This window comes from Taudactylus pleione, unplaced genomic scaffold, assembly GCF_031769625.1.
Source record: "Taudactylus pleione unplaced genomic scaffold, aTauple2 ptg000136l, whole genome shotgun sequence".
NCBI classification, from domain to species: domain Eukaryota; kingdom Metazoa; phylum Chordata; class Amphibia; order Anura; family Myobatrachidae; genus Taudactylus; species Taudactylus pleione.
The window spans coordinates 7923343-7993969 of NW_028284538.1; the positions used below are offsets into that span (position 1 = coordinate 7923343).

Sequence of the window (70627 nt, forward strand, 5' to 3'; positions counted from 1 at the left end):
TCTGAGTACACACTGGAGGGTGGGCAGCTTAAGTAATACAACGCCAGTTTATACAAGGGTCTCCAGATTGCCTTTTTTTTCTTCCAATATTTGAAGGGACTCTGTGACATTTCTACTTGTGTCCTGAAAATAATCCTCCACCATTCTTTGGATGGTAATCGTATTAGATGGAGTTACGGTAGAGGTGTCACTGGTGTTGGGCAATTCTTTTAGACCCGACCAGATGTCAAAATGTTGACTTGACTTATCTGCATTACCACTGGGTCTTTTGGAAAGGTGAATTTTTCTCTTGCTGCTGCTGGAGAAACCGAAGGAGGAGACGTCATCATAGTGCCATGTGTCACTTCAGCAGCCAACTTGCTTACCAGAAGCGCTTTGGTTCTTTTAAGATCTGGGTCAGTTGTAAAGAAAGAAATGCATACAACTTGAACCTAGGATCAAGCATGGTTGCTAAAATATAATGATCAGATTTCAAGATCTTGGCCACCCGTGGATCCTGGCGAAGCGAACAAAGCACTTGATCTATCAGTCCAGCATACTTTGTGAAATCACTTTGTTTAATCTCATCCTTCAATTTCTCCAGCTGCTTTTCCAAAAGCCTAATCAGGGGAATCTCCTTACTCAAGCTTGAAGTGTCAGCACTCACTTCACATGTGGCAACTTCAAATGGTTCGAGCACTTTGCACAAGACAGTAAGTACTCTCCACTGTGCTGGGCTAAGGTACATTCTCCCTCCTCTCCCAATATCATGGCTTGTCGTATAGCTATGGATGGCTTTTTGCTGCTCCTCCATCCACTAAAGCATATAAAGTGTTGAGTTCCACCTCGTTACCACTTTCTGCTTCAGTTGATGGCAGAGCAAATTAAACTGCTCTTGCAGGTGCTGCAATCTCCTGCATGCTGTTGCTGAATGCCGAAAATGTCCCAAAATTTTTTGGGCCACAGACAGCATCTCCTGAATGCCCCTGTAGTTTTTCAAAAAACCCTGCACCACTAAGTTTACATGTGAGCAAAACAGGGGATGTGCTGGAATTCACTCAGCTGTAATGCTCTCACTATATTTGTAGCGTTGTCAGAAATCATAAGTCCTGAGGAGAGTGCAAGTGGGGTAATCCATGTTTCTATGACATCTCTTAGTTTTTTAAAGAGGTTGTCAGTGGTATGCCTCTTATTGGAGCCAGTGATGCACAGAGTTGCCTGCCTATGAATGAGCTGGTGTTTGTTAGATACTGCTGCTGCTGAAGGCAATTCACCCACCCAGTGGGCGGTCACAGTCATGTAATCTTTAGTTTGTCCACCACTGCTTGTCCACATATCAGTGGTTAAGTGGACAGTATGTACAATAGCATTTTGCAGGCCAATAATCAGGTTCTGTTTAACGTCCTGGTACAGCTGAGGAATGGCTTTTTGGGAAAAATGAAACCGAGATGGAATTTGGTACCGGGGACACAAGACCTCAATTAACTGTGTAAATCCCACTGCATTAATTGCGGATATTGGACGCAGATCTAATATTAGCATAGCTGTCATGGCGTCAGTGATCCGCTGTGCGACATGGTGAGAACTGTCATACTTGCTTCCCCTTGCAAGAGATTCTTTAACAGTCAATTGTTTTTTTGGCAAACTACTACTAGTAGTCTTCTTCTTCTTGCAGCACCAGACCTAGCGTTCAATAATTCAGTTTCTCCTGAGGTGTTCTGGAAAGTGGAGGAGTCACCGTGACTTAGCATTAACAAATTGGATGCTGGACTACCACTGATCATTCCTGAGGATATTGATGAGGAAGGTGTTGTCGGCGGAGATTGCAGGTGCTGTGATTTAGTAGAGAGAAGGCATCTAGCTAATGCTGGACAACTTGTTATTTTTTTTGCAGTAGTTTCTGTTATTAAACACCTGTCATGAGCTCGCTGCAGATGACGTAATAGCGTGGAGGTTCCTAGATGCTTAACGTCCCTACCTCTACTAACTGTGGTCCCACAGAGGCTACAAATGGCTTGACAAACGTTGTCAGAGTTTGGGTAAAAGTATTTCCACACAAAAAGATGTGGATTTGTTGATTCTATGCCCAGGCATGGCAGTGGCCTTCTTATCTTGGCCAAGAGCTGCTTCCACTGGTGCCTAACTTATACAAACAATATCCTCATCCTCAACATCCTCATTAGTGCCAGCGTCAGTTGCACATATATTCCCCTCATCCTCTTGCAATTCCACGGTGGCATCCTCAATTTCTATGTCCTCGGCAATACTGCTCATCCCCACAACTACAGATGGAAAAGAAACTGTGGAGGGTGGCTTCTCTGAAAGGTCAGGCTTACACATAGCAATACCACTCGTGGACCCACTTAGACTCTCCTCAGGGATTTCTGAAATTTGTGTTTCAAAAAACACAGTTTGATCTGCTGCCTTATTGGTTTTAAATGTTTTTACACTTCTATAGTCAGATTGAAAAGTTCTTTTATTGTCATGAGAGACACAAGATGCCTCACTGACAGTTGCAGAACCACCACTCAGAAATAAAGGGCAAAGCCTGAGTCATTCCTTGCCACTACGTGTGGTGAATGGTATGTTGCCAATTTTCAGTTTTTCTGCAATAGTAGTAGTTTTTAGAGGGTTTTTTTGTCATTACCCTTGTGAAATCTAGGTTTTTTTGATTTCAGGTTCCCTAATTTTTTAAAGTCTCTACGCCCTTGAGCATGAGCTTTAGATGAAAGTGATGGACTTCCAGCAGCTGCAGTGCTAGCATTTGCTTGTTGTTTCTGCTCTCCTCTCAGTTCTTTCTCATGATCCATATTCATTTATCACTTTGAACTGGAGTCACGGAGCTTGTATACACCCAATAAGGTCATGGAGCCTGTATACACACAGTGGGCTATGCCCAGTAAGGTCACAGAGCTTGTATACACACAGTGGGCTTATGCCCTGTCACGGAGCTTGTATACACACAGTGGGCTATGCCCAGTTAACGTCACAGAGCTTGTATACACACAGTGGGCTTATGCCCTGTCACGGAGCATGTATACACACAGTGGGCTTAGGCCCTGTCACGGAGCTTGTATACACACTGGGCTTATGCCCCATCACAGAGCTTGTATACACACTGTGGGCTATGCCCAGTAAGGTCACTGAGCTTGTATACACAAAGTGGGCTTAGGCCCTGTCACGGAGCTTGTATACACACAGTGGGCTTATGCCCTGTCATGGAGCTTGTATACACACAGTGGGCTATGCCCAGTAAGGTCACAGAGCTTGTATACACACAGTGGGCTTATGCCCTGTCACAGAGCTTGTATACACACAGTGGGCTATGCCCAGTAAGGTCCCGGAGCTTGTATACACACAGTAGGCTTATGCCCTGTCACAGAGCTTGTATACACACAGTGGGCTATGCCCAGTTAGGTCTCGGAGCTTGTATACACACAGTGGGCTTATGCCCTGTCACGGAGCTTGTATACACACAGTGGGCTATGCCCAGTAAGGTCACGGAGCTTGTATACACACAGTGGGCTTATGCCCTGTCACAGAGCTTGTATACACACAGTGGACTTATGCCCTGTCACAGAGCTTGTATTCACACAGGGCCTGATTCAGAGCCACTCGTAAGCGGCCGCTCGTTCATTCGGAGCGATGTTTGCGCATCTGCGCATGCATATGGGTTTTAGTACGCATGCGCGACCCAGTCAGTGCGGTCAGAAATCGTGTGCTTGCAAAATAGTGAATGCCTGCTAATTTGAGTGACAGGATGAGGCATTTGTGGGTGGTAACAGCGGAAGGTGCTTGAAAACGGGGAGTGGAGATATGAACGCAGGCGTGCCAAACCGTCAAAACGGGCGTTTTAAGGGTGTGCATAATTAACAAAGCAGCGTCATTGACCACGTCACTTGGTTGTCTTTTAGCCTGAACTGCTTGCATGATTGCGGTAGGAAAATGCTGCCACAAGAATAGCAAACAGTTCAGACACCGTTCAAAGTACTCGATTAATCTAATAAATAGCAGAGATGACGTATGATGCGAGAGGCCAGGAGGCAATTTTTTCAAAATAGCAACCGCATGTTTTGTTCGCTCGTTCAGACATAGAGGCGTCAACAAACCGCAAAGAGCGAGCACTTAATTTAAATATCCGGCCCCTTTTTCAGAACGACCGTCCGCAAATAGCGTTCGGCTCTGAATCAGGCCCACAGTGGGCTATGCCCAGTAAGGTCACGGAGCTTGTATACACTCAGTGGGGTCATGCCCAGTCACGGAGCACACACAGTGGGCTTATGCCCAGTAAAGTCACAGAGGTTATTTTTTTTTTCTTTATATGATTGTGTTATTATTAATCACTGTCAGAGGGCTAATGCCAGTGGAAAGAACAAAACTTGGTGCCAGTGCCTACTACTCTAACTCATCTCACTCTCTAACTAACTAACTATGTCCATCCGACTCCTCACGTGAAATGGTGCCGCGCCTTTTATAGATGCCGAACATCACATGGGTCTCGCGAGAATCCAACGCCGACCGTGTGACGTTCGGCCTCGAGGTGGAATCTGTTTGGAGCGGTTCGGATTCTGAGGAATCTGAACCGCTAATCTCTATTAAAAATAGATCTCTCCCTAAATCCTTAACAATTAAATTACATTAAGAAAACTACTAAACTGCTCTATTGTATATGAACAAGAGAAAGTAATCTAAGCAGCTGAGAAAAAAATAGTCCCTCCTGCTCAGGCTGCTCACTACTCCCATATCCTTCCACCGTATGCACTTCCTCTGTAATGTTTAAAATACATACAAAGCACAGCTACTTGGAACAGGTACACAGTTACTGGGCTGACAGGCAGGGAGAGAGCTCCAGGAACGGTGACTGTGTGTCTGCTGGACTAAAAGTGAGTAGTATACCCACTGCATTTTACACTGAGGCTGTGGTCTAGATCTAGAAGCAGGGGTGGGCACTATGCAGCCCTCCAGCTGTTGTTGAACTACAAATATAATAAATAGTCTCTTTTAAATGCACCTGCTTTTTTTTTTATGTTGTTTTTTTTAATAATGTCCCCCTCCCCCTCCTAACATTCCTCCAAGTTAATATAAAGTGGGACATTTTGCATTACGCGTAATGATCGGTAGGGTTAGTATTTGAGTATATTCTGTACCTTTTCCTGTCACTTTAATAATGTTACAATTGTCCAGTTATCCCTCCATGCATCGTTGGTCTGCTTACATATCTGGTTAAGGGGTGGGGAGGTGGCAAGGAGAGAGGACTGCTTAAAATGCCAGTGTAGAATGTGGAGGGACCCTGATCTGTATACAGATTTCAGGATATGAACTTTTTTGTTTTTTTTAGTCCAGCAACAGCAGAAAAGCCAACAATGTGGGTTTTTCAGTCTATATAATGAATTCTATGTAGTTTGTAAAGGATTTCTGTTATGATGCACTGTTCTGCTGAAAAATCTCCCGGATGACTGTGCATCTTTGGTTTATTACTGCGTTGTCCTTCTTTTTTTTTTCTTTCTTGGCTTGCCTCTCTTTGTCAATGAATGATCGCAATCATTTTACAGTATGGGTTATAGAATGCCTAGCTGAATGCTTGTTTGCATACCAGAGATCCTGGCTGTATTCTGTTTGTGCAATGTTACCAAACGTAGCTTCTCAGGCCCAGTTGTGCTCTCTCTCCTGGAGAGGGGGTCTGGTTATCATGGGATACAGGATGCAGACCCTATGGAGCTGTCAGTTGTTGACTGCCCAGCTAGAAGTGTTTATCACATTCCTCTTCTATGCCATATTTGTCATACATTTCAAGCCCATTTATATGGGTTAATATCTAACCTGATGGAACTTCCAAGAGTGAATCTTGCTCTTTTTATAAGCCTTCCCTTCAGAACAGCAAAAACTGAATCCGCCAAGAAAATTCTCCTCCATACGAAGTCCACATAAAAGTTGGGTCAGTGCTAAGTACATGGAAAGGAACGCACCCACGCTAAAGTCACTCAAAACCACCCAAAACTCCCCAAATCCACACTAAATCACACAACCACATACTGATCCACCCCCACATTTACACATTATGGGGCATATGTATCAAAGCTTGATGTGAGATAAATATCTCCAACCAATCAGTTTCATTTTGCAGGCTGTGTTTAAGAAATGATAGTTTGAAGCTGATTGGCTGGTGATATATATTTCACAATTTTATCTCCCATCAAGCTGTGATACATATGCCCCTATTTGCACTATTTAGTGTGGATTCAGTTTTTCTGTGCGTGTTCGCTGTAGTCAGGCCTTTTCTATATATTTAGCATGGAACTAGCCTGTTCTGTATATTTAGTATCTTTTACGATTTTTGTGGAATTAATAATGTCTGGCTTCTCAAAGAGGGTTTACTAAGTTATCAGTGGAAAGGAAAAATAATCAGGGTTTTGAAGCTAAGCAGTAAAAATATAAGGTGTGTAGGTGTCACTGTTTGCTATTTGTAGCTGGAATATTATGCATATTTTACTCATAATTTTACTGATTAGGAAAAAAATATTGACTAGATTTTGCAGTGTTGGACCGCTAGATGACAGCCATAGAGCATGGACAGCCGTCCTTGTCAGTGGCTGTAACTTGGCGACCGTGCCTTCTGAAACCAGGCATGTATTTCTCCGTTTGACTACAAAACACTCTATGGAAATAAACCTGATGCTTTTATTCTGTCTATACAAAACCATTGTGTGTGAAAAGAGCCATATGAACCCTGGGCTGAATTAACTAGGGGGATCACTGTATGGTGTATGGTGGGACTCCTTTTTCTAAGGTGTGTTTTTTTTTTTTTAGATTTTAGATATCTATCTATTTATCTATCTAAATTAACAAATGCAAAGTGAATGAACAGAAGAGAAATTAAATCAAATGACCACCCTTTGCCTTCAAAACTGCATGAATTAGTCTTGGTACACTTGTACATAGTCAGGGATTTTGTAGGATTATAGTCAGGTGTATGATTAACCAAACAGGTGATAATGACCATCATTTTCATATGTAGTTTGAAACACAGTCATTAACTGAAACAGAAACAGCTGTGTAGGAACAGCCAAACTATGCTACAAAGGTGAGATTGTGGAAGACAGTTTCATAGGGATCAGTAACAAATCCCGACGCCGGAAGACTGAAAGGAGAAGATCCCAACAGGTAAGTATTTTTACTTTTACTATTACTAACCCTACCCCCCTAATTCTAACCCTTCCTTAGGGGTGACTAACCCTAACCTCCCCCCCAAGTGCCTAACCCCCCTTCCCTGCAGCCTACACCTAACCCTCCCGGGGGGTGCCTTACCTTAAGCCTCCCCCCCGTGCGCGGCTGTCCGTGGCTGCCGCCCGACTTGCCTTCGTTCGGTATGCAGGGTGTCAGGCTCCCGGTGCAGGGATAATAATATGCATCGGGATTTCGATGCCTATCATTAGACCCATGCTGGGATTAGACAGTCCGGAGCCAGGCAGTCGGCATTTCAACCATTGGCTTCATGACTGCATCCCGTTTCATACACCATGGCAAGATTGAGCACAGACACAATTTAGTTATACTGCATCAACAAGTACTCTCCGATTTTCAAAGCAGACAGGGGTTTCAAGATGTGCCAGAACTGGCAGAAACCAGTGGGACCCAGGAACCCCTATCTACTGTTCAGAGAAGTTTGGCCAGAAGTGGTCTTCATAGAAGAATTGCAGCCAAAAAGCCATACCTTCGACATGGAAACAAGGCCAAGCGAGTCAAAATTTTAAATATTTGGCTGAAGGCAGTTTGTTCACCGAAGGGCTAGAGAGCAGTACAATAATGAGTGTCTGCAGGCAACAGTGAAGCATGGTAGAGATTCCTAGAGGTGGAGATTATTTATCCAAGATGTATGAAACAACCTCCCTCCCGAGTTCCTTCAAATACTGTGTGCAAGTGTACCTAAAAGGGCCACACAATCCCTAAAAATGGGGACACTCTTAAATTACACAGGTTTCAGAGTTGGCTCCAGTGGAAATTGGCAGTCTGCCAAAAACCTGAGAATGCTACAAAAGAATTCAGTCTGAGCTAACTTGATGACTCATGCAAGTTCATATTAAACCCAGAGCCTCTGTGTCTGCGTGCAAGAGGGCGTAACTAAATCTGTGAGCCATTTAGCAAGATCTTAAGAGGATCCCCAGAGGTAAAAAAAAAACACATTTGTCCCCACATAGAGCCCATTCATGTAATGCCACACAGAGCCCTTTCAGTTTCTGCAACACAGTAGTACCCCTTGTACACATTATGTCATGCAGTAGTAGTGCCCGTTCTACATTATGCCACACAGTAATGCCTCTTAAACATTATACCACATTATACCCTTTACAGATTATTCCAAATAGTAGTAGTGCCCCATATAACACATTATTCCACACAATAGTTGTGCCCCTTACACATTATGCCCCCCCCCCCAGCAGCTCACCACCTTGTGTCCCTCCAGCAGCCTCTTGCCTCCCCCTGTGTGCTATCAGCAGCCAGCAGGTGTGGATTTGGGGCAGGGCCACCCGCTAATTACAGCTGGCACCGTGGCAGACAGCGCCTGCGCTATTTGAATCTGGCGCAAGTCACGAGCCAATAAGGAGCCACCACTGCTGATTGGCTGCCGGTCCATGAGCACTGATTCCCTTACGACCAGCTGCGCTGTCTCTATGTGACTGCCTGCCAGTTGTAATCAGGCAGCGTCCACAACCAAATCATTATCATTGACACCTGTGCCCCCCTTGACAGCTCTGACTGGACCGGCCCACCTTGTGTGCGTGACTGAGTGTAGGGGAAGCGGCGGGCCATAGAGGCAGCTCAGGCATCATAGCAGCCGCACCTCTTGCACCCACGGTAGTTACACCACTGTTTGCATGCATGTTAGCAAACAGTGGGGTCCTTTTCAGGATCAATGGAATGGGGTTATGGGCGCAGACAATGTAAACAAAGGCGGCAGGTGTACTTCAGGGTCCAGTGTTCAACCCTTCACAGCAGATAGCGTGATCACCTCCTTTCCCTTTATACTTTTTCAGAGTGGCAAGCTGCGTGCCCAACTTAACTAGTTATGGCTGACACAATGACCCAGAACACAAAATTATGGTTTTTATTTTTCAGGAATGGGTTTCTTGAGCACGTTTCAAGGACAGCTATTACACAAACAATGCATTAAGTAGTTTTACACTAAGCAATTGGTATTGAATCAATAATTCATAGTTTAAACTAACCATCTGCAAAGCTCACACATTTGTGCAATAGGCACTAATATGAAATTACATTAAGATCATACACCTCATCCAATTCTGACACTGTTCATTACTATAACAAATATAACTAGTATGGACTTCACTATCTAAAGTTTATACTGCACTATAAAACCGTTTTTCTATTATAAGTCTCTAAGGGTTTAACACTAGGTCAACCTCGGTGGTGCACAGTTCTCCCTCTATCACTTTTTGCAATGAATTCTAATTGCTTAGCTAGCGGTCAGTCGCAACTGAAATAAAGGTGGGTACACACCTAGCAGACATTTCTGCAGATTGAGTGATCTGCAGATATATCTGTAGATGATGGTCGTTCATAAACACTGAACGACCATCATCTTCCAGGCAGCCGTGGGTCCCGCTGGCAGGGGGTCGGGGCCGCCCCCTTCCCAACGGCTGCTGCTGCATGTGTACGGGCGGTCTGCAGAGGGGCAGATATGTCTGCAGATATGTGTCCATCCGCTGTGCAGCACAGCCAATGTGATGTCTGTGAACAACGAAGTTCACAGGCATATCGCTGGTACACACTGGCCAATGGGCACCAGATATATTGGCTTATCAATTGATCGGCCAATATATCTGTCAGCTTAGGACCTAGCTTTAGTTGAGCTGGGAGGTATTACTGAGTTTCTTAACATGGGAGATGAAGTTCAGGACAATGAGAAGACATTGCTCAGTTGAGTATCTGTAGCAGCTATATAATAGTTATAAATATGGGAACTGAGCCAGCAAGCAGTCACCTGGTATTGTAAATATCCCCCTTAGCTTAGCTCCAATGCTGTCTATCACTCTGCCACACACTTGCACAGACCAGGAAGCTCTGCCAGTCCCTCTGTCTCCCAATTGCAAACTCCTTCTCTAGAGTCCAAACTGTGAACCCGACTCAGTTTCTGAGGTGTGCTGAGGCAAAGGGAGCACCGTGGGACAAAGATATCTCTCACTTAGGTACAAGTTTAAACAAGGTGGTTTAAACCAGCCAAAGAGGATGTAGTCGGCATCCTGGCAGTCGGAATCCCGGCTCCAGAATCCTGATTGCTGACATTCCAATGGGAAGTGTTAGTGTTAGGCTGCTTGGGAGGGAAAATTTAGGGTTAGGCTGTGGGAGGGGAGGGTTAGGGGAATGGGGTTAATATACTTATTTAATTTTGTCAGGATTCTGACTGTTGGGATGATGCTGTCTGTATTCTGACTGACGGGAACCTGTACCCAACCCTTCCTTAGATGTCCAATCCACTTTCCAAACTGATTTATACTAAGTAAAAATAAATTCCCACTTCTGAACTGCCACACTTTACAGCAGCTGCAACACACTTTGACGTTTTTTGTCACTTAGACTAACGCTGTGTAAATTGTCCAAAAAGTACTTCATCCCCACTGGTAATAATATTAAATTCTATCACATTGTTATCAGACTTGAGGGTAAATGCAGCCCGATAGCTGCAGATGGCCACTTTCAGGGTTAACATAGGCCAGTCATGTCAGAAGCGATTGAGGACTGGCTCTTGTGTGTTTTAAAGTACATTTAATGTGTTGGTGTAGGTTACATTCTTGCAATATATTGTTTAGATGACTTATTAACATAACTTTACTCTCAACTCTGTTTGCTTTTTCTTTACATTTAGTTGATTCAAAATGGTGCCAATCAGCACAATAAATACTGAAAATGGGAAAGTGTCCTGTGAGACTCCAGATGGGACCGTGATTAACATCAACATTAATCAGCGATCTTTCTTGGACTCTCTGCTGGACACCATCAAGATACTCCAGACCAAGACAAAATCTCCAAAATCTCCTACAGAGACAAAGCCGATCAGAGGGACTGCTAATGGACTTACTCTCGGGCTCGGGGTAAGGTGTCCTAAATTAGAGGTCTTGTGCTTTTCCGATTTTGATACGTGTAATTAAAATGTCATATGGGGTGATATTAGAAGCTGAACCTCTGTGGACACGCTGTTAATGTGAATGTTCTGATATTTTTTAAGTCCTATACCGCAGGAGAGGAGTTCTCCAAGGTTCGTTTGTCAGTAGATTCCTACACTGTTTTATATTGACAGAGTGGAAAGTCTTGAATGCTCCTATTTCTTACATCATGGGAGTAGACTGCAAAAGCTGTGACATGGATTATGCTTATTGGATGAGACATCCTCAACATCAAAATTCTTTATATTTGGACCGGAAACCCCAGCAAGAGTCCTAAATGATTGGTAATTAGGTTTTCCTATTAGTACAGAGGCAAAAAATTGTTGTTACTAAAGGTAACGCTTAGCCCAGTGCTGGTTGTGCTAAATATAGGGGACCCCTACATCTTTTGTCGCCTGCATTTTCACAACCAGGACTGGCTCTGAAAAGTCCGGGGCTGGCTGTGCTTTTAGCGGGAGGGGGTCCCACGTCAAATTTTTTTGGGGAGGATTTAACTCTTTACAATTTAGTTTAACACAGATACATGCACAAATTTCACTGATCTGTGCATGCTTCTGTGTCAATTGAACCTGCTAATGCTGAAAACTAAAGCATGAAGCATATTTATTATTTTGGGGATATGAGGTTTGGTTTTGAGTGAGATTTGGGGGTCTATTTACTAAGCAGTGTTAGGAGACAGAGTGAAAAGTGATAAGGTGCCAGCCAATCAGTTCCTAACTGCCATCTCACAGGCTGTGTTTGAAAAATGACAGTTGGGAGCTGATTGGCTGGCACCTTATCACTTTTCACTCTGTCTCCTAACACTGCTTAGTAAATAGACCCCTTGGTGTTCGATTTGCACATGGGCATACAATATCGAACCAAATCGAATTTGGGGCCTGATTCAGAGCCGTTCGCTATTTGCGGTCGTTCGTTCAAAAACAAGGGGTGGCTTTTCAAATGATCCGTTCGCAAATTGCAGTCTGTTCACACCTCTAAGTCTGAACGAGCGAGCAAAACATACGCTCGGTTATTTGTTAAAAACGCCCCCTGGCCGCTCGCACCATACGTCATGTCCGCTATTTATTAGATTAATCGAGTACATCGACCAGCGTATGAACTGCTCGCTATTCTTGTGGTTGGTTTTTGCTACCACAATCTTGCGAGCAGTTCTGGCTATAAAATAACCCAGTGACGTGGTCAATGACGCTGCTGTATTAATTATGCACGCCCATAAAACGCCCGTTTTGACCTTTAAGCACGCCTGCGTTTGGATCTCCACTCCCCATTTTCAAGCACCTTCCCCTGTTACCACCCACATACGCCTCATTCTGTCACTCAAAATAGCAGGCATTCGCTATATTGCGAGCACATGAATTTCGGCCGCACTGACTGGTTCGCGCATGCGTATAACGATCCGTACGCATGCGCAGATGTGCGAACATCGCTCGGAACGAGCGTACTGCCGCTAGCGAGTGGCTCTGAATGAGGGCCTTGATTTGAAAATTGAATGCAAAATCAAATATTAGTATAGTAAATGAGTGATTTAAGGGATTTTGCAGTTCAATTTAAATTCGATTTCTGTTGATTTTATAGATTCACATAATCGAATCCCATATTGAATCTTAGTAAATTTAGCCCCTGGAGTAGCAGTCATGAAGATGCTATTGCAAAATGAATGAATCTGCAAAGTACCAACAACACAAAGAGGAACAAGTTTTTATTTCAAAGGATTTTTTATGTTAAAAAATAATTTAAAAAAATAGGTCTGTGTTGAAGGAAGCTCAACGTACATATCAAACACCCCGAAATTTTAATATGTTGGTAAGGACCATTGTGAACGTAATGGGGGTAGGAGTTCCCAAACTGCTTGGATCTTATAAATTAAACCACTCAGCCAGGTGTAAAATATTTAATTAAGATTACGGATATTCACTCCACATTTTCAATACATACAATATGTCTCTTTTGGACTTTTGAACTCACGAGGACCTTTGCAAATGTACTAATTGTGATCATGGCTAAGTTAAGAAAGGGTGGAATATTCCTCTGCTCTGGTAATGACAAGTTTAGAGGTGTCGTCCGCTCAGGTTACAGGATGGGTTCTGTCACCTATGTCCAACTGAAAAGTAACATTTACTAGAGATTTGATAAAATACCGTTCATGGAACGATATTTCTAATTCTAGAAAGAGAGCTGACATTTAGGCAGGAAGTATTTACACTCAGGAGCCCTTGGGCAACAGCAGGACTGTGCCTCAGAGACATGGACCTTACGGTGACCACTGTAGAAGTCGTTCCATTGGCCAAACTGCATAAAATAAATCTGTAATGCTTTCTAACAAATTGAAACAAGGATACTGAATATCAAACTTTATTTTTGCTTTCATCAAAAAGAAAGGCATACAGTGGTGGTCTGTAAACAAATGATTGATAAGTCGCAATTATTGCAGATCACAAATGCATTATAATGACCCTAGATAGGAGAATGGAAGGATAGGAAACATATATATCACAAGGTCAGGGGTAAGAATATAAGCTGTGTATAATGCCTTTTTAAACTTTCACGAATACCTTCTTGATAATGCCTCATTTCATTCATACAACTGATATTGTGTCCTATATTAGCCATCAAGGTGACACAAGGGCTCTGTATGATAGAAATACATCTTTACTGTTATGGGCACAAGGCAATCTGGCAGGGCTGTTGGCAGTCCATATAAAAGGGACAAGCAATGTCAAGGCCAAATTGAGTTGCAATAGGTGCCAGGCGAGTCCGTACAGACCAGAGACAAAAGATTGGAAATTCAATCTGGGTTATGTGTTTCCACCAATACCCATTCAAAGCAATGAAAAGATCTGAAATGTATTCAGGAGAGGTGGTGCACTGAAGGAAACGTAGGACCAAGCAATTCATCAATAACTACAATACTGGACTACTATCAAGATGGTCTTTGATAAAGGATGGACAGCAAGTACATTTAGGCACTGATTCAATGCAACATGTCGCCAAGGCATTGCCCAGCCACACACATCTCAGTCAATCTATATCAAATGGTCCAGAATTAAATTAATTGGTTGCTTGACCATTTTTAATTTTTGTTATTTTTTGTGTGTGATGACATCTGTAAGTTAGTAGTTAGAAACCACCATTACTTTTATTTTTATTTACCTTCCTATGAAGATGGCGGCCATTTTTGTATCATGGCGTATGCCAGTTTTCACTGTTAATCACTATTTCCCTACCTCAATTCCTTTCTGACTGTAATTTAAGCCCAAAGTTAATTGTGATTGTAAGAAAAGTGTATTTTTTGGATTGTATTTCAGTAGGAAGGAATAAAATTTCAGAGCTGTGATTTTTTTTTTTTTTCTGGGGGGGGGGGAATAGCTATATACTCAGAGATTTGCCAAAAAATTTTGTTATCTATCGTGTCAATTGCTAGTTTTTCCGTTTTTCATCTAAATTGACCTCTAATATCTCTGATGGGGGTCCTGATAAAAATGTCAAATTCACAGCATACACAGTACTCTGAGGGATAGCTGCTTTAAGGAAGAACTAGCTTGTCTGCCCATAGTGCCTGCAAATCTGAGAGCCTCCTTGCTGATGTAACAGCCATCAGGAATAAAACCTTCATAGGGAGATACCTTAAAGTGGCTTCAAAAGCACCTACTGTTAGATGGATAAAATCCTGCATTCAGGAAATGTATACAGTCACGGACGCCTCATGGCACATTCTTGGCAAGAATTTTCTTAATGTACTTATGTGGGCCATACAGCTACGGCCCTGATTCCTGGTTCTGCCAATCTGCGATCAAACAGCTGATCTGCGGACATTGGTGATCAGCAATCCGTCGGTGGATCAGGGGAAATAAACTCTCCGATCTCTACCATTTTATGGTCTGGATCGGTGAATCCAGGATTTCCAACTCGTTGAATTTATATGATCCCCCAATCCCGACGTCAGCAGATTGGGGAATTGCTGCCATAGCGGGGTAATGTATAGGCCCCATTACATAAATATATATCTTATTGTAATTCTATTATGAGTATTCATTAATCTTCAAATGGAATGGCTATGTGGCAGAGCACAGTTCACCTTTGGTATAATACCATTGATTTTTCTACCATCCAAGAAAAACAGAGCCTTCTAACCTGCTTGTCTGATTTCTGGAGTCCTTTCTGGAACATTGCAGTGGTAAATTTACTATATGCTCTTTAACTTGATTTCATTATTAAACAATTGTTTTCCTCTTACTGTAGGTCTCCTTGATCAGCTTGGGCTGTATATGTGTCATGCTGGCCATTATTTTCTCTGTTATACGCCCAAGTCAGGAACTATTCTACACTGGAACCCACTACTGGGTAGGATTTCTGGTGAGTATTGTCTGTGAAGTAATTTTCCTCCTTCTCCTTTTGTTAAACTTTCATACGACCAACACTTTTATGTTGTCTATGTATGCGAGTGTGACTTAAGCTTTCAGATGTATCTCTCATAATTTTGAGATCTCTTTGCTTTATAAACGGTGTATACAGAGAGACAGCTAAACCAGTTTTCCACAATGATTTATTTACACAGAAAGTAGTGTTACTTGACAAGTTCAAACAGTCAGTTGTATAGAATAGCTCACTATAGCATGGGGCAAAAATAAATGGAAAACTGCATTCAGCCTGTTGTAACTAAAGCTCACAACTTAAAACAAAATGAAACCTTCAAGTGGGGAGACATACTGTAGATTGCAGTATTCCTATACAGAGCCTCAGCAATATAGCCAGCCTAAACTAGCAGAATGCCGAAAAAAACAACACTGTTCCTTGCAGGGCAGGATAACAAGTTGATTCCCATGCACTCAACAGATAGCGGGCACTTTATTTGATTTGGGAGATACTTTTGGTTGATAAGTGGAGTTTTGGGCCTGGACAGGAGCATTAAATTTGTGTGACCGAAAACTCCACTTCCGTTTGAATTGGCCCTATAGGTTCCGATGAAAGCAAAATGTACACTGAACATTCTGTAGATAATATTATATCAATGATCTATATTAATGGGGCTTTCTGAATTCTTGGCAAAGTTTTTTTTTTTTTCCCCCTGACAATTGAAGTTTAGTGCATGTCCTGGGAATGAAGACTGATGTACTGGCAAATCACATTATTTGTTTTCAATTGTCTATTTTCTTACAGTTCATATTATTTGGCTCGCTGAGTGTGGTGTCTTACAGATATCCAAAACCATGCTGGGTAAGTGTTTTGTCTGCACTGTCCTTTTCTATGCCTTAGATTGTCATTTGCAGATGACTGAAAAATATATAGAATGTGTCACTTTTGTTTGTAAACTAGTGTAGATGTTAAATGACTTTTGTTGTTCCAGCCAAACTCTGTGCAAGATAAGTGGGGGTTGTCTAACTAAAAATGTCTAAGCTGATCGCAAGATTTACATTTTTCTATTATGCTTGCTACGATTCGCCCGATCCTTATGCTAATTCACCCTGCTTCTGTCCAGTCAGATACCTAATAATCTCTCAAAATGCAACAAAAGAAAAAAAAGCGTTCCTACAGTGTAACAAAAAGTCTTTAAAAGTTAGTCCTTTTATTTCATTTAATTTTTTTTTGCCTATGTTGAAATCCTACAGATGTGTCCTCATATATCTCGCCTCTTTGCGTGTTAAACAGCCCTTCTAATTGCGCCATGCAGTGGCGTGACTCGGTAGCATTGAGCGTCTTTTTGTGCAAACTTTTATTTTCAAATGCGTATCATTCTCACAGTGATGCGAATAGCAAGCACAAGCAGGTTCTGCTGACTAAAATTAGTATGCGGCATGCCTATGTTCTGTGTGCGTCTGCGGGTGTATCTGCATTTGAAACGCAATGTTACAGTGTCAACAGCTATAACACTGTAACATATTGTTTCGTATGCTGCATATCATTTTAATCAGCAGAAGCTGCTTGTGCTAGCTATTCGCATCACTGTGTGAATAAGATGCATTTGAAGGTATAAAGTTGCACGAAAGAAGATCAGCGCTACCGAGTCCCACGGAGGATAGATGTATGTGGACACATCTGTACATTTTAAGCAAAATATTTAAAAAGATACAGATAAAGATGCATAGAAGGTATAAACGTGCTCTTAATAGATTATGTTGAACTGACACTGCTCTACTTATAATATGTTACTTATAATGTAATTTTAGCCTCCTGTCAATATTTATATACTGTGACTTGCAATAGTATTCAACCCCTATATATTCAAACAGATTTGTCTGTATTACAAATCACACCTACACAGATTGTTCCATACAGTATGGTTATTGCAAACCAGAAGGTTCTTTAAGTAATTTATCAAACATATCATTCATTATTTGTCTGCAATTTTGTTTTTCTTTCTATCACTGGAAAATGTTGTTTGTATGAGAATTCATCCCTGGCAGACTAGTGATTCATAGAACCTAGGGATGGCAATTGTGTTAATCCTGGATAGTGCCCAATGGTGATTAACAATGACGGCGTGAAACTGGTGATGATAAATCATCAATGGGCATCCCTGCTGGGGAGCCCGGCTGGCGAATCAGACTGGGGGTTGAGGCTTAGCAGCTCTAAGCTCTGAGCCCCCTGCATCGGGTAAGAAAAAACAATACTATCGCTGACAGGCAGCCATCGATGGCAGAGACATCCACCACTGATGGCAAAATCGTTGACCACAAATGGCACTCTGTAGATGGTGCTTGCGAAGGAATAGGCAGAGTTGGACTTTCACCACACATAGAGCCTGATACTGAGTTGGACCCATATGCCCATGTTCATGTAAACAACTGCCATTTTTTTTTGCCGCTGCATATGTATCTAAATCTCTAAAATGTAGTACGCTACCCATTGTCTTCATACAGAGTCACAGGACCAATTGAGCCACACTGACTCTGGAATGTATTGGGTGTTCAGGGAGGTGGCTAAACAGACATAAAAGATATTCCTTCTGAGGGAAGTGATGCCCATGAAGTTACGGTGCTGGTGCAAATCCTGAGGACGTTTCAGATTGTTGCAATTGCAGACACACAAAGTGGATATCCCAGTTCTTGTGCATTCAGGTGCCTGCTTTTACACCAGAGGAAGAGCTTTTACTATCATTACCATAATGCCACTACGGCAAAACATGCAAACACGGTCGCAGCAGTGTGCACATCAGAATCAGCCCCATAGTTTTTTATCCATAAATGATGACCTTTTTAAGGTCTTAGAGGCTAATTAAAAGGCAATTGGTAAAGCAATATCCTTCATCTGAGTAAACTTGGAGCTTCCACAGCACAGAGGTTAAATACTTTTGAACTGAATAATGTTTCTTACATATGAGTTTGAACAGTTTAACAGACTACTGGTTTGCAGTAAAAATACAGTTTGGAACAGTCTGTGTGTTATTTGAAATACAGATAATTCTGTTTGAATTTTAGAGGGTTTAATACATTTATGAACCACTGTACATTTGTATAGGGATCACAAGATTTTCCTCTTGAGCTATATAGTTCTCCCCCCAAAGTCTTCATAAATGGTTATATAAGTTGGTAAAACTTTAAAGGGACCCTTATGTTGGTATCCTACGCAAAACCATCTATCTATTTTTACAATGGATTTAATTATTGCAATAATTTTTTTGTTGGCAACCTAGTTTATTTACTACAATAAAGAGTTTAAAATATTTCAAAGGACCTCTTATTACCTCTCTAAATACACATCACTTATCATTTTGGGAATATGCTTCCCCTAATTTCTGACCTTTTGATACTATTTTCAAATCTACAGCTTCACGTGCTGAAACAGGTTAAGACATAAGGCCCCCATACACTGCACGATATACGTGCTGATCCAACGGTGCTATATCGTACCTGATATCGTGCTGTATACTCCCACGGGGTCATACATCGCATCCCCAGGTCTTCCTGCAAAACCATCAGACCTGGGATGCGATGTACGAACCCATTCAGATGAATGGGGGGGGGAAGCCAGCAGACCGCACGATTGTCGGTGGTGACAGCACAATCCGTCTGCTGACAGATCGGCAGTCACCCTACACGGTGCATTGCACAGTGTATGGCCACCTATACTCTCATTGTTCATGTGCTGATCTCATTAGTTTTGCCTGTCGGCTCTCAAACTTCTAATCAGACTAATAACATTTGTAAACATGTTGCAGCCTTTCCATTGTTATGTATCTATTTCCAACTGCTGCTCTAGTGACTTTACTGATGCCTAAATACTCTTTCTCCCTGTTCAGCCGTTACTAATTAGCCTCTCCAGTTTCAACCTTCAGCCTATATTTTCTATCTTCCATGAAGCCTATCCTATTAGCTTAATACATGGTACATAGGTGTTTGGTGTGTTTGGCCGGAAGTCTGCCGCTGTTTTCAATCATCTCATGGAGTTGAGCCTCCATCTGGAGGTCTTTAACTGGTTTATAGGAAGATGGGGTAAACCGGAGGATGAAATGATTGCCTCTTGTCTGAACCACAAAGCAGCATAGTACTGTACAAGAACCTGGTGTCTGAAGTGGATAAAATGATTGTCCCATGGAGGCATCAATGTAGGTATCTTATCCCCCCCCCCTTCCACAAGATGCATCAAGCACTCAAGAAGGCCAAGAAAGAGGGTGTCTAAGTATTTCTGGTGGCTCCAGACTGGCTGAGAAGATGATTGTATGGCAACATTCTAAGCATATTAGTGCAGCCACTTTGGAGACTGCCTCTAAGAGAAGACCTTCTAAGTCTGGGTTTATTTAATACAAAGATCTCTCTCTTAGCTGGCTTTAGCAGATTGGCTGTTGTGAACATAATTATCATAGCTAATGGACTTTAAACAGGGGTGGTACTATTTATCTATACTGTACTGTATATAATAGTGAAGCAAATATATTGTTGACCATTCAATAGCTCATTAGGTATATACACTCCAGTAATCATATACCTAGATCCTAATTAACATGCTAAATGACGACCAACAAAGAACATAAAGCATAGTACAATACTTGGTGATATCTTTGTTACCCAGGGTATGAGACATTTTCTGAGACTAGAAGCTGCGAGTTGCCAACTGCCCTGCAATTCGCCCTCCTTGCGACCCGATTGAGTCCCTAACTCGTTGATTTTTGTACGCAGCCCTATATAGCCGACAGTAACTTGCAGAAGCGACTTATACCCCTTTTCCAGCAAACAAATAAACCAGGTTATTGCCAGGACAACCTGAGTCAACCCTTTGTGTAAAAGGGTCTAAGAAAAATAACCAGGGTCAAGTTACCTGGGAATCTGACTAACGGTGCGGTGTAAACTGCGCGACCCGATTTGTCCGACCCAGGTCAAGCATTAGTAAGCAGTCAACAACCACTTTTTATGACTTCCTCTTTTGTGAGCCTGAAAAAAGGGAATTTCTAATGACAAACAGAAGTTTTGCAGGGCAGACACGTGTTCATTGTGAATGGGGCCAACCCAGGAATAACCTAGGTTCAAATTGCGGTGTAAAAGGGGTCTGGCCTGGCTATGACAACCATGTTCGAAAACCCGGGTCGGACAAGACATTTTGGTGGAAAACGGGTAAAGGTCATGAATTGAACACATAGGCCCTGATTCAGAGCTGAACGCTCTGAGCAGAACGCTCGCTCTGAATCAGGGCCCATCTCCATGAAAATGGAGTGGCCTCCTGGCCGCTCGCATAGCTGTGGGTGACGACCCACAGCATATGCGAGCGGCCAAAAAGATGGTCGCGATGGACTTGACCATCGCGACCATCGGACTTGCGACGGAGACCCTGCGGTAGGGTTTCCCTGCCTCAAGCCCTGGAGTGATTTTGGCTCTATCAGAGCCAAAATTACTCCCACTGACATCACTAGTGATGTCAGTGGGGCCGGCTTCAGATGGTAGGCGTTCCCATGGGAACACCTCCGTCTGGCAGGCACGCCCCCGGCACGCCCACCAAAGGGGGCGTGCTGTCAATCAACATCGACAGCACGCCCCCTTTGGTGCGAGATCCGGAGTGATGGAAAGCCCGTCGCTCGTCGGGTCTCGCGCATGTGCACGACGGAGCTCCCTCCGTCGTGCACATGCGCAGTGGGGAACATCGACCCGCTTGCGAGCGTACTGCCACTTGCTAGTGGGTCTGAATGACCCCCATAGTGTACTAGATACTTAGAACTAGTGTTTCGGTATGGCTAATTTCAAAAGTCCACGGCAAGATATGTGCAGAGCTGGATTAAGGCTTTGGGGGGCCCGGGGCACTTAAGACAGGGGGGCCCTAAAGTCTAAAATTAAATCATGCATCATCAATCTCTAGAGAGAGAATTACGGTACAATTCGGTGGTAAATATTAATATTATATATAGCATATAGGTGACCTGTAGAAAGGAAAAAGCTGCACTCCACAGACTTTTAAAATAGTTTAAATCTGTTTTAATAGTTACCGATATTTCAAGGCTTCTATGGGTCTTTTCCTCAGGGTACATATTTACACTAATTTAAAAGTATGTGGAGTGATGCTTCTTACTTTCTACAGGATTCTGTACCTATTTGCTTCTACTAAAGTAGGAGTGCACCCGGGCATACTGATTCTTTTCCAAAGTGCCAAACTTCGCTTGTTAAAAAAACGTGACTTAAGGTGCCCATACATCTGATCCTGTGACGTGGTGGAAACGCCGGCCAACAACGATGTTCAGCGATCCGTCGCAGGATCACTGAAATATTACATGTTGAATATCCACGATTTGACGATCGTGATCATTTTTTGATCGCGATTGTCAATTCCGGAAAATCCAACATGTTGGATTTCTGCGATCCCGCGATGCTGGGTTGCAGCATCGCGGGATCGCAGCAATCCATCACAGATGGATGGGGCCCATTACCGATAACCTACATCTCCAACTCATATAGCCAACTGAATCCACGTCACTTTTGTCGCATCATAGAGGCATTGTATAACACAGCGCAGTTGTTGCGTGCTGAACAGCGATGCGTTCCACCTGCAGCACGCAAACCCCTGTGCTCGTGACCAGTGTGTGTTAACCAATGGGCGCTTCAAAAGAGAGTTGCTATGCAACATGATAGTAAAGAAGCAGGTGTAAGCGCTCAAAAAACCTGTATAATCCAGGCAGATATTGATAAAGATGTAAACTGTGCAGAGGCATACAGTAGGTAAAACCTCTCTCATCCAGGGGGTAAAATAAAATAGGGACTTGGCCATAGGGACACACAACCCCATCTCCAATTATTGTGTTAAAGTGTTAAAGTAAAAGCATATCACTTCTAGCTATACCAGAGATATATATAATATATACACACGTAAATATACTGTGTGTGTGTTTGTGTATGTATGTGTGTGTGTGTGTGTGTGTGTATATATATATATATATATATATATATATATATATATAATTATATATATATATATATATATTAGGGGTGAGCGGGTTCGGATTTCTGAAATCCGAACCCCCCCGACCGGGGCCGATCCGAGTCAGGCTCGACTTTTCCCACCTGACTCGGATCTGAACTCGAGGCAAAACGTCATCATCCCGCCTTCCAGGTCTCGCGGGTTTTGGATCCTATATAAGGTACCCGCGTCGGCGCCATTTTCTCACTCGGCTGTGGACAGTGAAGAGGGAGGGTGGGAGTTAGGGCTGGCTGGGCTGTGTAGTGTAGTGTAGTGTAGTGCAGTGTAGTGTTGTGCTGCGCTGTGCTGCTGTTGTCCATAGGGGCTATGTCCACTCCTTCAAAGTCCATAGGGGCTGGCTGGACTGTGTTGTGCAGTCAGTTGTCCATAGGGGCTGTGTCTACTCTAAAGTCCTGTGCAGTGTCCCAGTCCTAAAGGGGTGCTGTAGTGTTGTCCAGGGGGTGCTCTGTCCATCAGGGGTGCTCCCCCCCAAGTGCAAACAAAATAATAATTTTTTGTGTTTGTGAATTGTGTGCGCAGTAGCCGCACATGCATCAACAAAGTAGTGCCAAGCGTGCACCTGTGTCCCATAAATAAAGGGCCAGCTGGATTGACCGCTAAAGGGTGCTGTAACCCCCAAAGGGCACTCCAAACAAAATAAAAAAAATTTTTCTGTGTTTGTGAATTGTGTGCATTGTGGCTGAACGTGCATCAACAAAGGAGCAGCACCAAGCGTGCACCTGTGTCCCATAAGTAAAGGGCCGGCTGGCTCATTTCTTAAAGGGTGGTGTAACCCACAAAGTGCATTACTCTCCAGCAAAAATAAAAAAATATTTTCTGTGTTTGTGTGCGCCTTAGCCGCACGTATATATCAATATAACATAAATGGAGGACCAAACTTTCTCCGAAAAAAATAAAATAGGGAAAGATCAAGAACTATTTCCTCCTAGTGCTGTTGCTGCTTCTGGGAGTTGTTCATCATCCCAGAGAGGAAGTAGGAACACCACTACTTTTACTAAACAATTGACCCTCCAACAGTCCTTAGCGAGGAGGATGAAGTATGACAGCAGTCATCCAGAAGCAAAATATATAACTGAGGCCTTGACTGCTATGTTGGTGTTAGACGTGCATCCGGTATCTGCCATTAGTGCAGTGGGATTTAGACAATTGATGGAGGTAGTGTGTCCCCGGTTCCAAATCCCGTCTAGATTCCACCTGCATCCTCAAAGCAGCAGCGACAAGCGTGCATCTGTCTGTTAAAGGGTGGTGTAACCCCCAAAGTGCGCTCCAACCAAAATAAAATAATCTTTTTTTCTGTGTTTGTGTGTGAAATGTATGCGCTGTAGCCGCACCTGCATTCTCAAAACAGCAGCGACAAGCGTGCGTCTGTCTGTTAAAGGGTGGTGTAACCCTCAAAGTGCGCTCCACAAAAAATTTTAAATTCTTTTTTTTTCTCTTTGTGAATTGTGTGCACTGTAGCTGCACGTGCATGAACAAAGGAGCAGCGCCAAGCATGCGCCTGTATCCCATAAGTCTGTTAAAGGGTGGTGTAACCCCCAAAGTGCTCCAAAAAATAAAAAACTGTTTTTTTTCTGTGTTTGTGACTTGTGTGCGATGTAGCCACATCAACACAGTAGCAGCGCCAAGCGTGCGCCTGTGTCATAAGTCAAGGGCCGGTTTGGACATCTGGTCCGGACTGAAGGACGTGCCAACAATTTCTGACAAGTCTACTGTCACTGCATATGATACTGTCCTCAAAGCAGCAGCGACAAGCGTGCGTCTGTCTGTTAAAGGGTGGTGTAACCCTCAAAGTGCGCTCCAACAAAATAAAATAATCTTCCTTTTTTCTGTGTTTGTGTGTTAAATGTATGCGCAGTAGATGCACCTGCATCCACAAAGCAGCAGCGCCAAGCATGCATCTGTCTATTAAAGGATTACATCGGTGACAGCATCCAAGTAGGCATGTCAGACAGTCCGTACCTGTACTGGCAGGAAAAAGAGGCAATTTGGAGGCCCCTGTACAAACTGGCTCTATTTTACCTGAGTTGCCCCCCCCCTCCAGTGTGTACTCCGAAAGAGAGTTTAGTGCAGCCGGGACCCTTGTCAGCGAAAGGCATAGGAGGTTGCTTCCACAAAATGTGGAGAAGATGATGTTCATAAAAATGAATTATCAACTCTTCCAGGGAGACCAGCCTCCAGAACATACAGAGGGACCTGTGGTTGTGGATTCCAGCGGGGACTAATTAATACTCTGTGAGGATGTACACAACACTGAAGAGGGTGAGGAATTGGTGGATGAGGAGGATGAGGACGACATCTTGCCTCCGTAGAGCCAGTTTGTGCAGGGACAGATTAATTGCCAGCTTGTTTTGTGGGGGCCCAAACGAACCAATCATTTCAGCCACAGTCGTGTGGCAGACCCTGGCGCTGAAATGTTTGGTTTGTTAAAGTGTGCATGTCCTGTTTATACAACATAAGGGTGGGTGGGAGCGCCCAAGGACAATTCTACTTTTTTCTTTTATGATGCTGATACACTTTTATGTGACACAATGCCTCAGCCACAGCCGATCCTCCAACATATTCCACCCTCTCTTTCTCCATATGCGGCTATGTGTGTGGGGTGAAAAGTCCAAATCAGGATGGATCGCTGGAAAGAGGCAGAGTGCGTTTCTATGTTTACAAAAAGAAGTGTGCTGCGTCCTGCCCTAAAACATCCTAGCAGGAACACCAGTACATAGGTCGGCGGCAGCTGGGCGGAATGTGGCAAGATGGATTATAGCTACAATCCATCAATGAAACTTGAAACCGTTTTCTGTCCATCCCTTTTTACGAAATTCTCCAAATGTGATGTATTTGTATGGAAAAACTCAGCTGCGGCTGTGTAATACCGTCCATCTCTGTATCAGACCTTAACGGGTTTGATTCACTATTTCCGCCGCTGCTGCGTCTTTGTACACAGCTGCAATGCAAATATTGCAGCCACCAGGAGATGTAGTGAGACTCCCAATGGTGGCTCTGCAAAGCCAAGCATCTACAATACAAAAACTTCACAACCTTTGGCGCTGCCCCTACAGGCAGCAGATAAGATCAAATCCTAAGTCACCGGCTTATAAATACATAAATGAAAACAAAATGGATCTCACCAATCCGCGCTATGAGTAGTTACAATAGTTATTTCTAACTCCAGATGTTTTCAATATGCCACTCCGTATGTAAGAAAAAACATCATGAGAAAATATATTGTAATAATGTTCAACATTTGATTTTCACACCCCAAATGTGGGTAATGGATGAGATATAGTGAAAGTCCCAATCCAAGAAGATCTTTAAGGATATCCAAAGTGCCGTTACGAGCACCCCAAAAGTGATTGGTGTTTCATAGGAAGGTGCTTACATGTATGCTTACTTTGTAAGGTATGATAAAAGCACATAGTAAAGAAACTGCTATCTCCCATGCGTTTTCATAAAGGATCCACAGAGCAACGTATTCATTTGGCCCAAAGAATCCCATAAAAAAGAACATATGCGTAACCTATGTGCACACCAACATAGGCTACTGCAGAAGATGGATCCCGGGAATACCGCTGCGTAGGCAATATGGATCACAATAGGTAGGTGATGTTCATAGGGTAAAAAGACACTTGGGAAGCGTTTCGACGTTCTGTGGCGTCTTTTTCAAAATAAGGCCCTCATTCAGAGCCGCTCGTTCGTTCTGACCGACGTTCGCACATCTGCGCATGCGTACTGATTGTAATACGCATGCGCGAACCAGTCAGTGCGGCCGAAAATCGTTTGTTCGCTATATAGTGAATGCCTGCTATTTTGAGTGACAGGAGGAGGCGTATGTGGGTGGTAACAGGGGAAGGTGCTTGAAAACGGGGAGTGGAATTCAGAACGCAGGCGTGCTTAAAGGTCAAAACGGGCATTTTAAGGGAGTGCATAATTAATCCAGCAGCGTCATTGACCACGTCACTTGGTTTTTTTAACTCAGAACTGCTCGCAAAATAGCGGTTGAAAAAACCAACCACAAGAATAGCGAGCAGTTCATACGCTGTACGATGTACTTGATTAATCTAATAAATAGCGGACATGACGTATGGTGCGAGCGGCCAGGGGGCGTATTTTTCAAAATTACAACGGCAAGTTTTGCTCGCTCGTTCAGACTTAGAGGCGTGAACAGACCGCAAAGTGCGAACGGTTCATTTGAATAGCCACCCCTTTTTAGAAAATGAACGACCGCAAATTGCGAGCGGCTCTGAATGAGGTCCTAAGTGTCTAGTAAAACTGCATTGGAATATCTTATACGAAGTAAAGCAACCGATCCATTGGCATACTGCCCTCATCAACCTCCAGCTGAGATGTCTTTATCACTAGGAGGCTGGAACTAGTGTAGCTCAGTCAATGAAGTTGTGACAAGGTGACTGCAGGACATTAGAGTTCATTAGTTCAGGTGCCTACTGCTAGACCCCTCCTGGTCCATTACTGCAGCAACGTTTTGCTATGAGCATTCTTCTGTTTTGCTCTTGGTGCTCCGGTTTCCTCTTCACAGGTTGTACTGAGTGATCTTTATAGTCTTAGGCTGATGGTGAACAGGTTCATATGATCCAGTTTCATAACCTGATCAGCGCCGGCTCCCGAAAAAGATAAACCCGCAGCACAGGTCGCAGCAGTACAGAAAAAGACGCCGCAGAGCATCAAAACGCATCCTAAGTGTCTCGGGCATCTCCATAAAATGTTGCAGCATCATGACTTTGGTCTCAAATCAATAGATTATCGCACACCTGAGTGAGTCTATGGTCCCTTAGACTGGACGTGGTAACTGACAAGCTGGAGACATGTTTCTTGTGTACAGGATCACAGTCACAGCATGTGATACACTCCCAAAACACACGCACCTGCGTTCTTTGCCGACATTCCCCATTACCTACCCCATACGCTCCAAGACAGTCAATCACACTTCAAGTAAATTGTCCCTGCGAGCGACAACGGTAGTGTACCCTGACAAATGCGCTGTGCAGCTTAGACACATGCGTGGTTTACTGACAATTGCTCCATAAACATTGGAATGCGTACAACTCTGACGCATGCCCAATGTCCCTTAATTGCTCATGAGGACAGTGAGCCGTTTCCTGTCAGTACATGGGATATTCACACTCCTGAATCATTATATCAGCCTATAAAATGACTAATTGAATGCACTCTGTGTCCACCCATCCTCTAGATCAGGGGTGTCAAACTCGTGGCCATGGTTGGTGTCGTACCACTTTAGCTGGGCAAATATCTGCATCCGATCTGGTCTGTGAGTTCTCTAAGAAAATGGGGTGTAAACAATGGCTTGATGAGTGACCTCCTCCAGTTTCAGAACAAACACTTTCTCGTGAGTCGGCATGAGAAACCTCCACCCTCCTCTTCTGCACATGCTCCACACACTCAGTTATTGCCCTCACTGTAGGGAGTAATCAAAAGGGCATGGAACATTGTGTAGACTATGGGCCTGATTCAGACCCACTCGCGAGCGGCTGTCCGCTCGCAAGTGGGTCGATGTTCTGGACTGAGCATGCGCACGACGGAGGGAGTCCGGGAAAGTCCTTCGCTCGTTGTGTCTGATCAAAGGGGGCATGCTGTCGATGTTGATTGACAGCACGCCCCCTTTGGTAGGCGTGCCTCCCTGACGGGGGCGTTCCCACGGGAACGCCTCCCGTCAGAAGCCGGCCCACTGACATCACTAGTGATGTCAGTGGGAGTGATTTTGGCTCTGATAGAGCCAAAATCACTTCAGAGCTTGCGGTTGAAATCCTCAACCGCAGGCTCCGGCTCGCAGTTTCGATGGTCGCGATGGTCACGACCATCGCGGCCATCAAACTGCACGCTCGTATAGCCTGTGGGTGGTGACCCACAGCTATACGAGCATCCAGGAGGATGCTCCATTCTCATGGAGGCCAGCCCTCATTCAGAGCGTGCGCTCTGTTCAGAGCGCACGGCTCTGAATGAGGGCCTATATTTCTAAAATTTCAGCTTTGGCATTTCAACTGATGTTGGGATTCTGGCGCTGGTGTTCTGGCCACGGTACTGGACTCTGTCGCCGAGATTTCGACCGCAGGCATCCCGTGCGGCGGCGATTTAACAACATCCTGTGAATATGATTCTCATAAATGTATATAATATATAAGTGCATCTAAATCTTAAGCACCATAGAGATTACATGTTATGGCATGCATTGGTCATGGGTGGGCATAATCTTTGTTGAATGTACTTGTGTACATCCCAGCATACACGAGGGACATAGGGCTACAATAAACCATAGCCATGTACCTTGTGGTAAATGAAGTACTGGTAGCTGGAGCAGTATAAATACCTAGTTTGATCACCTGTTTGTTTTCCAGGAGTTGCAGTATCATGTGACGTTTCCTTACGCTGACACCAAACTCTTCTTAAAGCTTATTTCTTAATTGTTTTTTTTTACAGGAGGTCATTGCCTTCATCGGTCTCTTGGGCACCCTTGCTGTTTCCATTGCGGGCATGGTCTTTAGTATTAGTGATATCAGCATGTTTTGGTATGACATGTCTTCTGTCTGTGATGATCTACGAAATGGGAGAGACACCTATAACGGCTATGGCTACAGAGCGACAAGACCTCCCAGAGATTATTATAATACAGACTGGGACCTGGAGAGATGCAAGGATGGACTTCGGCACTACCAGGTGTGGTCCGTGGTGTATATGTGTGCGCCCAATGTGTATCTTATGCTGCAATCTCAAGTGTGGCTGTAAATATCTTTTGCAGTTTTAGATTTTACTCTCTGTTCAGGGTCTAGTTTGCACATACACGTTTTTTGTGCCTGTTAGACCTAAACCAATAACTACATATCATACTGGATGTAAAGATGTAATTATTACATCTCGCATTGCACTTCATGATTAAGGAATTTGATGACCAATAGTGTGGGAGATGGCACTTAAGGGACAACAGAAGGGACCAATGCATGTTGAGCTAGACCGGAGATCCCCAAGAGTATTCAATGTGATCCTTCTAGTCTGTTGAATTGTATAGATAATAAAGAGTCTGACCATCATGAGAGCTTGACATAAACCATGCAACTTATCACTACCACTGTGTGGGTTCCATAGGATTTTATCCTTTACGGTATTATTAGAGTTCTTCATCACACAGACTGGATTGTTAAAAATCTAAGGTGTCTGTTGCTGCACTTAGAGATACATAAGTTGCCCTCTTGGGGTGTATTTCCCTTACTTAGGGGTAAAAATTACTGACTGGCTGTGATTAGTGGAGTGACTCTCACATGATCACAAGTGTCCCCCCTGCATTGTCTCATTCTGTTCTTCCCTCTCCTCCCTACAGAACCTATTGAATGGCTTGGTGATTATTACCTTGCTCATGGTGATCTGGGGTCTCCTCATCTCCCTCATTAGTCTGGGATATAGACTGAAAGCTTTGTGTTGTGATCGCACATGTGAGGTAAGTGATAACACATAACATCATTACTCTTCTATATATTACTTTGCTGTACTTTTTGTTTTTATTAGTTCTTTTTCATCCACTAGGGGACACTGGAGGTTGCTTACGCTGGGGTATAGAGGCGTGGGTAGCTGGAGCTGGCACTTTAAATAATTTAGAAGTGTGAAGCTCCTCCCCCTCTATGCCCCACCAGCCCTCAGTTTAGAAAATGTGCCCTTTGGAGCTGGTCACAATCTGCTGTGCTCCAGCAGTACACTTATTTTTTATTTAGATTTATTTTTTTCTTTGTCATTTCTGTGTCTTTTCTGTGTCTTTTCTGTTTAAGCTGGGTGACAGTATGTACCATGTCCAGCAGAACCAAGGCTTCTCAAAAGCTGTTCGTCTGTTCCAAGTGTAACAACAAACAGACCAAGCCACATGCTACTGGGTCCACATTATGTGATGCTTGTATAACAATGGATCCTCATATGACTATTACTGACTCATCGGCTCCTCCATGGGCCGCTGACATGGTAAGAGTTATGTCAGATGTAAGGTCAGTGTTAGCTGAGGCTCAGCCTCCCTGGGTGGCTGGGTTAACCAAACACCCTGGTACAGGTTATGGGTACAGCGGTGTCTGCACTCTCCACTTCCTATCAACGATGACACAAGAGCGTACTCTACCGACTGCTCTCCAGTCGGAAGAAGAACTCATGGCCATGGAGGATACCGAAGAGGGGGGCGGTACCCCTCAAGAGTTAGAGTCCGCCTCTGCCGGGGTGGAATCTCTAAATTTTTATCGGTCAGAAATGTCCTTAATTTACCTGAGGATATGTTTCCTGCATCCCAGGAGTGTGAATTATTTCACGAACAACCAAAGAGCTCCGCTGTTTTTCCATTTTCACAGCGGTTCCAAATTCCACGTCGGTTTCCATCAAGCCAACCTTTTGCATCATCCATGATGGAAACACCTCCTCCTGTAGATGCGTCTGTCTACCATCTCTCTAAGAACAGCACTTCCAGTGCCGGGAATTACAGTGTTAAAGGACCCTTCGAATAGTAAGTGGGAGACAACACTAAGAAGCAGTGGGGGGCTCAATTAGAGATATCTGCGTATGCTATTTCGGGCTGCAGACTTCTCTGGTTGCACGCTTGGCAAGCGGACACAGAGTCCAAGCGTGCGGTGGAGGGTTTACCATTTACTGGTGACATGCTTTATGGCCCGGAATTGGATATCCCAGGCCTCGGGGGGTAAGTCTTCTTTCCTCCCATCTACTGCTCCAGCTCCCAGAAGAGCTTGCACCTTAATTTCATGGTAGAGCCAGAGGTGCTTCCACGCAAGCTAGAGGCGCCAGAGGTAGAGGTCGCCCACACACTGTTGCAGGAGCCTTAACCAGCTGAAAAACAGGTGGCATGACGGTCTTCCACCTCACCTGGGGTCTCCTGCGGAGGGAGTCCGCTTGCAGAAATTTCAAACTGGATTTGCAGACTAATTTACCTGGGGTACCGAATAGACTTCAGAGTCCCCCATCCACCTCGGTTCTTCACTACCTACAAACAAAGCCAGGGTTCTACAAGAGGCTATCCAGTCTCTAATAGTGTCATCTGGGCTACTTCTGGTTCTGGAGCATCAACGAGGTATGGAGTTTTTTTTTTTCTACTCTAACCTGTTTGTGGTGCACAAACCGGTTGGTTCGGTCAGACCCATTTTAAACCTCAGGTCCTTAAACCTGTATCTGAGGATGTATCGTTCCAGAATTAGAATCTCTGCAGTCCATCAGGGGTGAGACCAGGGGAATTCCTTTTATCCCTGGATATCAATGATGCCTATCTCCATGTTCCCATTTGGGAACCGCATCAAGCCTTCCTGCAGTTTGCTATACTGCAGAATCACTACCTATCTCGAGCATTACCGTTCAGGTTATCCTCGGCTCCCTGCATTTTTACAAACTCATGTCAGTCATGATTGCTCTCCTTCGGTCATTGGGAGTGAACATATTCCCTTATTTGGATGACCTATTACTCAAGACTCCATCGGTAACCCTTCTCTAAGACCATGCATTACTGACATATCACACTTTAATCCAACACGGTTGGATAATCAACTTCAAGAATCACATCCCTATCCATCCCAGAAGCTCCTGTTTCTGGGCATGATCTTGGATACAGCATCAGAGGGTTTTTCTCTTCTGATAGACAAAACCCGGGATATCCGGTTGTTAGTTCAGTTGGTCCTCAGACCAAAGAAGGTGTCCCTACTTCTTTGTCTGCGTCTCTTGGAAAAAAAAAATGGTAGCTGCTTTCCAGGCACTACAGTTTGGACGGTTCCACTCCAGAGTGTTTCAATCGTACCTCCTGTCACAAGACTCAGGATCTCATCTGCTTCTGCATCGACAGATCTGTCTGCACCAGGTTACCAGAGGGGCTCTCCTCTGGTGGACACAATCCAACAATCTTTTGGCGGGCCGAAGATTCGGAGGGTGGGATTGGACTATTGTAATAACAGATGCCAGCCTTCGAGAATGGAGAGCAGTAGTCCTCAAGTATCACTTTCAGGGTAGTTGGTCCCCTCTGGAACAGAAGTGACCCATACATGTGTTGGAACTCAGAGCGATTTACAATGCTGTTATAGAAGCAACAGAGTTTCTAAAGTTTCGTCCGGTAAGAATTCAGTCCGACAACATGATGACTGTCGCTTAAATCAGCCGACAGGGCGGGACTTGTAGTCGCATGGCCATGCGAGAAGTAACTCAGATTCTCCCATGGGCCGAAAATCAATCAGTAGTCCTGTCAGCGGTATTCATCCCGGGTGTGGACAACTGGGAAGTAGATTATCTAAGTCGCCAAGATATCTATCCCAGGGAATGGAAGCTTCTTCCAGATGTGTTCTATGCACTGATTCATCGCAAGGGGGGGGTGTCCTTTGGTGGACCTCATGGAGTCATGATTAAATCATCATCTCCCAGTATACGTGTCAAGAACTCTGGATCCGCAGGCAGAGGCAGTCGACGCTCTGATAGTTCCATGGATCCACCACTTCGTTTACCTTTGTCCTCCGATTCCTTTTCTTGATAGTCTTCTCAAGAGAATACAACACAAGTCTGCCTCTTTCAGTCTAGTGGCTCCAAGCTGGCCTCGGAGAAGTTGGTTCTCGAACTTTCGGTCCCTATTGGTAGACGACCCATGGGCCCTTCCTCTGTGGCCGGATCTTCTTCAGCAGGGTATTTTCATCCACCCCAACTTAGCACTTCTGAGTTTAACGGGGTGGCTCTTGTAACGATATCTTAAGACATAGAGGTATCCCAGACTCTGTTATTCCTACCATGCTGCGCATCAGGAAGCCAGTTTCGGCTGCGCATTATCATCGAATCTGGCGTTCTTATATGTCGGGGTTTTCCATCTAGGATTTTTCGTCCTGACTGGATTGGATTATGGCTTTTGCCTTGGAACTTTAAAGATGCAGGTCTTTGCCCTTTCCATTTTCTTTCAATGCTAATTGGCCCTCATTCCTGAGGTGCAGATGGTTCTTCAGGGGGTCTTGCGTGTGCAGCCTCCTTTTGTACCTACGGCAGCTCCTTGGGATTTGAACTTAGTGCTTCTGTTTCTTCTGTCGCCCTTGTTCGAACCTTTTGGAAGTGGTTGATCTTAAGTACTTGTCCTGGGAGACGGTCATCCTTCTGGCTCTAGCTTCGGCTTTTAGAGTTCCGGACTTGGGTGCTCTGTCCTATAAGCTTACCTTGTGTTTCATGCTGATAGGGCAGAACTCTGGACGGTAGCCGCCTACCTTCCCAGGGTTGTGTCAGTTTCCATATCAACCAGCCTATTGTGGTTTCATCATTGGTGGAGAACTCGGGTGATTCTTCTACCTTGAGGGTGGTTAGTGCTCTCCACATTTATGTTGCCAGGACAGCATCCCTCCATTAGTCAGTCGCTTTTTGTCCTATGATGCTGTTCGGAGGTGTTGGGCAACTCTAAGCAGACATTGGCACATTGGATAGGCTGACTATTCATCAGGCTTATGTTAGTGCTGGACGTCAGCCTCCTTCGCCCTTCTCGGCTCATTCCACACGTTCTGTGGGTGCGTAGTGGGCGGCCGGTAGGGGAGCCTCCACGTCACAATTGTGCAGTGCGGCCACTTGGTCTTCTGTTCACACATTTGAAAATCTTTTTTACAGATTTGACACGTTTGCTGCTTCAGCCTCACGTTTTGGGCGTCTTGTTATACAGGTTCTGCAGAGCGCTCCCACCTGTGGGGAAAACTTTGGGACGTCCCCAGCATAAGCAACCTCCAGTGTCCCCTAGTGGATGAAAGAGAAAATGGGATTTTGGTACCTACCGGTAAATCCTTTACTCTGATTCCACAGGGGACACTGGACGCCCACCTCTGCGCTCTTAGCCTGCCTGTTCGGTTTGTTCCGTATGTTGTATGTTTTCATTATTGTGTGTTCTTCTCTCCCTTTTACTCTGCTTGTTCTCCATCTCCTCCTGGTCTTCATTTTCTAAACTGAGGGCTGGTGGGGCATAGAGGGGGAGGAGCTTTACACTCATAAAATTATTTAAAGTGCCAACTCCAGCTATCCATGCCTCTATACCCCAGCATAAGCAACCTCCAGTGTCCCCTGTGGAATCAGAGAAAAGGATTTACCGGTAGGTACCAAAATCCCATTTTTGTTTTTTGGCACTTAGCATGGGAGGTTATTTTCTTTAGCTGTTGTACAAGTTTAGTCATTTTATGTGTCTAGCCTAGAAAATTTAAGGTACTTTTAGCTTATGACATGAAGTAAACAAGGTTCCGATAATCAAGCTAGCCTAAAAATTTAATTGGTGTATTATTCACATTCGGATGTAACCACTGTCCGTTAAATCCAGTAGTAAGCTGCCTAATAGTTTGGCTGTATATTTGACATAGTTGCAAAAGTGTTTTTGCATTTGCTTCCTTTCTAAACCCCATCAGTAAAGGCCCCCAGTCATCAGCGACGAATTGTCGCTAGTCCTCGATCCCTGGGCGCCTGGTTCAGGGCCACGGGGAAACCCAACATGTTGGATTTCTCATATTTTGCTATTCCCAACCAAAAGTGATCAGAAACAGCAGATCGGGGATTTTTAATAAGCAGAATTTCCCCCCTCCTCCCCCACTAGCTTACTGATTTTAGGGGATTTGTTAGGCTGATGGAAATAGAGCACAGATATAACTACATCATTTATATCTGTATGAGCATGTTCGTTACAGTTACAGTTCTAGTAATTGAATGGTGAAGTTGATAGCACAGAGTGGTACGGATTACTTACAGTTGTATATTGTTTCCAAGCTGGGATACCCAGCGTTGCCCGGGTTGAAGTCTGAACCCTGAAGTACACCTGCAGCCTTTATTTGTCTACATTGTCCTCACCTATAACACCATGGCATTGATACTGAAAAGGACCCCACTGTGGCCCACCACTCCCCCTGCACCCTGTCTCACTAACAAGATGGGTCCAGTCAGGGCCTTCAAGGTGGGCCCGGCTGTCAGCAAAGTTGATTTGGTGCCAGTCTGGCAGGCAGGCAGGCATGGAGAGACAGCGCCGCCAATCGTTAGGCAATCGGGCCGTCACCAGATTCATATGCGTCTGCGCGGTCTGTTCATGTCTGCCGCTGCCAGCCGGTGTGCCAGATGTAAGTAGCTAAGCTACCACTTATTATTTTGGAGGGGGCTTTAATTCACTTCAAATATATGGTAAATGCAATGTATGCTTGTCATGGTAAGATAACGTCACAATTTTGCTTTGTGTTACAGAAGTCTGTTGAAGATAAAGATGATCCTCTGCTGTCAGCTAGCCCTACGGGTGATGTACTCATTGTGTAGAAAGAAGATGGTTTCTCTGCACATAATCTGCCAATTTCATTCTCTCCGTGACATCACATAAATCTTTTCCGTTACTAGAACGAGTATATGAACCTAGGCCCTCATTCAGAGCCGCTCGTTCCGAGCGATGTTCGCACATTTGCGCATGCGTACGGTTTTTAGTACGCATGCGCGAACCAGTCAGTGCGGCCGAAAATCGTTTGTACGCTATATAGCGAGTGCCTGCTATTTTGAGTGACAGAATGAGGCGTATGTGGGTGGTAACAGGGGCGTGCTTAAAGGTAAAAACGGGCGTTTTAAGGGTGTGCATAATTAATCCAGCAACGTCATTGACCACGTCACTTGGTTTTTTTAAACTCAGAACTGCTTGCAAAATAGCGGTTGAAAAAACCAACCACAAGAATAGCGAGCAGTTCATACGCTGTACGATGTACTCGATAAATCTAATAAATAGCGGACATGACGTATGGTGCGAGCGGCCAGGGGGCGTTTTTATCAAATAAACGAGCGTATGTTTTGCTCGCTCGTTCAGACCTAGAGGTGTGAACAGACTGCAATGTGCGAACGGATCATTTGAATAGCCACTCCTTGTTTTTGAAGGAACGACCGCAAATAGCGAACGGCTCTGAATGAGGGCCCTAGTTCATTTATCCTCATTTTTTTTTGTTTGTGTAGTGGGTGATTTTATTATTGGAGATTTATAGCTTTCTAATGAGAGACACTTGCAATTTACAAGCATTGATTTATTGGAGCAATGCACATGATACAAATTCACTGCGGTCACTAATAAAATCTATTTGTATTCTCTGCCAATGTGTGTTTTGTAGTGTTGTGTAACTGATATGTATTGGATAATGATAAATTAAGTGCAATAACTTGCCGCATAAGACTACACCTGTAATTTCTAGTTAAATCACTTATTGGAGAGAGAGAATGTACCAACCAATTAGTTCCTAACTGTCACATTTCAAACACAGCCTGTGACATGGCAGTTAGGAGCTGATTGACTGGTATTTGATCTCCGTTCACTTTATCTCCATCCAAAGCTCAGTACATAGACCCTTTATTCTGTCTATAACCAAGTTAGTAGTTCCAGGATTCATATCCCAGAAGAGACAAAGGTGGACACACCAATATTTGCCTTTCTATATAAAGAAAGCAGACAGAATGAAAGCCGCTGAGAAAAAAAAATGTGATACATTTAAAAACTTTTTCTTTGCTGTGTTACCTTCCATATACAGATCCTAGACAAAAATGTGTACTAGGAATGCAATAGTTTATATATAGCATTATAGAAAGTCTGTGGCATAACTAGGGTATTTGGAGCCCAGATCAAATTGAAAAATGTAGCCCCCCCAACCCCTCCCCCCCATATGTGTGCGCCACAGATGGGCGTGCTGGAAAATGGGCATGGTCACTGGAAAATTGGGTGTGTCAACATGATACACACCCCTTTCTCGTCACTCTGGGAACATTCCTTACCATTCGATATGCACCTTAATGCAGTGCCCCTTATACAGTCCCCCCTAGGCAGTGCCCCTAGTAGTGGTCTGCCATTTGCAGCTCCCCATTAGTACCCCTTGTAAAGTGCCCCCAGTAGTGATCCCCCCTATGCAGTGCCCCCAGTAGTGGTCCCCCTTATGCAGGCCCCCAGTAGTAAGCCCCTTATATAGTGCCCCCAGTAGTAATCCACCCTATGCAGTGCCCCTTAATATAGTGCCCCCCCAAAGCAGTGCCCCCAGTAGTAGTCCCCCCGATGTAGTGCCCCCAGTAGTAGTCTTCCCAATGCAGTGCCCCCCAGTAGTAGTCCCCCTTCTGATGTAGTGCCCCCAGTAGTAGTCCTCCCAATGCAGTGCCCTGCAGACAAAGATACACACGTAAAAAAAAAAACCTGAATCCCCGCTCCGGCTCATGTTCCTGCCGCTGTCCGCACCTCCTACCTCCCGGGCTGGCCATTCTGCATTATGGGAGAGACATCATGATGACTCTCCCAACCATGCGGGAGCCTTAAGATGGAGCTCATGAGTGGGCGCAGCAGTCAATGAGAGTATGTCTGACTCTCATTGGCTGCTAATTAAACCAAACACACAGCCGGCGGCTGTGTGTTTGTTACTGTGAAGTGCTGACTGAACTCCCTCCGGTCACCACTATACTGACCACAGTGTCCTGGACCACGGGGGGAACATCGCCAGTTTGATGGCGCCAAGGGCACAAGCCATGCTCGACCCCCCCCTAGTTACGCCACTGTAGAAAGTCCTATATAAGCAACAAATAGAGGAAGAGCTGATATCTCATATACGTAGATATAGCTATAGCATGACCAATTGCACCACTAGGTGATAATCTGCCCCTGCTCATTGCACTGTTTTCCTAACTACAATCATCTCAGCAAAGTTATATGGCGTTACAGGTGTTTTTTAGCATCCATTTTAAAATACAGGCTATTGCATTTGGAAAAGAAGTGTGAGAAGCAGAAACAATATAAAGAAATGGCAGATTTGTCGGTAATAGTAGAGGTATATGTTACCTTTCTTCCAAAGAAAAAATAAAGAAATGGCAGATTTGTCGGTAACAGTAGAGGTATATGTTACCTGTCTTCCAAAGTTTCTCCTGGTTGTCTTGGGTACATACTGATTGCATGCTGTCTCCCATGGTTTCCATCAACCCTGACGTTACTGACTGCTGTCCGTAATTTTCTGCTTACGGATTAGCAGCTGCGGGGCCACTTCCTGTACAGCAGCAATAGATGCTGGAATGTTTGTAATTTTGGTGGTCTCTACTGACTTGTAGTTTGCCAGTCAGTAGAGACCACCAATAAGAGTTCTGCATGTTCCCGCATCCATCTTCCTTCATATGAACGTCTCTGCACTTACAATACATACATACATATATACATACATCCTTTCATATATCTGTGACAAAGATCAGTGCCTTCTCCATTACATATCATAGGGAGTATGTACTGTCTGTATACTGGCTGACAACCAGTGGGACCACAGCATGATATGCATGATACAAAGGTTTCAGAGCAATACCAATTTTGATTTTGAATTAAATAAAACATATAATTGCTCAGACCAGTGCTGGGTACTAATTTTGGGGCTTTGGCTACTGTCTTCTCATAGATTATTTAGGGAGTGGTCTGGGCACAAGTATTGGCACGCTATATCTGCATGGTAATATTAACCAGTAATTAATACGTTTTGTGACGATAAATATTTTAAAAATGTGTTTCTATTATCTAATAAGCCTGTGGTGCTCCCCTAGAGTCAGTAAATCAAGCAAAACAGGAGGGAAAGAAGACTCTTGTTTGGGGGCACTCTTAAATGTTTTAAAACTTAACTTTTATTGGATCTCATCAAAGATCACACATAACTCCTCGCACGTATTCAAAAACTGGTCTCTAACAGAGAAGTAAATAAATATGTTCTCTTCAAATACCAGTTATGACAATTAAAATTATATTAAATCATGATTATTGATTGACAATATTGCACCAACTAAAATTTCATATCTTCATATATACCCATATGTTGCCAGTCTCTCCCCTTGTAGACAAAACTATTGGCATGTATATAGTATCATACGTAATGTGAATCACTATACATAGGCATATACTCGCAGCAAAAATTATGTCAAGCAGCTTTTTCTACATATTTTCTGTCAGGACTGCGACTATTTCAGTTCATAAAGATAGATTACTTTTTCCAAAGTTCCTTTGTAGTCGTTGGAGGAGCTATCCTGCTTGCTGGTGTTCTTCACATACAGGGGATAGAGAGTTAAAGTGATCATTTGTTTCCAAGGTGTTGTCAGGTTGTGGGATTCCTAGATTGCTCATTATTTCAAACCAGATTCCATTTGGGTCACATGTTCTGAACTTCCTATGGATCACAGACCTCTAGTATAAAGCCTGTTACTAACTGTGTCTCAGTGTCTGTGCAATATTACTTTCAGGTCTTTCTTGGACTCTTGCCAGATCCCTGCTGTGCCTGTGGGTTGCTGTGGACTTTGCTATATCTCTGCTCATGTTCCAGCTAAACTTCTGATGCCAGTTACCAGGCACACTACAGAGCTCAGCATAGCAATTGTCTAAGTATTGCTTTCTGCTCCACTGCTGTGGTTATCACCTTTTGCTGCACTATTTACTTTGCCTGTTGTCTCTTACTCCTGTGGTCATCGAACCCATCTTCATTACAGTTGTCAACTGCACCGTTACAGTTATCATCATTGCATCGCGGGGCTCGACCCCGCACCGGATTCCAGTTACACCGTAGTGCTCAACCCTGTTCTTGAATCACACCATTTCACAGGGCTCAACCCTGCTTCAACCTTCATTGCATCGCGGGGCTCAAGACCGCTCCGGATTCTAGTTACACCGCAGGGCTCAACCCTGTTCCGGAAAACCTCACCGCATTACAGGGCTCAACCCTGCTCTGAGCTCACCGCATCACAGGGCTCAACCCTGCTCCAACCTCACCACATCACAGGGCTCAACCCTGCTCCGACCTCACAACATCATAAGGCTTAACCCTGCTCCATCTTTCACTGCATCACAGGGCTCACTCTGCTCTGGATCTCCATCACTACAGGGTTTCACCCTGGTGAAGCTCCTCTATACCATCCTGAGGTGTTAGCCTCATACTGGACTTAGGGTTCCCTACCATATTAGTTCTTCTGTGTTTAAAGACTATATATGGGGAGTTTTCTCCTATACTCATTATTGCTTATGTGAACCTCTGTATTGTTGAGACTTTATGTGTTTATATTTCTCCTGTGAATAAATTCTATTTACTTTTATTCCGTGCTACCGAGATTTCATGAAAAGGTCATTCCTAAAGCCACCCCAGTTTATTGTGCCTAGTAGGCCTGCCTCCTCCCAGGAGTCTCAAGTGTCGGCAGCCGTGACACGTTCTTAGCCTAGATACTGCTAGAGCATGGCCGCAATATGCTGGCAATTGTGAATCCAGGGGCTTGCCAAAGTTCCCCCTTGGGTGATGAATTCACACGGTATGAAATTGTCTAACTTTGATGTCAGAGCAGTTCTGAAAAGCATCTGTATCTCACTGAACTAGTGATCTACTTTCAACCACGTGTCCATCGGCAGAGGTGATAGATGAGTCACCCACTTCAATACAGATGATTATAAGAATTCCCTGCATCACCTGTCAGCTCCCAGAGATGGAGCTGATGAGATTATAGAAAGAAAAGTGAGAGGAGAGACAGAGAATTTCTCAAGTTGCATATTGATGGATACCATTCGTAAAAAAGATAAAGAATAACAATTGCTTTGGTATGTATCACAATTGTCAAATTATTACATTCATAAAAAACCACAAAGGTTTTCTTGTTAATGGGTGAAAATATTTTATCATACGTTTTTCAGAAAATGTTATAAATATATGTGTTGTCCTAGTATTGCAGCAATTCAAATATATATCAATGTATTCTCCCTGTCCTTTCTTTTGTGCAATAACCCGGTAACTGTTTAATTTATCAGAATGTACATTCTAAATGCAGTTTTTAGATTTGCACAAGATAAAAGATCAGTCAAAAGAGAAGGGAAAGATATTAAGGATATATGAAAAAGGAAGAAAGTCTCCGTTCTATTCAAATCCATCAAAACTATCAAAGCATGTGCAATACCTACCATTACAGTGAATGCTTGGTAGTGAGAGCCGGATGCCCTACTAGGAGACAAAGACTGATAATGCTCTTATTGCATATATGGGGGACTGATTCCCTTGGTGAGGATAATCCTCACTATCTGCAGAGAATTATAGTAGAAAAGATAGAATATCAAATACCAGCTTTTCTTCCTGCATGTAATCGGCCTTAGGAAAGGGAGTTATCAGCAAAACTTCATTGACCCATTGTGCACATTCTGGAGAGTTCCTGCCTTAGACCAATGTGCGTTTCACCCTGCGACTTCTTCAAAGGTCCATTTGTGTCCTCGTGGACTGCTGGCTTATATCCGGAAATAGAGTCTCCTAAGCGCTAGGTATCCCCCACCAATCAGCGTGTTTTGGAGGGGAAGTGTTGGGGAGGTCAGATGTGTATACGTAACACCTCCAGCTGTGTAGACATACGTAGCCCCCGGGGATTCCCTAAACTCGTCATCTATGTGGGTGGGGCTAAGTTCTGTCTAGCACCTGACGGATTCTATTAGGCGGAAGAGAGATCTATTAAACAGAGATCTTATTTTCAGCAATGAGACAGGCTGTTCTTATAATCCTAGCCTCAGGCATACCTGGCTACAGAGATTCCTCATAATTAGGACATTCTTATGTTTGGGCTGGATTCTGTCATGTTAATATCAATAGCGGGCTACAATTCGGTAAGGAGAGCCAGGTAGAATCATATGTCCTAGCATCACTGATTCAGCTCTTAATATTGATCTGTTATAGCAATGCTGTCATTTAAATGGGGCATAAGGGAGATTCAGCTAATTGTTATCATATGGTCAATTGTGTATGTAGCCATATTTTATATATGGCTAACATTTAGGGAAGTGTATGTGGACATATCTGTATGTTTGGTGTATACTTCCAGGTATATATGGATAAACTCTTGTGTTTAGATGTAATTTATTCAGAAAGGATTGTCACTGTAATATAAGTAGGAAATATATATATCAAATATATAAGAATATATAACTGCATAAGGTAAAATCTATGTATGTAGTGCATTATATGTATTGTGTATATTAACATTGTAAGCATATTGGGTCCTCGAGGTAGAGCCAGTAGCAGTGGCATGAGACACCCTAGGAAGTGCTAGAAATGGCATGAGCACTAGGTAGTCTATTACTAATGCAGGGACAGGAGAGAAGGGTTTGTGCTGCTGGCAGTCAGGGACTGGTCGCACGGCTGTAGAGTGGGGATATACAGGTGCTTGGGTGGCAGTTAAGTCAGTCTGCAGTTCCCCCTTGAGCGCAGGTTGGAGAGTCTCTCTGGTACCGCTTGGCTATTAGCGACTGTTGGTGGTGGTGCTGGAGAGCCTTCGATACTGAAGCCAGTGAGGGTTCTTACCGTGAGCTGGGAGAAGTCTCCGCAGGACCTGATGAGCTTCGGTGGGCAGCGGACTTTGTATTTGCGGAAGTGCGGCAGTGAAAATGGGCGGTGGCCATTCAGGAAGATCCGGATGCCGGTCATAAGCAGGTTGCCATATCAGAAGGGTGAAGAAGCGGAGAGTCACCTAACAGGCAGTTAGAGGCGAAGAGCCACGACAGGCAGTTATAGAAGCAGTGGGCAAGGCCTCCATTTGGTCTCCCTGTACATCGGCTAAACAGTGTAACAGAGTTGCAGTTACATGCAACTGTAGCCCTAGCCCACCCTTCATGATCAGCTGAGTCTCAGCACAGGACGGAGGGAGTGAGTAGATAAAGAAAAGTACACTGCCCTGCAAGCAGCATTAAGTAGCCACAGTAGTACACTAGTTGCTCTGAACTCAGAGAGAAATATATATATAGTGTAGTAGCTGACACCCATACTGCGGGCACTGAGTTTCAGACTAACAGGGAAAGGATAAGACTATAAGACTAATGCAGTCATTCTATGGAGACAGAAGCTAATTATTGGTCTTACATTATCATTTATAAAGGATTCGGGGGAGGAAAAGGTAGTTTGATGAAAAATCACTTCAGGAATTCTTTTGGCTCTCAGCCAGCTTATATAAGAAAGAGAAAGAAAGACAGTATAATTTAGCTGTATATATAGCACTGGCTTTCCTCTACTAACTTATATGTAATTCTTCTAAATTTGTCAGTGTATATGGATATATATTTGCAGCAATATTACTAAGGAAATTTGTGTTGAACTTTAATAGACTTTGAACTTCCTTTTGTGCTGCCAAGTGATACTAGGATTTATGCTCAGGTGGTTCTGGACATTTTAAGGACCTTTATCTGCTACCTTATGAACTTCATAGGCAGAGACTAAAATACTGAGCAACATTTTATGTGTAAAGGTATTAAACTTTATAATAGTTTATATTAGTGTAAAAGGTATTCCATTTGCATTTGGAAGTAAAATTGGTGCTCTATATGTAGTGAATCTTGTATCAATATGTTTTTCCTCTGAATTTATGACATATGTAAATACAAAGTGTTAACCTACTATAAGCAGTGTGCAATACTTACCTCTAGGAATTGGAGCGGTGTCATCGAGGGAAGCCTGTGGAGAAAAGTAACAGGTAGTCAATTAATTATAGTAAAGTGTTAATGCACCAGTATTGTATGAATTACATGTTACATTAAATTCATCATAATATACCATATAACTCAAACAGGACATTCCTAGGCTAGCCCTATAACCCCAGCCTAGGTGGAGGCACATATATTGTTAAGTATAGTATCTGGTAGCCTAGGCTCTCTTTATAAGGTACGATAGAGATAGGGTTACATTTGGAGGCACTGCTGAGATACAATATTTATTCAAGAACAGAAATGGAAAGTTTAAAAGGAGAAGATGTATATAATTGGTGTCAGGAGGTGGGAAACAATCCAAGGACATGTATAGGGATAAGTGGAAATTTCTCTGAATACTCTAATGAGGAGGTGGTTAGGCAGTTATATAAATTATATGGGATAGATAAGCCAACTATTCTTGATAAAAGGAGAGGAGAGTAGGGAGAAGTGGTTGCTATGCTAGTTGAAAATGAAGGAGAGATAGATATGACTTTGATTCCAATGAAGATAGTGGTAAATGAGGAAACAGGCAGACAGTGGCAAATTGTTGAGACCTTCTCTCCCTTCACACTCCTGCCCGCCCACTTCGCTCAACTAATGCATGCCGCCTCTCTTGCCAACTGATTACTTCCTCCCACTCCCGCATCCGAGATTTTGCCCATGCTGCTCCCTACCTTTGGAATGCTCTCCCTCTCCCCATCAGACTCTCCACCTCTCTACAAATCTTCAAACGGGCTCTCAAGACCCACTACTTCATCAAGGCCTTCCAGCACTCATCCTAACCCACCTCATGCTCTTTCCTTCCCATCTTCCCCTTCTGTGTCACGCCTGTCTGCCCCTCCCCTTAGAATGTAAGCTCTCACGAGCAGGGACCTCTTCCTTCATGTGCTTCTCTTTACATTTTCTTCTACTCTCTACTCCCCATTAGGGCACCTAACACGGGACCGCCAATTCCCGGCAGCTTATTGTGAGTGCTTTCATCACTATTTCAGCAATGTATATAAGTTGTGTCCTTGTCCTGTACTGTAATGTACTGTATGTTACTTGTTTCTTGTTCACCTATTAGTTCTATGTACTATGTAAGGCGCTGCGGAACACTTGTGGCACCATAGAAATAAAGGATAATAATAATAATAAATGAAGGAAAAAGAAGCCACCAGTGCGCATGTATCTGCAAATCAAATTGGTACCACAGGAAGGGGTGACACTTCTAATGCTTCCCAAGAAATTGTAATAATGCTGATATTGGTGATGAGAGATTGATTGGCGGACAATTCGAAACTATAGTGGACCAAGTGGTTACCCATCTAGAAAGGTGGCACTATGAGGGGAGTTATAGGCATTTTCGAATATTCGCCGGTATAATGCCTGTACCATTGAAGCATGGAATGAAGCAGCAGTGCAGCAGGCAGAAGAATTGCAGTGCCCTGATCAAATTAAAAGACAATGAGTGGTAGAGAGCTTAAGAGGACCTGCCATTGGTATTATACAGGCTGCCAGACACACCAACCCAAATGGCACCCTGTAAACTTATTTTGAAGCATTAGATTATGCTTGTGGAACTCTTGAAGATGTGGGAGATCTTACTTCCCGGTTACATCACACATTTCAGGAACCTGGGGAAAAGTTGAGTGCATATCTGATGTGATTAGACAAACTCCTGTATAAAATAGTTAACAAGAAGCGAAGTGGACAAAAGCAGGATGAAGCAGATTTTGAGAGGAACTTTATTCTCAGATTCTGGAACCTCCCCCTTCTTTTAATGAATTACTGAAAGAAGTAAAACAGGAAAAGGCAATGATAGAGATGAAGGAAAGAACAGTGAAGAAAGTTAAGTTAGTACAACCTGTTGTAGAGGCTAATCAATTTGAAGATAAGATACTAAAAATGATGGAGGAACAGAATAAAAAGATTGACCAGTTTACTGCCACACAAAGGGTAAATTGTCCAACTCAAAACAACATGTCTGGCAGAGGAGTCAGGAGAGGAAATAATCCTATGAGAGGGTGTTTCAAGTGTGGCAGAATAGGCCATAGGGCATTTGAATGTGACACTAACTGAAATTTTGTTCAAAATACCAATAGCCTTGCTGATACAGGGAGTCAGGAAAAGGGAAACGGACAGGGAAGGTCTGCAACCCCCAACCAGGCCCCCTAGAAATTGGCTATTGTGCAATGGGGATTTCTTGGTGGAATGGAAAATTGCCAGAGGGATTAATGGGACCATCCCCTTTGGTAAATGCAAACATTGATGGTCATAGGTGTAAAGTGCTACTGGACAGTGGTTCACAAGTCTCAATAATCATTGAGACATGGTATAAAGAAAATATTCCTGAAGTACCCATACAGCCATTGAATGGATTGGTAATATGGGGATTGAGTGTAGCTAAGTACCCATACTTGGGGTATGTTCAAGTGACTTTGGAGTTCAATCAGTGGTCAGGAAAATAAATGTTACAAGTCCCATTTATAGCGTTAGTATGCCCAGAGATACCCGGGGAAGAAATGAGCTCCCAATAATTGTAGGTACAAATACCAAACTGTACTATAATTTAGTTGAATGGAGTGAATAAGAATATAGGAAAATGAATGCTTGCCCTCTGCTTGTACAACCAACCAATTCACAGACTATGTTTGAGAATAAATTTGATCTCTGCTTCCAGCAAAGTGACATATCTCAGAAAGAGAAAATAGCTTTAATAGCAGAGATAAAATGTAGAGATCAGGCATTCTCTTCTGGAGAATGGGATATGGGGGTGGCAAAAGGAGCTGAACACAGCATTAAGCTAACAAATGAGACACCTTTCCATGAGCGATCCCATAGGATTGCTCCAGCAGATTTCGATGACATAAGGCTACATCTTAAAGTCCTGTTAGAAAATCAGGTTATAATTGAATCCAGAAGCCACTATGCATCACCTTTTGTAATAGCACGTAAAAAGAATGGAAAACTATGAATGTGTGTGGACTACAGAACTATAAATCAAAGGACAGTACTGTCGAGGTCAGATAATTGGATGTGATCATTTGCAATTATTATCTGACGATAAATTAATCTGTTGTCTGATAAAAAGTGAATCGGATGCTACTTTGCATTGGTGCAATCCAATGCGCAAAACTGCGAACCCACCACACACATACACTGATTCACATAACAAGCACACATTGGACCTCATTCAGTCCCGCTCACAAGCTGGTCGATGTTTAGGCCCTGCGCACGTGTAGCGGCCGCACTGCGCATGCGCAATCCCCATGGCGAGAGAGAAATTCTCTCGCTCCGGAGCTCACTACAAAAGGAGCAGCTGTTGATGTTGATCGAGTGTGTACACATAGCCGGTGTATTGCAGCAAGGACAGGGATTTTGTACATCAAAGAAAACAAGGGGTTTTTGACATTCGGCCCCCAATAGTAGTTGCAGAGCACATTGATCAGTTAGGTTCTCTGGACACTGCGACTGGACCGCACGGTTGGGTAGACTGTGATTGTGACTCAGGGTGTAGTGGAGGAATTCACTGGAACGGGTATAAGGATAAGCTAACGGACAAAGCTTGTGTCAATTGTGTCCGGAAAGACAGAATAATCACATAGGCACTATTCTGCTCCTTGTTGTGCACACTGTGTTTCACGCTTAGCGGGACGGTTGTGCACAATGTGAAAGGAGTGTGTGAACGTAGCTCGGGAATCATTCACCGGTCCACATTCTCTAGTCACAAGCTGCTTAGCATTTTCCCAGATGGGTGCTAAGAAGATGCTGGGAATGGTCGACGATGCACTGCTTGTAGAAGGACTGGCAGGTTCGGCAAGGCATATAATGTATACAAAGTATGGTGCATATGCAACTGCATACTGTGATGTATGGGTTAAGATGACCGAGGGATGTGTGAAACTTTGAATAGTGTTGAATAATGTTAGAGATAGCATCTGTATGGTGAAATCTGTAAAGAAACGAGTAAAATATGACTGTTTAAAGTTGTGGCAGCACGAGGGGAACACGTGGTTGAGTGGCATGCACGCGACGCAAAACAGCATCATGTATGCGCTGCATGGGAGCACGCAAGCACCGCAAGGAAGCGCCTCCAAAGGTAAAGGGGATCGCGCATGCGCACCTTCACCGCCTTATGCGGTTGAAGGTGATGGTACAGCCAACACCAAAAATTATAAAATTCCTAGGAGGTGCAATTCCTAGAGGTGACTTAAAACACTTTTTTTTTTTCAGTTACATTTTTATTAGGTTACATGTTACGATTTTTAAGTGTGTGCAAGCTTTAGTCATTGTGCAGTGTGGAAAAGATCAGGTGTCCTTGTTTACAGTAAATATTGAGATTGAGAACTGAGGGCCTGATTCAGAGCCGGACGCAATTAGCGCTCGCTCGTACAGAAAAAGGGGGTGGCTATTCAAATGAACCATTCGCTCCTTGCGGTCTGTTGACGCCTCCATGTCTGAACAAGCGAGCAAAACGTGCGGACGTTTATTTGAAATATATGTCCCCTGGCCGCTCGCATCATATGTCATGTCCGCTATTTATTAGATTAATCAAGTACATCGAACAGCGTATGAACTGCTCGCTATTCTTGTGGTTGGTTTTTCCTACCACTATATTGCGAGCAGTTCTGACTATAAAACAACCAAGTGACGTGGTCAATGACGCTGCTGTTTTAATTATGCACACCCATAAAACGCCCGTTTTGACCTTTTAAGCACACTTGCGTTCTGATCTCCACTCCCCGTTTTCAAGCACTTTCCCCTGTTACCACCCACATACGCCTCATTCTGTCACTCAAAATAGCAGGCATTCGCTATATAGCGAACAAACGATTTTCGGCCGCACTGACTGGTTTGCGCATGCGTACTAAAAACCGTACGCATGCGCAGATGGGCGAACATCATTCGGAACAAGCATACTGCCACTTACGAGCGGCTCTGAATCAGGCCCTGAGGTCAGAATAGCTACTATATATGTTAATTTTTCTTTGAACTACTTGGAAGTCTAGACAACAGATCCATTATCTGCAGTGAAACTTATGCATTAAGGTACATGTACAGTGCATGTTGCAAAAGTAATGGAGAATTCATAATTAATCACAGCAAACCCAAATATGAAAGTTCTATATGATAAGAATTTTCTGTGTGGAGTTTTGTATGTGCTCATTTGTATGTACTTCTGAAAAATCCTTGCAATTAAGGAATTCACTTCTGAGTAGGGTAACATGTGGTGTGTTATACTGTATTATCTGTGTATTAGATTGCGTGTAAACCACATATAATATTGCAGTTAAAACTGAGTATGATTTGAAGGTTTGCTGAATATGTGTTGTGCTCTAGTTCATTTATGTCATGTTTAAATTATATTAAATTGTTGCTTCATCTCTCACAGACAAGACACAAGGTCGTAAAGGACAAATTACAGCCATGCCAGACTAAGGTTAAATACTTGGGACACTGTCTATCCCAGGGGCTATGACATTTGACAACTGACAGAATACAGGCCATACAGACCATGACACTCCCGCAAAACCAGCAGTAAATCCATACCTTCTTGGGCATGTGTGCATACTGCAGAATGTGGATCCCAGGTTTTTCTATATTGGCATTACCATTGCAGGAATTGGTGTCATCCTCAAAACCCGACCGTGTCAAACACACTGAGGAAACAGAGCAGGCTTTCCTTAACCTTAAGGATAGTCTGACAAGAGAACCTGCCCAGGGAAAACAAGATTCTAAAAAACCTTTTGAGTTATAATGTATAACTGATGGCTACGCAGCAGGTGTCCTCACACAAAAACATGGTGATGCTAGCAGACCTGTAGCATACTACAGTGCACAATTGGACACTGTGGCAATATCACTCCCAATGTGTTTAAGAAGAGTAGCAGCAACCGCTCTTCTGGTCAATAAGAGTGAGGATGTAATATTAGGTCATGATATGATTGTTTGTACACAGGCTGTGTCTGCTTTGCTAAATTCTGCCCAAACCCGACATGTTTCTTCAGCTAGGTTTATGAAACGGGAACTAGTTCTAATGGCACCTGCAAATATTACCATTAAATGGTGCAATACATTAATTCCAGCAACGTACTTACCATATGTGCCTCAGGATGCACAAAGGGTGGAGAGAGGTGAGTTGCTGGTTGAAGGTGAGTTTTGCAGGTATACTGCCACACATGATTGTATGGAGTATTTGAATCAGACCTTTACTGCTAGACCAGATATATACTTGACACACCACTAGAAAATTTACCTTTTACACAGATGGGAGTTGTCATAAACAAACGGACACAGGAGAAATATGCACAAGTTATGCTGTTGTAGATGACGAGGATGTTGTAGAAGCCGAACAACTTGGTCCACCTCACTCAGCACAAGTGGCTAAACTGGTGGCATTAAGGAGAGCGTGTGAGCTGGCAGAAGGTAAGTCAGCTAATATCTACACTGACTCCAGGTACGCCTTCGGAGTAGTACATGATTTTGGGGCTCTTTGGTGTCTGAGAAATTTTATGACAGCAGCAGGCACACCAGTCGCACACTCACACCACATAAAAGGACTCTTGACAGCGATCCAGCTACCAAAGGCAGTAGCCGTCATCAATTGTAAAACCCACACATGTGAAGAAGACCCGGTGTCATTGGGCAATAACAGAGCAGACGAAGCTGCCAAGTGGGCAGCAGGGTTACGCAGAAATTTAACAACTGATAAAATGATGGTCTTCCAGACAATAGACATGCAGAAATTAATTGAGATGCAAAATTTGTGTTCCCTACAGGCAAAGGCAGTCTGGAAGTCGAAGGGATGGGGTCAGGAGTCCTCTGGACTTTGGAGAGATGGACAAGGTAGGCCAGATGCTTCCAAGGCAGATTATCCAACCCTGGCTGAGGCAGCACATGGTTTGACTCACCTAGGAAAAGGAGGTATGTGCAAGTTAGTCAGAGCATACTGGTGTGCACCTGGATTTTTTTCTCAAGCTGAAAAGAGGGCTATGTCCTGTTTGATTTCCTTGAGGAAAAATGTTGGGAAGACAATCCCCACTGAACCATCCCATATCCCTCCAACAGATGGACCTTTTCAGGTAATACAAATTGATTTAATTCAATTACCACCCTGCAGGAATCTCAAGTATGTATTAGTTTGTACTGATGTATTTTCTAATTGGGTTGAGGCATATCCAGCTAATACTGCTGTTTTTACTGCTAAAAAGATTGTTCAGGAATTTGTATGCAGATATGGTATCCCTAGAATCATAGACAGTGATAGGGGTACTCATTTCACTGGTGATGTCTTTCAGAACATGTGTAAGCTTATGGGTATCAATAGTAGGCTTCACACCCCCTACTGACTGCAATCCAGCGCCAAGGTGGAGAGGGTAAATGGTACTATTAAAAACAAACTAAGTGGCGTGGCTTGGCAGCCATCTGGAGGAGACATGCTTTTCATCTGCTCCTGAAATAGTAGCCTTAACTACCACCTTCACCAGCTACCATCCGGCCTAAGTACCCCTGGTGGGCTACCCTATAGTCCCCAGCACCAGTGGATACCCCTGAGATAGGACTGTGGAACCAGTGAGGGTCTCCAACCCTCCCACAGACTGTGGCCTACTCCCCATCCCTGAAGATTACCCGTGCACAAACCCGACGAATCGCGGACCCGCAGAAGACGCTGCTGGCTCCTTTTAATCTCTGCTGGAGTCCCCCCTGCTGAAGCTGCCGCGACTACATACCATCTAGGGGCCTTACCTTCTACCCGTATTCCCACTGGCTGGCTCTGGGCGGGTGGCTGGCGCGGACCTGCGGGAGCGTCCGACATCTTGGAATCCCTAAGGTCAGAGAACTGAAGCGTGGGTCCTTTGCAACGCATCATTTTCAAGCCTTGTCCGGCTGCCAGCTGTAGAGCTCTGCTGCCTGGAGTCTGTGAGCTCCCTCCGACAGACGTGACGTGATATCTCAGGCCTCCTGTCTTGCTGAGGTGCGGTGAGTGTGCCGGGCTTGCCGTGGAGAGCGGCCAACGCAATTTGCTGCCATCTTACTGCCGCCTGTTAAAGCCCCCTGAATATCTGTTTCCCCTACACTCTCAGTGATCTCTGTGATTTTCTTTCTCTACCCGTAGAGTGCTGAGTTTGGGCCGCATAGAGACTATATTAAGAGGTTGTGACAATTACAACATATGCGTTCTCCAAAGAGACCTACCTAGTTTAATACCTATATTTATCTATATTACTAAACAAAAGTCTCCTTTAAGTATTCTACACTGATTTTACTCTCATCACAATACCAGCTCCTTTGGCTCCCTCTTGTGGTAGAATTTTGGAAACTCACTACAAAGAGTTCTCATTATCCTCCAGAGACTGTCATATTTTACTCTGAGTGTTTTTCTTATTTGTTGAATCAATATGAGCTTCATATTTCTCCGATGAAATGAGACCACGTATGGTTCTCTCTTTGCCATGATGTGATGGTAATCCTGATGGCTGCCTAGGTCCTTGGGAGGGGCGGTGCCTGGCAATGACCCAATCCTTTTTTTTTTCTAGTCAACTTCATATATGGGAGCTGTGTACAGATTATATTTCATGCCACAAATTTAAAATTTTTGAATTCAGAATGGGAAAGGATAAGAAACAAAGGTCCCAGTCGGAAGCTGGTGTTAGGTCGGAAAGCGGATCTCATCAAGATATGTGACAGTTTCTAAAGCCTGCTGGTACCACTGTGGCGGATGAGACCTCTGTACCATCCTCACCTGCTGCCTCGTCTTCTTCAGATAGACTGTCTCCAGGAGCTAATCATATTTCTAGCCCTTCAGCATCTAACTTCCGGGACGAGATTAGTGAAATTCTCTCTCACGTTAGATCACTACCTACGAAACAGGACTTTCAGTCTCTGGATGCCAAGCTTCAGTCTACTATTCGCCAGGAAGTGGCCACTATTCAATCGGATATGGCTGAGTTGGCAACCAGGATTGACGGCCTGGAAGATTACAAAGAGGTATCCATGGACGCTTTCCACCAATTCACAGAAGTACTCTCTCACCAACAATCTGAGATTCGCTCTCTTAAATCACGTATGGCCGACCTGGATAATTGTGGTAGACGCAGCAACATCAGGATACGTGGTCTACCTGAAGATGTGATGCAACCTAATCTCACAGATGCTCTCAAGAAAATATTTGGGGAGATCCTTGGTCTAGACTCCAATAGTGAAATCTTGTTTGATAGGGCACACCGAGCCCTTCGCCCGAGAGGTCTGCCCACTGACAAACCCCGAGCTGTAATATGTCACCTTCATTATCATACCCAAAAAGAAGCTATCTTGCAGAAAGTTCGACAACTTGAAGAGGTTGACTTTAACGGGGACAAAATTCAACTATTTCCCGACCTATCAGGGTATACCTTGCAAGAAAGGAAGGCTCTGAGACCACTCACAGAACTTCGCAAACATTCCCTGAGATATCGTTGGGGTTTTCCATTTAATCTACAAGTCACTCATAATGGGAAAAATGTTGTTCTTCATTCACCCGATGATCTTCCTTCCTTCTTCTCGACTTTGGGCATAAATCCAGTGGCACTTCCGGATTGGGAGATCCTTCACAGCCCTTTAGCGATTCCTTCCCTTCCTGCTGATGGAGAAAATTGGCATCAAATCTCTAGCTCCAAACGAAGGACAAGACGTCCGTCTATCCAAACTCCCGTAGATGAGACTTGATCACTTCCCCTTTTATATATATATATATATATATATATATATTTGGTGAGACTGTTCCAGTTTCTTCCTATCTACAAAAGACTTCAGTCTTAATCATATATCTAAATGTTATGACACCAGCGTTCATTTTGTTGCATTTTTTAGATGTACCTTAATTAATTATTGCAGTAATATTTGTGACGTTACTCTTCATTACGTCTATAAGTTTCATAATGCAAAGTTATCTGTGGGATTTTTCTAGTTGAAGTTGATGACTTAATCTTATAATCATATGTTTGGGTGGTTGCTATTACCGTCCCTCCGAACCCCCTCAATGCTGCATTTTGTTCTTAACATCCTGGACATGGAGCTGTTTTTTGTCTCCTGGTTATCCAGATGCAGCATTCCAGTGTTTCAATCTTTATCTATATTCAATGTTTCAATTGTATGTTTATTATATGTGATTATGTTTTTTCTTTTATTTTTCCTCTTGCCCTCCCTCTTTTTCTGTCCCTCTTCCCTTTCCACTACCCTCCCATTTTTTAAGGGTGATGTATATGGTTGGGTAAATTACTCTATATCTAGAGGTGCAGATTGTTATGCTATTCTCACATTGAAAATTTATGTCCAGTCGTAAATCTGTGTTGCGGATTGTCACCATTAATGCCAAAGGATTGAATGTCCCTGAGAAGAGATCCCAAATGCTAAGGTCCTTTCGTGCTGATAAAGTAGATATATCACTTATACAGGAAACGCATTTCAAGAAAGGGCATGCCCCCCCTTTAAAAAACTTTTACTACCCTCAAGCATTTTCTAGTGATAATTCAGATAGTAAAACTTTGGGTGTTGCCGTTTTGTTCGCTCGCTACTTACCGATATCTGATGTTTCCATACATAACCTTGTTGAAGGTAGAGGTATTTTGGTTAAATGTACTCTATACCATCAGCGCTTCTCTTTTTTGAATGTTTACACACCTAATTCTGGTCAACGCCCTTTTGCTGCTGCTGTTTTAGATAAAGCTGAGACTTTATTGGAAGGAATTACGGTTGTAGGAGGTGATTTAAATTGGCCTCTTGATCCTCTTCGTGACACTTCCAATAAAAAAACTCATAGGCCAGGAAAGGAGTTTAGGCGATTGAGACGCACCCTTCATGACCATCAATTAGTTAATTCCTGGTGGATCGCTCATCCAGCTGAATCTGACTTTACCTTCTTCTCTCGCCCCCACCACACCTACTCCAGAATAGATTATCTTTTCTTGAGTCACCAACATCTACATCTTATATCAAACACTTCAATAGGATCTATCATGTGGTCTGACCATGCTCCAGTTTTCCTTACCCTCTCCCTTCCACAACACTCGCTCAATCCTTGGTCATGGCGTTTTAACGACCTTCTATTAAAAGATGCCTATTGCAAATCCCAAATTGAGTCCTCTATAGACTCTTACATTGAACAAAATGATCAAGATGATATTTCCAAGGTAACGGTGTGGGAGGCACGTAAATGTGTCCTCCGGGGTACCTGCATTCAATTAGGCTCTTATTTAAAAAACAGAAAACAAAGCAAAGGGATGCCCTTTGTCCGAGATCAAATCCTTGGAAACTTCCCACAAAGCTTCCTTATCCCCACACTATTATTCTAAATTGGAAGAAGCTAGAGCTGCCCTTCATAAACTTTCCATGGATAAAATAAAACTGTCCTACCGTAAATGCCGTAGTCGCTTCTACCAATGGGGAAATAAACCAGGGAAGATGTTGGCCAGGGCATTACGGGAACAGCGTGCTATCACATTTATTCAAGCTATAAAAGATGAGCATGGCCAGACCCATAATGAAAGTAAACAAATTGCTGAGTCTTACCGGTCTTATTATGCTAAACTCTATAACCTCAAGAACCTGGGTCAAGACTCGGACATTATTACCAATCGAGAGGCAATTTCATCTTATTTAAGATCACTTAATTACCCTCAGCTCGCTTCAGAGGAGGTTAATTTTCTTGAAACACCTTTCTCCATTGAAGAGGTGGATCGGGCAATCTCCTCCTCTCCAGCTGGTAAAAGCCCTGATCCAGATGGATTTTCTACAGCCTATTATAAGACTTTCAAAGATAGATTGGCACCCCTCATGACTCGCGCCTTTAACTCAATCTCAGATAATATTAGTTTTTCCAAACAATCACTGGAGGCAGATATCATCGTCTTACCTAAGGAGGGCAAAGACCCTACCTTGTGCCCTAGTTATAGGCCTATTTCACTCTTAAATATTGACTTAAAGATTTTTGCTAAGCTTCTAGCCAACCGGTTAAAGACATTCTTTCCTAATTTGATCCACGATGACCAGGTTGGTTTTGTCTTAGGTCGCGAGGCCAGAGACAATACAACAAAAGTCATTAATTTAATACACCAAGCCTCTCTTTCATCTACCCAGACTATTATTTTATCAACTGATGCAGAGAAGGCTTTCGACAGGGTCGACTGGGAGTTTATGTCAGGTCTTTTATGAAATTTGGGATTAGGTCCTACATGTTTTCAGAGAATTTTGGCATTATATGATGTCCCCACAGCAAGAATTAGGATAAACGGATCCCTCTCTGACTCATTTTCTATTTCAAATGGTACAAGGCAGGGGTGCCCACTCTCTCCTCTTTTATTCATTTTATGTATGGAGGCTCTAGCTAGGGCTATATGTAGTAATGTAAATATTTCTGGTATCCATATAGGCAGTCAGGAATACAAGCTAGCACTCTTTGCAGATGACCTTCTTGCAATGCTCTCTAACCCAGCTACTTCTCTCCTGAACCTTGTCTCAGAATTTCAAAAATTTGGCATGTTTTCAAATTTTAAAATTAATTATTCCAAGTCTGTGGCTATGGGTCTGACTTCCCCTCCATCCTTGATAAATTCTTTGAAACAATCCTTTTCCTTTGTTTGGCATCCAACTAGACTGAAATATCTAGGAGTCTTCCTGACTAAAGACCTATCCCAACTGTTCTCAAATAACTTTTTGCCATTATTGCAAACTATCCGTACCGACTTGGCCAGATGGCGCACCACTCGCTTATCCTGGATCGGCAGGATTAACGTGATCAAAATGAATTCCTTGCCCAAAATTTTATATTTAATGCAAACTCTTCCAAATCATATACCTCCAACATGGTTTGCAGAAATAGAACGCCTTATTCGTAGATTTGTCTGGAACAGTTCCACACCACGTTTTAAACATACTAACCTTCACCGCCATAAACAAGACTGAGGTCTGCAGCTTCCACACATCACTAGCTATTATCATGCCATAATGCTTAATCGTGTTCTTGAGTGGAACCGAGTGAGGGGTTTCAGACAGTGGATCATTTTGGAGGAAAGCAGTCTGGCTCAGCCCATAGAAATTGTTCCATGGCTTCCCAAACTACCAAATGTTAGACATCCCACTATAACACCCACATTACTCGCTTGGCAGAAATTGTGACGTCTCCCCCATATTTCATCTATTGTTTCCCCTCTCACTTCCTTTCTTGGGAATTTGGACTTTGCCCCTGGGCTTTCCACATTGTCTTTTAAAAACTGGATGAGTGAGGGCCACTTTAGACTAGGTCAAATAGTTTGTTCGTCAGGGGTGCAATCATTTACAGAACTCCAGGAATTATGGCATCTCCCCCAATCTGAATTCTGGAAATACCTACAAGTACGGCATTTTATCACCGCTTCTTGCAAACTTCCTGATCTCACCAGGACACTTACCTTATTCGAATCCTTATATTCTTCCTCTCAAGCTCCATCCCATACTATATCTACATTATACTCACTAATTATTAGAAATTTGTATAAATTGCCTCCTCAATTTACTGTAGTGTGGGAGAAGGAACTCAAGGATAAAGTTCAGGATATTGATTGGGAGATTGTTTTTAATAACACCTTTGCCAGTTCTTCTTGTATAGCTACTCTTGAAACTCTCTACAAAGTCTTATCACATTGGTATAGATACCCAGTACTCTTAAATAAAATGTTTCCGCAGGTCCCCAAAGTATGCTGGAGATGTAACTCTGCACCAGGTAGCCTTCTCCACATATGGTGGGACTGTCCCTCCCTAACTCCTTTTTGGTTGAATGTATTTGAATGTTCCAAGATAATTCTTGGGGGAGAGGTCCCTAGAGATCCTGGCTTTTGGCTCCTAAACATGACCTCTTCTTCTATGGCTTCCTACAAGAATTCCTTACTGAGACACCTGAGCAATGCAGCTAAAGTGGTAATTCCTGTTCTATGGAAGTCTACCCCCCCTCCATTAAAGATTGGTTTAAGAGGATCGATTATTACATGGATATGGAGAACATTATATACTTTTCTAAAGGTAGACCTACTGACTTCACTGTCTTGTGGTCCCCTTGGCTGATGTTCAAGGGCTCTACACAATATTCCATGTTTAATGGTTCCAACCCTGTTTACGTATCTGTCTATCCTTGATTCTAATATAATCTATTTGTGACTATGATAATTTGCCCCCACGGATCACCCGATTTATTTCCCGCTCAGTTTCCTTCTTCCCCTCTGACCTCCCTTTCCCCGAACTTCCCCCCTATATTGTTTTTTATTGTTTATTTTATTTTACTGCATATTCTTTATGTGATATTTTTACATTCTATTAGGATCTTGATTGTATTGTTCGAAATGGAATCACCAATTACCAACTGTTTGTATCTATATGCTTTATCCATTTTATTCTATTTAAAATGTATGATTCTTTCTCAATAACAACAGTTTGTGTAAAAAAAACAAACTAAGTAAGACCATGGCTGAAACTGGATTGCGATGGCCAGAGGCCTTACTGCTCATCCTCCATAGCATCAGGACCACTCCTAGACCTCCTCTTAATCTGTCCCCCTTTGAGGTACTATTTGGGAAACAACCTCATTTGATTATAAGTCCGCAGGATGATTTAAAGAGTAATAATGAGGTTACTGTGAAATATCTTATAACAATGAGGAAACAGTTGAAATAGCAGCAACAGAAATTGAAAATGTTGTTACCTGATATGCCAGAAACAAACTGTCATGATGTTGAACCTGGAGAATTTGTTATCATCAGAAATTTCTTACGTTCAGGTTGTTTGACAGATCGGTGGGAAGGCCCATATCAAGTGTTGCTGACAAGTACAACATCCTTGAAAGTAGCAGAAAGAGATACCTGGGTCCATTCCACTCATTGCAGAAAGGTTAACCAACCAGTGGAGATACAAGGTGCAGTCGAAACAGATAATGTGGACCTGTCGATTGTGAGCCTGTTCCAGGAGAGTTAGAGACTGCAGTGGAACACCTGAGCTAAGAAAATTTGCAGACCACTATTCCAGCAATGGAGTGGCGGGCTGGGGTTGTGCTTCTGTGTCCTTCCAGGGTTCTCATGGTCCTTATTTGATTAGGGATTTCCTGTTTCTGTGATGGAGGACAGATGACTGAGAGGGAGGGTGATGGTGATATCGATGGAGCGGGGTTGAGAGAAAGAGCAACAAAACAATCAGGGCAGTATATGATTGAATTCAATACAAGAATTGCTAAAAGATCTGTTAACCTTGAATCTCGGAGTCAGTGTGAAGATCTATTGTCTGAGGAATACTGTATGTGTGTGACCTATGGATCCCTAATTGATGAAAAGTGCATTCAACAATGCCAGTCCAAGAGTAATCTGTGTTTGGGCAAGCATCCTTTAGAGGATTACCATTCCTAAGTGGTTAAGGTCTTAAACCAGACCAGAGTGTTGGGTGTGCACTCACGTGCCTCAGGGACAACATAATGTAGGTTTAGTACCATTCCCATTAAATGTCTCAGAAGTTCTTGGATTACAAAAGGGGAAAAGCTGGACGGGACATTCAGTATGTGCAAACTTCCTCCAAATTTTAAGCTCCATCTATATCAAGTAGATAGATCTCTCTTATGTCTAAACATCACCAATTTCAACAAACCAGGAAGTTGGGAGGTGACCGGGAACAACCAGACAATGACCTTTTCATACAGAGCTGATAACGAACCACTAGATGGTAAACTTGTACGCAACATTACTACCAGTGGGAAAAGTTTCTGGTATAGGTATACACATAGTCCCATCAAGGAAATGGTTGGCAGAGTACCAGTAGGGTACTGTGCAGATATTATACAGCCAGAGACATGTATCCGTCAAATGGGAGAACCTGGGATAGGATCCTTTGTCAGAGAAATGTGTTTAATGGTAATGATGCATTCTATTACTTATGTACTCCCAGGCGATATGTATTTTATGTGTGGAAGGAAAGCATACAAGTGGCTCACTCCAAGTTCTGAAGGTTTATGTTATCTGGGAAGGGTACTTCCAGAGGTTATGACCCTTACACATGGTGAAATGCTGGGTATTCATAAAAACACACCATCACCATATCTTCAGATGCAGTATGAACACCATTGCAAAAGAAACATGATACCTGGTGAAGTACTTACAGCCACACAGTTAATTTGCAAAACAACTGGCTTCCAAATTTTGGTAGCATTGGATCCCACCAGGATCACTCGGGGTAGTTTAAATTTTAGATACATCCAAGACCTTGCTAAATTAATAGATAATATCACCGAGATGTATGATGACACGTTCAGGTACACAGGAAAGGAGCTACAGGCCTATAAGACTAGTGTTAAACTATTTAGCAGCTGTTACTGGTGGATACTGTGTGACTCTGGCCACCCAAATTGGTGTCAAGTGTTGCACATACATCACCAATAATAATAGTGATCCCAAGGAACATTGAATAATAAATTATTATGCATGACTGCAAAGGTTAAGATCAAAATGTGATAGTTTGTTTACTATCAAAGGGTGGACTGTCGAAGTCAGATAATTGGATGTGATCATTTGCAATTATTATCTCATGATACAGTCGTCTGTTGTCTGATAAAGAGTGAATCGGACGCTACTTTGTATTGGCGCAATCCAATGCGCAAAACTATGAACCCACCACACACATACACTGATTCAAATAACAAGCACACATAGACTTATATGCTTACATGTAGATATTTGCAGTTGTATCCACATAGACGCCCATGTGCATCCTCACATACATACGAACATTTCCTACACCAATGCACAGACGCACATATGCGAACGCATATGTATATAATGATTCCTATTTGCAATAAGTTAATAAAGAGACATATTAAAGGTCTTTTTAACAACTAATTATGATGCAATGTGTAGGTAACTAAGATCTAAGGTTTAGAATATAGTAGACATGTCATGTTTTGTACCACTCTAAATCCCCATTTGTTTTCAGATCTCCGGTTCTATCGGCAAGGAGATCGCATCATGCATCCGCAAGTTATGAATTATAGGGAATTAGTGATTAGAATGTATACCTCTATATGTAGTGTCTTCAGCTAGTTTAAACCAGTTTTTCGGCGGGAAAACCACACAAAGCAACTTCTGAGGAACTGGGACATACCCCTAGTGACACTATATGAACTGACCTATGACCTGCATAGTACCAGAATGTCCAGGAGCATGAACCAATGAAAATCTGTCAACTAGTTTCTTTGTTAGAGCTGTGACCTGTAAGGTATATAGGCTAGTGCTCTAGAAACCATAAGGAAGTCATTTCCCTTCTTAGATGACTATAAGTTTCAGGATTGATGACTGAGAACTAGAATCCAGAGCGCTAACATATATATTGGCTGTTCCTTGTATTTACTTGCTTTTTGCGCTAATTGTTTAGATCACAGCGCGTTATACTTTTCCTTGAATAGTATAACTTTTTGCACTTTGGAACCACAATTGGATGGGAAAGCAATTATTTCTTAAGCGACTTACAGCGCTGGTAGCGACTAGCGACTGTTAGGATTCAATAGTACCCGATCAGTATACAGTCCCCAGAATTGATGAGGCATTAGACTGTTTACAAGGGAGTGTGTGGTTTTCTGTACTATATCTTAGGAATGGATTTTACCAAATCCCCATGTGTCCAGAGGATCGAGAGAAGACTGCATTCATATGTCCTTTGGGATTTTTCAAATTTTTAATGATGCCTCAGGGAATAAAGGGAGCCCCAGCAATGTTCCAACGAACAATGGAAAAGGTGGTAGGCGATATGAATTATAGAGGAGTAATTGTCTATTTAGACGATATAATCATTTTTGAAAGCACTCATGAGGAACGTAACTGCCGTCTTTTAAAAGTTCTGGATAGGTTAATAGAGGGAGAATTGAAACTGTCTATAGATAAATGCTAATTCAACTAATCCTAAGTGAAGTACTTAGGACATATAGTGAGCAGAGAAGGAGTGGCTACTGACCCTTCAAAAGTGGAAGCAGTAAGAAAATGGCCTAGACCCACTAAACTAAAAGAGTTGAGATCTTATTTAGGTTTCTGTGGGTATTACCGCCGGTTCGTTCCAAACTATTCAAAAATTGCTAGCCCCTTAACTGATTTGACAAAGGGATACCCTCCTGCTAAATCTAAGAAAAAATCAGATTTGAAACAAAAATGCTATTACAAATCAGGGGAGCCTTTTGGGGAACGTTGGACCACTGACTGCGAAGAGGCTTTTAAAACTTTAAAAGAACATCTAACTAATGCACCTATTTTGGCCTACGCGAATCCTGAATTGCCAAATGTACTCCACATAGACACCTCAGTAGATGGACTTGGAGGGGTGTTATAACAAAAACATCAAGACCAATTGAGACCAGTGAATTTACTAGTAGGGGGCTATCAAACAGCCAAAAGAGGTATCCGACTCACAAGCTAGAATTTCTGGCCCTCAAGTGGTTTGTTGTGGAACAATTCCACGATTATTTGTATGGAGCTACATTCGAGGTACACATGGACTATTATCCGTTGACCTATGTGCGGACGACCGCAAAATTAGATGCCACCAGACATCACTGGTTGGCAGCACTGGCAATTTATGATTTTACTTTAAAATATCGCCCTGGGATCAATAATGTGGATGCCGATTCATTGTCCAGGATCCCAAACCAAATAACTACAGAAACAGGCGAAGAGTGGATAGAATTACCAGCTGGGGAGGTGAAAGGATTATGTCACCATATACGAGTAGAGGCTGGGGATGTGGATGGAGGGTTGATACGTACTTTGGGAAGCACTCCTGAAGCATTACCTCTATCTTACTGTTGGGTCAGTTAATTGGAATTAAAGGAATTGCCAAAGCTTTGTAGGGATCAAATGCAGGAGAAGCAATGCTGAGATAATAATATAGGATAGATAGTGACCCTGAAAGAGGGGAGGATAAAATGAATGCAGCTGTCTTTATTGTCTTCTTCAGTAGATGTCCAATTGTTAGACAGCGAAAAAATCGAATCACCAGAAAAGGGCTACTATACCACAGTTTTAAACGACAAGATGGTAGGAAAACGTATCAGTTAGTGTTCGACAGTACTTTGTTCTTTACATGATAATCACAGGCATTTGGGGTGTGAAAAAACTCTAGCACTTATAGCAGACAGATTTTGCTGGCCAGGCATGAAGAATGAAATAGAACAGTATTGTAAAAACTGTGGAAACTGATTGGTACGGAAGGCTCTGCCAGATAAAGTGACCCCTATAGTGATTATTGAGAGCAATGGCCTACTTGATCTCGTTTGTATGAATTATTTGACTCAGGAGGTGGAGCCAGTGAAAAAATTTATATTTTGGTTGTAGAGTGAAAAAAGAGAGAGAACCAGGGGTTGTTATCTCATGGGTGCACAAGAGTAAATTTATTAAAATATAACATTTATTATATTCAATTTAAAAATATCCCATATTAGGGACTTAAACAGTGAAATATAAGGTTTAAATAATAAAAAAACAAACACCGATAAGTGAAAAAAATAGATAAATAGATAGATTATGAAAAATTAATAAAAAGCAGGGTCCACTAATAAATCTCTGCTAATGCTAAATACTGCCATGTGAATTTATCCTCTACTAAGAGATGAAGAGATCCAATGGATGTCTTCTCATATGATTAAGCGGAATCGGTATGAAATTCAATTCTGGGCATCGGCAGGCCGACAGAAGCAGAGTTCCCGGCAGCGGAAGCCTGACAGCGCTGGAAATCCCGATCGTCCCTAAGGTAAGTATAAACTAACCTAACCTAACCCCCTAACCCTCCTTAGGGGTGCCTAACTCTAACCTCCCCTCAAGTGCCTAACCCTAATCCCCCCTCTAAGTGCCTAACCCTAACCCCCCCTTCCCCGCTGCTTTAACCTAAGTCCACCGGGGTGGTACCTAACCCTAAGTTCCCCCTGGGGGTGCCTAAACCTAACCCTCCCTCCCCCTAGCCTATCCCTAACCCTCCCAGGGGGTGCCAAATCCTAAGTCCCCCCCGGGTGCCCTAAACCTAACCCTCACCCCCCGCGGCTGTCCACTCGCGGCCCCCGCCATCCCTTCCATTGGGATGCCGGGCATCTGTCTCCCGGCATCAGGAAAATGTCAGACATCTACATCTAGATGCCCGGCATTTCACCCTCGTCGGGATATGACAGTCGGGAAGCCGGCTGTCGGTATTAAGGCAGCCGGTTTCCTGATTGCATCCCGATTAAGCCTAATATTGGCTGAGATTATCCATTTTTATCTTAACATCAATTGTGCAAATGTAGTTAATGGCACCAGTTATCTCCAATCAGTATAAAGATAAATCTTCTATTAATGATTTGTGTCCGCAGAGACAACAATCATAAGGGAGATCTATGATGGATGGAATGTAACTGGTTGGATTAATTAGGGATATATATTTCCCAAATGTAATTATGGGGTAATAACTGTGTTGATTAGGTGGCTACATGCCGGCAATTTCTCATCTCATTCAATTAGGATGTGCAACATTTTCAACCAACTATAGATGCATTTGTTAAGCAGCACATTCAATTTTAAATACTTATTTATGCTTAACACATGGTAATTAGTTTAAGGCTGCTAATCACAGGTCGCAACAATATGGCACTATTAAACAGCTATCCATTTCTCATCTCATTTAATCAGGATGTGCAACATATTTAATTGACTATAGTTGCATTTATCTAGTGATACATACAATTTATGATGGTTGTTTATACCTAATATTTAGCAATTTGATTTAAAGTTACAAATCCCAGGTCACAACAATATAGCATTTAATGAACAACTGTCTGGTAGTATCACTGTTACACAGTGTCAGCGTTTCACTTATTGTTACCCAGGTGGTTCATACAGCTAAATATAGTGCTGGTTATAATGGAGAAGCGTGTCTAATAATATTGCATCCTCTACTAAAATATATAGTAACACAAACTATCCCCATAAATTATGGAGAAATAAACCTCATATAGGGATAAAATCAAGTTGGTAAGAACCCCATATAAAACCAAAAAATATGTTATGATTTATTTCTCAGCAGCTGACACCACCTATAGTGATATTCTACAGTAAATAGGTTATGTAGTATACATTATTTTCATTTGGTTACACCATTCACCATTCTAGCCATTTGCTAGACCTGCTGGTGCATGGAACAACAAAATAGTATATCTTTTGGTAATATTATATATTAAACTCAATTGAGAATATATTATAGTGGACCCCCTGAAGCGCACGTTTCACTGCATAAATAGCTTTGTCAAGGCTTAACCCGATTGTCTCACCCGACAAGATATTTAACAGAATAGAGATTTCCAATCACCTTCCAGATTTATGTCGCATGGTACAATCAACCAATGAGAGCTTTTGTTTATGTCTTATACGTCAGAGGTCACATGATTTATCCCTCAACACAGTTCAGCAGTGTATTCAGCAATACTCAAGCCTCCCATCATGTTATTATTTACATCACGTGACACAGCCATTTAATGTTAGATTCTGTTGATCTCCGTTCTTACCACAAATCACACAGGTCATCCTTCAGTGTATTCTATTAATGCAGAGTTTATTCGGTACATCTCGATCATGCATCTCTGTTAATTATCCAGGAAGAAGTTTATCAGTTAGAGGTAGAGAAAGGTAAGTATTTATTAGTCCATAAAAGAAAGTGGTATGTATATATATATATATCTATAGATATATATATATATATATATATATATGGATCATCCTTCAGTATACTTTATTGATATAGGGCTTATTAAATACACCTCAATCATATATCTATATTTATTATCTGAGAAATATTTTATCAATTAATAGTAAAAAAAGGTAAGTATTTATTGATCCATAAGAAAAAGTATATATAAAAACATTCCATCGGAATAATGGTTTTATAATCAAAACCTAGTTTCCTCTACAAAGAATATGAATGATAAATTTATTACAAATAAAAAGAAGCTGATATCAGTTAATCCACAAAAGGGCATACAGACATGCCACTATCATTCAATACTATATATAATGTATACATGCATAATATTAAGGTATAATCATAAATAATAAAATGTGGAGTGTGAGTATAAAAATATTATTAATAATAAAAAAACACCACAAAAATCTAAAAAAGTGAGTGAATGCATAATGTAAGAACACAGTAAAACATGTGTAGATAAGTGAAAACAAAGAATAATTATTAATTAATTCAAATAAAGTGATCATTGATAAATCCCACAGAATGGGATGATTACCATGTGATAATACTTCTATATGGTAGTATAAATTTGCTTAAAAAATTATGTTTTAAATATAATATATAAAAAATGAAAATCATAGTGAAAGAGAAATAAGTGAAAAAATAATGTGTGAATGTGCAAACAAACAAAAACACTATGTACTCTAGTGAAAAGAATTATATAAATCACAAATAAAATTAAATATAACACTAACATGTGAACATATTTAATGTATAACTATTGAGTCCCACTAAATATAACACTTTCATACAAAATTTAATATGTTAATATAATTTTATAAAAATAATATAATTAAACCGAAAAATTCCCGGTGGTATAAATATATACTTTAATATGTAAAGAGGGGTTATCTAGAAAAAATGGACTGAAAAATATTAGAGATATGGACTAAAACTATTAGCCTCATTCAGACCTCCTGGATGTTGGCTATTCATCAGAAAATTCATCTTCGTCTCCCATTTTAATAGATCCCGGTCTAGGTCTCCACCTCGAATTCCCAAATGAATGTGTCTCATACCATAGGCTAGGAGGCCTGTGGGATCACTGTTATGAAATCTTTGAAAATGCGTTACCACAATGGTTAAGGTTTTAAATCTAGCCTGATCTTTATTGGCATTCCGGATGTTACCTACATGTTCAAGAATTTGGACTTTCGGAGGTCTAGATGTCTTACCGATATATATTTTATGGCATGGGCACTCTAGAAGATAGATTGTACCAACCGTAGTACATGTGATATAGGAAGATATGGACCATTTATTGTTGTATTCATCAAAAAAGTATTGTTTAGAAGTCATAAATTTACATGCTTTACAATGCCCAAAACACGAAAAGCCTTATTTGTTACATTTCGGCTTCTGTATGCTGGAAAGATGACTATTTACTATCCGGTCCCGAATTTGCGGGATCTCCTCCAGCTTGTCTGAACTTTAACAGGTAGAATTGTCTTAAGATCATGATTGGTTTGTAAAATCAGCCAGTGTTTCTGGAGGATGTTGTTAATATTCTTCTACTGAGCATTGAAAGTACCCACAAATCTTATGGGTTCCTCCTTGTTATATTTTAGTTTAGGTATAAGGAGAGAATCTCTGGAATAGGTCTTCACTTCTTGGATTGTTTTCCTAATCAACTTTTTACTATATCCACGATTAATAAATCTCTTCTTCAGTTCTTCCTGTCTGATATCAAAGGTATCCATATCCGAACAGTTTTTTTCTTTGTCTGCAAGAGTTCACCCTTTGGTATTGCCTTAATCGTAGCTGGAAAATGTGAACTGGTCGAGTGGAGAATGCTGTTAGTAGCTGTCAATTTCCTAAAAATATCAGTGGAGATATTGCCTTCTTCATCAATATGAATCGTCAGGTCAAGGAAATTAATTGAACTCTATCTTGTCTCATATGTTAATTTAAGGTTGAGACCATTCCTATTAAGTATCATAATAAATGTATTGATTTCCTCCAATTGACCTTCCCAAAGAAACAGGTCCTTCCCAAAGAAACAGGATATTGATGAAACAGGATATCATCAATATATCAAAAGTATAGTAGGATGTTATCCGTATACATCTCCAATGATTCTTGGAATACTATTTCTTTCTCCCACCACTCCAGGTAGAGGTTAGCATAGGTAGGGGCACAAGCTGTTCCCATTGCTGTCCCTCTAACCTGGAGATAGTGGGATTCATTACATGTTAAAGTAATTTCGAGTTATAACAAATTCCAAGAGTTGAATCAAAAATCATTGTGATTGCATCGTATTCCCATCTCAAGGAAATATCTAATTGCTCCTACACCCTTATCATGATAAATAGTGGATAAGAAATGAGAAAGAAAGAGATGTTAGATTGGAAAGAAGAACCAAGGGAAAGGAGACTCAGGAAACACTATTGGTGGAGCCACTTTTAGAACAGATCTCTGGGGACTCTCTCATGATTATCAATTTAACCAATAGGAATTTAACAGACAACCAGTGGCAAATCCTTAGTAAAGGTCTCTCCTTCTCCCCCACTCAAGACTTCGATAGATTCAAAGTAGAGAAAGATCTACATCTCTTTACAAGAAAGATACTTCTCAAGAAATTCTTCCTTAATCAAACTTCCTCAAAGGACAATCAAGGCCATTTCAATTCACAAGGAGCAACTCTAGATTCAGAAGATCTTAGGGCCCTTCAGATATTAGAAGACCTGGAATTAGAGGGAGACAATCAAACTCATACACCCCAACCATATGACAAAAATAAAATAAAAAAGAAATCTACATTTTTCCCGGATATTAAGATCTGTCCATCAGTTCAAGTCTATCAAGACTTAGGACCTCATTCAGAGATGGTCATTGCGGCCGCACGGTCGTATGGGAAAAGGGTCCGGATATGCAAATGATGCACTCGCATGTTGCGTCCCTAAGTTCGGGTCGTTAGCTGGCCGACCAAGGGGAGGAAGCGGTTGGAAGACAAAAAATATGCCCCCTTCTCGTACGCATTACACATCATCTCCGGCCATATAAGGATTAATCGAGACCATCGGGAACCTTCGGAACTGGTCGTAGAGCTTAAGGTTGACCATACCCTCTCTTAAGCTCTACAATCATGTCAGTGTAAAAACCACCCATGTCACGCGTGCCATGACACTACTTTGTTAATTATGCACTCCCATAAAACGCCGTTCGCATAGTCAGGCACGCCTGCGTTCGGATCTCTACTCCCCCGTTTTCAAGCACCTTCCCCTGTTACCACCCACAAACGCCTCAATCTGTCACTCAAACTGACGACCTGGCTGTGTTCAAGGAGAGAGAAATTTCTGATCATAGTGGCTAGTTTGCGCACGCGCATTGCGAACTTTACGCATGCGCAGTTTAGCGAACATCGGTGGCGTATGACCGTGCGGCCGCAATGACCGACTCTGAATGAGGTCCTTAGTTTCTAAGGATTTGGATCAACATTTATTGCACAAAAAAAACATATCCTGATAATATCAGTAAAGGAGAAAGAAAAGCCTTAGGGAAATTTCAAAATGGCAGGATGTCATTGTGAAACGCTCGAATAAGGGGGTAACGTGGTACTATGGGCAAGGGAGATGTACCTTGAGGAAATTGAAAAACAACTTAATGACATCAGTTGTTAAAAAAAATTTATATTTAACCCCACACAGACAATATCTTAAAGAATACAATGGGTTAATTCAAATGGCATTCAACAATGGTACAATAAATAAACAAGATCTAGGATTTTTAAGAACTGAAAAACCTAAAACCCCTACCCTATATCTTCTGCCAAAGATCCATAAAAATGAACCAAACCCCCTGGGAGACCCATAATATCGGGAGTGGGAAGTTTGACAGAAAGAGCAAGTATTTATATAGATCAACATCTACATCAACATGTTATTGCAATTCCTTCCTACACTTGAGATACTATGGACATATTAACTAAACTACAGAATCTGAGTGTCAACCCAGGAGTGTGGCTTGTGTCATGTGATGTGGAAAATATTTACACAAGTATCAGTCATGATAAGGGTGTAGGAGCAATTAGATATTTCCTTAAGATGGTGTCAGGGACCCGAACCCAGTATCCCTGATGTGTGAGGTGCACCTCTGCTATAGACAGGGTGCTGTGATACAAATACCTTACTTACGAAACTGCCACCACCAATGGAAACAATTTAAAGAGGCCACCGGTCCTCTATTATCCCAATAATTGCACATGCTCAGCAACAAGATTCCCACGCAGTTAATCTGTTGCTTAACCTCTCCACAATTGCGCAGACTCGGCGTCCCAGACAACCACACAGTTCGCTGAGATCAACCCTCTGCTTCCCGTACTTAACAATATGTGTAGCATCACTATTAATCTCTTCAAAGACTAGGTTTCAGAGCATATATGAAATAAACTAATAAAGAATACTTTATTTACACAAAAGGTAGTACAGTGCTTAAAAAAGAATGTTCCAGAGAAAAGAATGGTTACAAAGGTACATACAGTAATATAAAATAAAAATGGTAGAGGTAGACTTACGGAAAACACGCAGCATTAGAATACATGTATCGTTCCACCCAGGAGGAATGGTAAGAAATGCAAAGACTGCAGTTTAAACTTCAATGTGACAAATTTATCCCCCAGTAATAACACAGAACACAGGGCTTCAATCCCTATTATCAGAAGAGTATCACACCTCAGGTGATGTCATCAGTCTGATCTGATTGGCAGATTAGATAATTGGAGGTCAGGAACCTCCCAGCTAAGTTTAAATACCTTTAAACTTATAACAGAATAAACCTAATAACTTCCCCTGTGGATGGACTACCTACAATATGGGGTGTTCCTAATACTTGTCCATATTTT

At 42.5% G+C, this 70627-nt stretch overlaps 1 protein-coding gene across 1 annotated transcript; it reads left to right on the forward strand.

The window, feature by feature from the left end:
- Window positions 1-4774: 4774 nt before the first annotated feature.
- LOC148522959 (transmembrane protein 176B-like) lies at window positions 4775-36635 on the forward strand. Its single transcript, XM_088473595.1, has 7 exons — window positions 4775-4862; window positions 10862-11087; window positions 15399-15512; window positions 16317-16373; window positions 28998-29234; window positions 29893-30009; window positions 35763-36635. Exons 2-7 carry the CDS (start codon window positions 10872-10874, stop codon window positions 35829-35831), a joined length of 810 nt encoding a protein of 269 aa, XP_088329721.1. The 5' UTR covers window positions 4775-4862; window positions 10862-10871; the 3' UTR covers window positions 35832-36635.
- Window positions 36636-70627: the final 33992 nt, after the last annotated feature.

What these genes read in the sequence shown, in the direction of transcription:
- LOC148522959 (XM_088473595.1), top strand. Translation starts at nt 10,872, where the DNA reads ATGGTGCCAATCAGCACAATAAATACTGAAAATGGGAAAGTGTCCTGT. An exon ending in GATATCCAAAACCATGCTGG is followed by an intron (nt 16,374 to 28,997) that starts GTAAGTGTTTTG and finishes TTTTTTTTACAG; the next exon opens with GAGGTCATTGCCTTCATCGG. An exon ending in GTTGTGATCGCACATGTGAG is followed by an intron (nt 30,010 to 35,762) that starts GTAAGTGATAAC and finishes TTTGTGTTACAG; the next exon opens with AAGTCTGTTGAAGATAAAGA.